Source organism: Strongylocentrotus purpuratus, unplaced genomic scaffold, assembly GCF_000002235.5.
Source record: "Strongylocentrotus purpuratus isolate Spur 01 unplaced genomic scaffold, Spur_5.0 spur5_scaffold_12, whole genome shotgun sequence".
Lineage (NCBI taxonomy): Eukaryota > Metazoa > Echinodermata > Echinoidea > Camarodonta > Strongylocentrotidae > Strongylocentrotus > Strongylocentrotus purpuratus.
In genome coordinates, this window is record NW_022145597.1 from 25252152 (window position 1) to 25324240 (window position 72089).

Consider the following 72089-nt stretch of genomic DNA (forward strand, 5'->3'; position numbering starts at 1 on the left):
ACAGGGTCAACAGAAGAGCAGTATTAATACTGATGTGGCTACCCTAGATATAAATAAAACCCAATTATCGTTATTATAGTTTCCACTTTTGCCCGAAAACAATTTGTGCACATTAGCTCCTCCCTGGGGAGCATTCCAAGGCAATCACATGCATGTAATTCATTTACTAAAGATATCGCACGAGTATACGAAGAATGTTTGTGAACAGGGGTGGCGATCCCAGGGGAAGGGGAGTGGGGGACACGTCCCCACTGAAAGAGTGCAAACAAAATGTTTAACAAATACTGACTAAAGGCTGCAACACACTTCTAGGCTCTGGAGGGCCCAAGAATGCAGCGTTTAGACTAATACAAATGCAAATACCTTTTTGCTAGGTCGCTACGCTCCCTCGCATAATATCCTTAAATAAATTTACAAGTAAATATCGCATTTCGTCCCCCCCCCCCCGCGGCCATGTAAAGAAATCGCCGCCCCCGATTGTTAATATGTGTCAATAGCACTTACGGGTTTTGGGGAGAGACATATACGTCCTCTCCATTCCCCCCCCCCCCCCCCATCCATCGTGCACACTTCACGTACACACACACACACGCACGCACACACACACACACGCACAAAATGTGCCCCAATTTTTCATATCACCGGACTTAAAATGCACATTCAAGAGTTTTGTGTGTTCCTTCCTCCCCCCCCCCCCCCCTTATTTTTTAACAAAATTCTGGATCCACCACTGCATATGGGGTTACACGGATAATTTTCCCAATAATGTTCATTACGAAATGAGAAGAGAGATCGGAAATCCCCGTGCCACGTTATTAAAGGTCAATAAACTACAAATTAGATATTTGTGGTGCGTCCTCAACATTTTGATCGAATTTCAAAATTCGACAGTTGAATAAATGATGTTGTGTTTTGGATGTTCAATGGTAAAGGGGTCAATGATAAGCTTTCTTATTCTTCTGATTTATTTATTTATTTATTTATTTCTGATCTTTTGACAGGGTAGCCCATTCACCAGCAAGTAGTGGTCTTCCATGGGGCCCTGAATGAACATATTTACATAGTTTATAACATTTATACAGAACAGTTCAAAAAATAATACTCGTTTGCAAAATAAACATATATCATAAACCTAGTAAACAGTAATGTCAATAGGAAAATATTAATTAAGTCGCAATTATGTGAATAAGTCATGTAAATATTACAGAACATGCACGTAGTGTATATACGGCTGAGCCATTCACAAATTACAACTTTGTTTAAACAATCTCTTAAATGAATTGACAGAGGAAGCCGTTCTCAATGAATTATCTAGCTTATTCCATTCAAATATGGAAGAAACAATTGGGCTACACTTATAACAATCAGTGTGAAATATAGGCACACGTAAACATCCACTGTCTATTTGCCTTGTATGATGCTCATGTACATCATTAGGATTGATTAAGCCTACCTGAAGGTAAGAAGGTGCTAAGTTATGAACGCATTTATATATCATCATAACACGACTTAACTCAAACCGCTTGTCTAGTGTCATCCATCTAAGACTTGTGAACAAATCAGCCGACGGTGTGTCATATGTCTTGTTCAATATTATTCTTGCGGCCCTCTTTTGAATTTTTTGCAGCTTAGTTGTATGAGAATGAAATCGGTTCGACCATACAACAGAGCAGTAATCTAATCGTGGCAACACTAGACTGTTATAAAGTAACTTTAAGGATTTTTGAGGCAAAAAACTCTTTGCTCTCTTTATCATGCTAATGTTTTTCTGGGTAAGTTTACTTACGTTTTCGATTTGTTTAGACCATTTCAATTCTTCATCTATCAAAAGTCCTAAGCATTTGGTGAATTGAACTCTTTTGATCAAATTGCCGTTTAATGAAATGGTGAAAGATTCAATTTTCTTGAGATTAGCAGGAGAGCCTATTAACATGACACAAGTTTTTTCAGTGTTAAGAACAAGACGATTTTCCTTAATCCATGCCATGACTCTGTTTAACGCAACAGTTAATTTTTCTTCCACAACAGTTGCATCATTTGCACTGACGGTAAGTGTCGTATCGTCAGCATACATATCTATGATACCTTCAGGAGTACATTCAGGTAGACTATTAACATATATTGAAAATAAAAGGGGACCAAGAATTGAACCTTGTGGCACACCTAATTTGATGGTTGATGGATGCGACTTGGCTCCTTTGAATTGGGTCACTTGTTGTCGATCCCCTAAATATGATTTGAACCAATAAATAGTCCTATTACTACACCCTATACAAGCTAGTTTATGTAGAAGTAGCTCATGGTCAACAGTATCAAAAGCCTTACGAAGATCTATGAAGGCAACTCCAGAAATCTCTTTGTTATCAATATTCAACGATTCAATGATTATGTGTGTGGGGGATATCTTGAAGGAATGTGGAATGTTATCTCCAAATATGACACGATCCGAAAGACTTTCAAGAAATCAACTTAATGGTAATTCCAAAGCCATGTATGTAACAACGAAGTCTTTATAGGACAACCGAGTTTTCAAATGCCAAGGTATATATAGCTATTTGCTATATTTTTACTGAAAATGGCAACGTCACAGGTCAATAATAGTTCGCCGAATCTAACGAACTCTAAGAGCTCCAACTTATCTGTATCCTCGCTTTTTTCAAGAGTATCGACCCTCAATTGTAAAGAAACGATTATCATGTAACTGTCAGAAACGTCACCCGGTGCTGATATTATGATATACGAGCGCAATTATCATTATTGGGAGTAATTTATCTTATTCGTTACATTGTAGCATTATGTCGGCTAAATTCAAACAACAGCACCGTGTAAACTAATGGAAAAGGTATTGTTACAACCGATGCACGATTAAGCCTATGCAGAGGGGCTGCCATGGTAACCATGTGTCTGTGTGGCGCTCAAACACGCTCCACGTTGTTATTGTTATCTCCTTGGTTTCCTGCTGACATGAATTACTAAAAACATGAGATAAAAGAGAGAATATAGGTTGTTCACAGATCAACAGAAGATGGCGTAAACCACAGAATCAGGCAGGGCGAAACAATTGTGAAGATATATATATATATATATATAGATAGGGGGGCTATTGTCGTTATCACCGTCATCATCATGCTAATGTATGCTGTTATCATTTTCACTTTGTATCGTCTATTGTATCAATCACTGGCGTACTGGTGGGGGGGGGGGCTTGGGGGCGCCAGCCCCCCCCCCCCCCCAAATAAAATTGAACCATGACTTATTTTCAATTCCGTGTTTAAATGTTCGTGATATCACATTATTTTCAACAAAATGAGCGTTTCTCCATTTCTGTTGCAAACTGACACATTCCCAAATAGCCAGGAAGAGCATATGTTTTTTTATAGTCACTAGGGGGCCGTGGCCACTAACAGTAACACTAGTAAAAAAAACTTTCCAGAAGCAACTGTGACAAGCACTGCCGGAAGTTCCATACTTATATCATGTAACACTGCGCATGTACCGTTTAGGGGCCCAGTGGGGAAATTGAATTCAGACAAGATTAAGAGTAGAGAACGGTAGAACGAATCGTCTTCTTTCTCTTATAATTTAATGAAACGGCAAAGCTTCCGTGCTTCGGGAGAGGAGGGGGGCAACTAAAGTGAGGCTAGGATTAAGAGTCGAGAACGGTACAATGAATCGTCTTCTTTCTCTAAGAATTTAATAAAACGTGAAAGCTTCCGCGCTTTGGGCGTGATGGGCGAAAATGAATTTAGACACGGATTAAGAGTAATAATTAATTGAAACGTGAAAGCTTCCGCGCTTCGCGCGAGATGGGCGAAAAAGAATCCAGACAAGGATTAAGAGTAATAATTTAATGAATCGTCAAAGCTTCCGCGCTTCGCGCGGAATGGGCGAAAATGAATTCAGACAAGGATTAAGAGTAATAATTTATTGAAACGTCAAATCTTCCGCGCTTCCAGACGAGGATCAAGAGTCAGGACCGATACAACTGATCTTCTTCTTTCTCTAATAATTTAATAAAACGTCAAAGCTTCCGCGCTTCGCGCGAGATGGGCGAAAAAGAATCCAGACAAGGATTAAGAGTAATAATTTAATGAATCGTCAAAGCTTTCGTGCTTCGCGCGGAATGGGCGAAAATGGATATAGACAAGGATTAAGAGTAATAATGTATTGAAACGTCGAATCTTCCGCGATTAAGAGTCGGGACCGGTACAATGAATCGTCTTCTTTCTCTAATAATTAAATGAAACGTCATAGCTTCCGCGGGAGGGGCGAAACAAGAATTAAGAGTCGAGAACGGTACAACGTATCGTCTTCTTTCTCTAATAATTTAATGAAGTGTCAAAGTTTTCGCGATTCGCGCTGGAAGGGGGGAACTGAAAAATAACTTAGTTCCTGGCCCCAGGTTTATAGGGTTAAATTTGTAGACATTTGGACATTCAATTGGCATTAATATATTTGTCGGCAATTGGCTGCTCGTTTTGTCGGTAATCGGTGGCCTCTACACCCTCCCCACTCCCCCACTGAAAAAGATCTAGCGATGCCCTTGTTAACGACACAGTTTATACTCTCGAGATAATTTTTGCAAGTACTACTGATGAAGTACCGGACCACCGTCTTTATGCATTGTACGTCTCACGACTTGGCAGATCACTTTTCTCTAACTTCTAACCAATCAGAAGGCCTCGTTTTTTCCAGGAAGTGCCGGTGGACATTAATGCGCAAAATGTGGTTCTCAAATTGCAAAAGATCCCTACTCTTGGAAGGGGTAGGGGAAAGTAATTTTACGTCATATTACTCCAGGAAGTGCCTGAAATGCGTCTAATTTGGTTCTAAAATTGCAAATGCTTCTTACTCTAGGAGGGGGCCAGAACCCACCCCGCTTGGTCGCTCCGCTCCCTCGCCGCTAAAGCCTCGTTCTGTCACTTCATCGTTTTACATATATTTGACCCCGTGCCATTTTGTGCCCCCCCCCCCCCCCCCGGTAAGAAATTCCTGGATCCGCTACCGATGCCCATACCCCTTGAGCTTCGGGGGCTCCGCCCCTAGACCCCACTTTGCGAAACGTTCAACGGGGCCTGCATGTTAGAGTGGAGTGATGCAGATTTTTTTTTGTCAGCCCCCCCCCCCCCCCAAACGTTTTTGCTCATTACGCCACTGGTATCAATCCATTTTTGCCACTCTCCGTCCAGGTGTTATGGGTACTTGGCCATCGCTTGTCGGGTAATAATAAATACAGGGCCAACAGAAGAGCAGTATTAATACTGATGTGGCTACCCTGGATATAAATAAAACCCAATTATCGTTATTATAGTTTCCACTTTTGCCCTATATAAAACAATTTGTGCAAATTCGCTCCTAACCCGGGAGCATTTCAATGCATGTCATTCATTTACTAAAAATATCGCACATGCATATGAAGAATGTATTGTGAGTATGTGTCAATGGCGGGAGAGACACATACGACCGGTGCCCCCCCCCCCCCCCCCTGGTTCTCCACCTCCTCTTGCACACTTTAAATACACACACGCAAATAGGTACGCGCAAAATGTGCCCTTCCTTCATATCACAGACTCAAAATGCACATTCTTCTTCTTCTTCTTCTTCTTCTTCTTCTTCTTCTTCTGATCAAGAGTTTTGTGTGCCCCTTCCCCCCCCCCCCCCCTTATTTTATAACAAAATCTTGGATCCACCACTGCATATAGGGATCACAGATAATGTTTCCAATAAATTTTATTTTTAAATGAGAAGAGAGATCGGAAATCCCCGTGCCACGTTATTAAAAAGTCAATAAACGATAAATGAGATATTTGTGGTGCGCCCTCAACACTTGATCGAATTTCAGAATTCAACAGTTGAACAAATAAATGAAATGTTGTGTTATGGATGTTCATTTTGCATGTTTAATTTAGTAATTTATTTCATTAAAATATATTTAATCAGGATAACAAGAATCAGATATACATTGTAGATACAAAATATATTTTACGTCCTGGTCCTGAACAGAATAAAAGTGTAATACACGGCAACACAAGCAAAGGTAAAAACAGTATAAAACTAATAAATCAGAATAATACGCATTAGAAGTAGGCTTGGTAAAAGAGTAATAAACAAACGACGATGCAATAATTCAAATTAACAGCAGAAAAAACATCAAATCAATTATAAAGCATTAAAATGTTACATACAAGATAAGAAGAGGATAAAAGATATAAGAAAATTGGTAGAAAGTAGAGAAGGAACGAAAGAAAGAGGGAGAGGGGGAGAGGGGGTGGAGAGAGAGAGAGAGAGATAACGTTTAACGTTTACTGAAAGTGTATTCCGCACTGGCAATGAAAGAAAGTACATTTAATCTAATATAGTGTCTCATACAGTTAAATAATAACTATTTAGCCTATTGGTGGGGCATAACAATCGATGTATTCATACAATTCATATGCAACAGACTAGATAAATTAGATGAGACAAATTCAACGGGCTACCGGATCTTTGTCACTTGTTTGCGCTTATTATAAAGGTATGGTATTATTTTTGGTTGCTAATGTAACTTTTAAAAAGGTGTTCACTACTTTGCTGACATTTGTCCTCCATACACTTTTAAAACGTTTGGATGCTCCTCCCACCTCCCCCCCCCCCCACACTTTTTCCTGTCTCTCTCTCTCTCTCTCTCTCTCTCTCTCTCTCTTTCTCTCTCTCTCTATCTATCTCTCTCAATCTCTCGATCTCTCTCTCTATCTATCTATCTATGACACGACTCCTGGTTAAAGGTAATACAAAGTTTTGGGAAATTTTGAAAATTGGGTGGATAGTGAATCTTTGCAATTTTATATATTTGGATGCCCCTGTGGATGTATTATAATCACTAAAAAATTAGCCCCTGAATCATTTCTGTTTTCGAGAAAAATTGAATATAAAAATTTACCGGTGCTCCCGGTAAATTCTGATAAATTTCAAATAGCGCCTATGGCCGTACAATGGTAGCTGCGACCATGAAAATCTCAGAATATGTAGTTGGGATATATAATTTCCAAACGGGAATAGCTAATCGGTCGATTTTAGTCAAGAAACATTGTTTCATAGCTGAATTAATATCTTGACCTTGAGAGGGAGCTATACAACATAAAGAGTTTATTATTTATAATTTCATAACTTTAGACTCGATTTCAACCGCGACAACGATCAATGTATATTGTAGGAATGCATATGCTTCCAATATGTTAATTTGAACCAAATTCATGACCCCATACCAAAACTTTGTAATACCTTGTATGGCCTTACTACAAGAGAGAAACCTTTCTCGAATACTGACCAAAATATCACGTACACACTGCAAACAAGTGAAATTTGCAAATTAGAGCATATTGTTATCGAGTTCAGTGCTCGGGCCCCGCTAGCTTGTCATCGCTTCACTAACTCGATTCCGCGCGTGTGGGACTATCATGGGTTGCAGACGACAAGGATCGCTTCGTCATTCTCTTCACACAATAGTTCGTGGACTAGTTCGCTACAGAAATGTACACTTGCATTCTACGCTGCTCAGGGCAACGAACAAAGCTTGGTGCTGACAGTCGATGTGTTCATTCAATGGACTAACCACTTTTCCATTTTCTTCGTATTACATGCAAGTCGCATACAGAGAAGGGTGGTTTTAGTCAATACTATGAATAGGATCGATGTGTACACAGCCTGTTGAAAACACTGAGAAATACGCGGAGGATTGTACATTGTGGACAAAATGTGTATAATTATTGCCTTGTTGCTCCAGATAGAACGCAGCATAATTATGACGAGTATTCTACAGGTGTCTGTACCTGTTGGCTCCAGAAGCAGAATTGTGGTACATTGCTGTTAAGTTGTACCATAATAATACAGTTATATCGGATCATCATTACACGTTGTAAGGGGTAAGTTACTATAAATGAAGTTTTTAAAATATTGTCAAGCTGTTTATTTACATGGGGAATTTACTACATGCATCTTTTTCAGCTATGAAAATGATACCTATCCATGCCATCTCTATTAATAGTTTATATGTATTTGCATGCTATTTAATGTGGGTATGTATAATATCATCCTGAAGTCGGCCATTGGATGTATGTTAGCGCATGTTTGGTCAAAAATATATTTCTTAAGATTATAAATAATAATTGGGTCTTTTGTACCAAGGGTAAGCCACATCAATATTAATATATATATTCTCTCTGCGAATCCTGCAGGCCCTGCAATTATTGTTGCCACAGTATTGCTAGGTACCCATATATACACTTGGGTAGAGATGGGTAAATGTGGGCAAAACACCTTGCCCAAGGATGGCATAGCGAGCGAAGATTGAACCCATAACCTCTCCTGTATGACTGTGTCACGATCCTTCACCAATATACCACTCTATCTCTCATAGCTCTCATTGTTGCTCATAATCCCATTAGCTTAGGATAGATTATATCTTGTACCTTAATTGTAATCGTACTAGGTGTGTATATAGTGTTCAGATTCATTTATCCTTGTATCGTACACCTATACGTTACATAGCCTATGTTACACGATTTATTTAAAGATAAAATGAACATAGTTGTTCACGAATCATCATCATCGTCGTCATCATCATCAACAACAACATCATCGTCTTCATCATCATTCTAAATATCACAATTAAACTTGACAGTGAAAGCCGGATAAAAGCCGGATAAAAGGAGACTTCTATTGAGTGTGTATGCCTGTAGGCAACATTTTCCAAACGTACAATATTAATCACTTTCTTCTGTATCTCTCCTCTCATGAAAAAGGAAGGACCCAATTTGCTGAACTTCAGCATGGAAGAACAACTGTTCTCTGTCATTACGTAATATTTGAAACTGAAAATTCAATGATGTACATCTGTCATGTCTTATTTGATTACGGAAATAAACAAGGACTTGTCACAATACTCGTTGACGGACTCGTCAACACACTCCTTAACAATAGGTTATTTTCGTAATGTAACCAAATTTAATGCACATACGTCTTAGTGAAGTGCTTCGATACACACTATTTCATTCACCTGATAAGAATAATAGTATTTCAATAGACAGAATCCGAACTGCATACATTAGTTGTTGCAAGGTTGGACAAACATGACGGCTTGCCCTACCTAGCAACACTTAATATATGCAGTTTGCATTCTGACTCTTGAAATACTTTTATTCTTATCAGGTGAATAAAATAATTTGTATTGGGGCACTTCACAAAGACTTATGTATTACATTTGGTTACATTACGAAAAATGGCCCATGTTATGGGGATGGGGACCTCAGCGTTACGTTTTATTCATTATGTTCAGCGTTCCAGTCACATAACGTGTCATTTAGAAGGTAAACGGTACTGAAGGCCGTGTAATAGTATTATGTTCTATATTCATTCATATCCCCATTAATTTAATATGTTAAATGCATAGAGGTTATGTCAGTTTAAAGTGATCAAACAAATATTGTGATGGGTAATTCATTCAACAAGCAGTGGTCCTTCCAAATGTATCTTTATCCATGTGTCAGAACAAGCAAAAATCAAACACAAAGATACTATATTGAGTATAGGGGGCCGGGGATGGATGTCATTTTTTATCTTCTTTCCACGAATTGAGTGCCTTTGTCTGGAGAAGTGACAATTGCAGATTTGCAGGTGATGAACGTGGCAAAGTCACCTCTACACGTGTGCCCTCGAAGAAGCTTTTTTGTCCTCGCACAATCACCTGGCTAGGGTACTAGACTTCCTGGAAACCCTCGTGCACGGTGTAGAGGTAAACCCTGGGTTAATGATCGAATAAATTGTCAACAGGAAAGAGTAGATTTGACTCCCCATATCATCACCCCTTCCCCAGGCCCTGATCCCCTGCTTTGTTTCTTTCTTCGTCCTGTGATTGCGATTGGGATTGGACAGATGTGTATTAATCAGAGCTTAGGGACTTTTAGATTTGCACGAAGACAATGTGGATTGCTACGGTCGACGTCCTTTTAATGCACTGCCTTGAATGGACGTCACACGTATCAGTCCACGCAAATCTAAAAGTCCCTATTGTTTACGTCTGCGGGCCAGACCATATTACGTCATCATCCGAAGGGTGCAATTAAAAAGTGAACCCCGAGTTGGTTTGATGGTACGGTTGGATGTTATTTTTTATCCGGCTGCACATGTATGCTTGTAAGTAAGCAACAAAGGAACCGACGGCTCCAAGTGCTTTCCGAGGGACTCGGTGATGAGGATAATTAATGCCTTATCAAAGAGCACTAGCTCATCCACTTGGTTTCGAACCCGGGACCTGCCGAGGTCACTGCTCTTTCACAGAGCCATCGCACCCCTTTGTTTTTTGGCAGAGTAGAGTAGACCACTAATCCACCTCACATCCGGCTTTCTCAATTATTATATTGTTTCACTACATCTCCGAGTCTGGATAACCCAACCCCCTCCCTAAGATTTCAACAATGTTTGGATCTGGTTGCAGAAGGTTAAAGTGCCCATTTTCATTTATTTCCACTTTCAAGCAGTCTGGCACGATTTGATGTAGGCAGGAGCTTGTGAATTTATTCATATCCCTGGGCAGTGTTTCACGAAAGCGTCGGAAGCACAAGTTCGCCGACAATCCATCAAAACTCGTATATTAAATTCAATGGGATGATGCTGAACTTGTACTTATGACGGGTTCGTGAAACGACGCCCTGATTCAAGACTTCAATCCATGTTACTATCGCAAAAAGGCACACTGTATCCAAAAAACGTTATCTATCGACTAAAAATCATATTGTCACAATCATTTCATGTAAAGAGGTAAGTCGAATAAGTATACCTTTACGGACATTAGTGTAATTATGATACGAGGTTGGAAAGGTCATTTTAAGATGCTAATCCGGGGGTTTTGTTCTTATTTTCCAAGACCTAAAATTCATTCAATGTTGTTTTGTAGATTTACGGGAAACATGTCAACATCTTGAGGACGTCATTCATCGCCTTGTGATGAGGTTATACGATTGGATAGCCGCTCGTAAATCACGTTTGTTCGCACCTATACTGGCAATCAAGAACTTCCTCTCGTAATGTTACGAGTAGCTGTCAAAATCTGTTCTTGAAACCATGACCTTCTCTCAGGGTTCTCTCATGTCCACTTTAGACTGTGGCTCATTTTCGAACCACTTTATAGGAGTACGTGCACAGCAGCATCTCCAATAAAAAATATCATTTTCATGATGAAAATTCTTGGACATGCACAGCAAACCTAAATGACCCTCAACATGAATTAATTTCGATCTCTTTCTTTTATATCATGGTTCAAGTTGATGGATAAACGTTCTTTTATCTCGGAAATTATGTACATGATCTATATTATGCGAATTGCAAACATTCCTTCTTGTTATGTTGGACAAGCATTAATGTTTGTCCTACCTAGCAACAATGAACATATGCAATTCACATTCTGACGATTGAAATACGTTTATTTGTATCAGGTGAATGAAATAATTTGAACATGGCACTTAACAAACATTTATGCATTAAGTTTGATTTACATTACGAAAATGGTCTATTGTTACGTTTGCTTGGTGCTAGAATGGTTTCTTGTTATAGCGCTCATCTTGATTGTACGGTGTTTCAGGCGCTCCTGCTGGGCTTCATTTTTTCAGTGGTCACAGCATTCAAGGAAGTCCACCCTACTACACCTGTGTGGAGAGCGGCAAATGTCTTGCCAGAGGACATATTAAATCTCATGACGGGGCTCAGAACCCAGGGCTTTCGCATCTTTTTGTACCCATATTCCTTTTGTTTATTACTATCGAAGAATGACTCGTAAAGTGCGCATCCCTATATCAAGTTTTCCAACCACTCGACTTCGACAAATCTACGAACTCTGGGTGGAGAGAGGCAAATGTTGATCAGTGCCTTGCCAAAGGATATCAGCGCTTTGTGATGCTAAAAAACAACGCCCTTTAAATCCCTACTGAACTCCTTCCATGTCTTATTACTTCAAGGAAATAATTACTAACTCTTTCGGAGGGCGCAGCCTTCCTTGTCCTTCTATATCTGCATTATGTCACAGAATGTCACGTGACGTTATGATCTCGTTCTACTGTACATGGTAGGGACTTTTAGATTTGCACGTCGACATAGTGGACTGCTACGTGACGTCCTTATAAGGCACTGGTAGTGACTTAAAAGGATGTCATAGTTCCTTAAAAGGACGTCACATGTAGCAGTCCACTAATTCGACGTGGACATCTAAAAGTCCCGATTATGTTACTTTGCAGGCCAGTGTTTCACTTTTTAACAGTGACAGCACTATGGAACTACAATAGGCTCTGTACTTTAGCCATTGACACAGTCAGACACTGACAAATCTAGGCTCTGCTCAAGGCTTTAAGAATAGTGATATATTGTTAAATTAGACTGCAGACATTGGCCCGAATTCACAAAGGAGGTTTGTCGACACCCTATGTACAAACCTTGGTTTGAAACGCGTCGAAACGCGTCATATGACGCACATAAACCTAGGTTTGTCGACAAACCTCCTTTGTGAGTTCGGGCCTGAGTGTTTGTTGTCTTCATAGACCGGTTTACTAACATATCTAAATGTTGGATGTTTCGTTCAGTGGGACCTAGTTAAAATTTATTCCATTAACCTGTTATAAAGTATAAACTAGAATACTTGGAATCCAGAATGCAATCATTACTTGTTGGTATGTCGGTAAAACCTCGAGCAAGCTTGGGAGTTGTCAAGAACAACCTTTGTTTCTAAAGTATGCATAAAATATGAATATGCTATTAAACCGGTCTATAAACTATAAAGGCACGTGCACATATATGTGGGAGTGTCTTGCGTAAGAAACACAATAAGAAAGTATCGTTCCACACTCATTAGTCTGCTAATTTTCCATTAAATTAGTTTTTATTGCGAAAGGCTTATATCCATCTAGCAGCAAAGAACCACTCCACCTGGAAATGTTTTGAGTTTAGTCAAGGGAGATCAAGTAAGAACATCAACATTTATTCATACTATCATGGCAAAAGTATGTCTATAAATCCCTTTGTTCATTATCCCAGATAATATGAGAGCTTCTTTTTTTTTATGACGAGTTTTATCAAATTAGGTCCCCTTATTCATTTCTCTGTGTTATGTAATTTTTTTATTTTTTTTTATTCAAACATTGCAATGTTGATTCAGGCACAATAGAACATTTTTCATGTTCAATTAAAATTGCTTCGTCCTTTTCAAAACGTGTGCAAGTAGGTCACCTTGACACAGGACTTGGACAACAGGAATTGTGTCGTAATAAAAAGGAAATTATTTGATTAAGGTAACTTTGTCCTCAGGAGATGCGTCTTAATTAATTGCTGTCTTAACCTCGGGAAGGTTCGGGAAAGATCGGTAATTGTTTGGCAATGATTCCCAATCATCACCTCGAACTTTTCATATCTATATCAGCTGTAGTCTACCTGCACAGGCTCTAATTTGACACTTTATGTAGCTATGTCAGTCTCTGACTGTGTCAAGTACAGTGCACTGAGGCAATAATTAAGTGAAATAATTACTTCTCATAACTTTTCTTCTTCTTTTTTTTTTGGGGGGGGGGGGACCGAGTTAAACCGTTATTGCCCTCTAAAAGAGGGGGTAAATCTCTTTTAATGAATGCGGTCTGTGATTGATATTGTGGAATGCGTTATTTCAATAAACTTGGAAATCTGTGGGCTTACCATAATTTTTTTTTAAATCGAAAAAGATGGGCGGTGTATGATAAATATCAGAACAACATTATGTTTTTAAAAGGCGAAATTTTATGAATCATTTTCATTATTCTGTCTTTAAATTCCTGGCAGGTGCCTATTTAACTAACCAGGGTAGAAAGTGGCAAATGTAACTAAATGTCTTGTAAAGGACGTTATTGATATAAAAAGGTTTTGAACACCAAACCTTATGATCCGTTGTCCTGTAACTTATCGACTATAAACCACAATATCTCTACCTATCGATAAAGTAAATTCGTAGGCTTACAATTATTGATGAATGTATTAATCATCTTTCGTTTTACTTTCTAACACATGATCTCTAGCGCCCACACTTTCTTTTAACACACAAACTCACCCACACCCCCCCCTCTCTCTCTCTCTCTCTCTCTCTCTCTCTCTCTCAATATTTCTCCCTCGTTCTCTTTCTCCTTTTCTCTTTCTTTCTTTATCTATCCCCCCCCCTCTCTCTCTCTCTCTCTCTCTCTTCTCTTTTAGTTTCCTTCCCCATCACTAAATATTGCCCCGAAGTGTGTTGTATCATATCTGACAATGTTATTGACTAACGAATTGACCTCTTTTCACGTCCTGTTGTCTTCTTCAAGAACCTCCGTATGCGCTTGATAAGAATCTTGAAAATCAAGTACAACGAAATAGCTCGGAAGCCCTTCAGCCATTCTCAAGTCTACAAGACAAGACAAAACTTCTTTGTTTCTTTTTAAAGAATAATGATAATTAAATAACTTATGATGGCCTTGCTCTCTAACCATCGACTTATTCAAGTAGATTAAAGTGCTACAGTTTTCTAACAGTACTTACTATTTTAAGTTTCGCAAAAGTTAAAAAAAATCCACGACATCAAACCAATCTCGGCGATCAAACCGAATCAGTTGCATTGGTTACAATGAACCGATGAGTGTTAGAATGAAGGTATGCTAAATCAAACAATACTAATGTATTGTCATTTGCATTATTATTGTGATAACTGATATTGCTTCCAAAATGTATTATGCTAGATCCATTTCATTTTTGTGATACAACTAGATCCTTTTTAATGTTGACACATTCTACATTGCTTTCGCTGGTTATTCGAAAAAGTAACTCATTGAAAAATTCCCCACGACCTTAGAATTCAATGATACAAATTGGAAATGGTAACGTTAGAAATAATATTTAAAAAAAAACAAGAACAAAGAACAATGTTTACGCAAAGAACAATCGTCGATCCCGGACCCACAAAACTCATCTCCCCACCCCCCCCCCCCCCCCTCTCCCCCACCCGGCTCGGACCTGCAATTTGAGGACATTGTAAAGCAATGAAAGACCATAATATGTCTTGCCAATAGAGCTCAATTCAATTGTGAATGTTGAGAACGTTAATCTGATATTTTCATCGTTATCGGGAGGGGTGTCTTTCTTTGCTCTCCTTTGTTTTTCCTTAGATATGTTTTGTCGTAACAACTTCCGAGGTGAATAGCGTGATCGTGGGGCATGCTCACCGAGAGCGGCGCCCAATGTATTTTCTGGGGGGCAAGGGTTACATGTGCTGGCAGCCCAAAAGGAAGCCTCTGAAGCGCCATCCTCTTCAAAATGTATGCCGAAGAAAAATAACAAGGGTCTCAAAATTCTCTAATGTTGGGGGCTCGGCTCCTGCTGCCACCCCCCCCCCCCCCCCCCCCTTTACGCCGCCCCCTATGCACACGTGCACGGAAAACATCGTCAGTCAAGAATGTACGATACGTGGCATGGTTATAAACAATAGGGGCTCCCCCTTTTTGATGTCTCATGACTTGTTGAACCTCTCGCCGGATGCCCGCCGTCTCGCTGAGACAAGACGCTACCCCCGCAACTCCTTCTTACATTTTGTTGTTTCTATATTCCTACACGCTTTATGTCAGGTGATTCAGTGTTGATATCACGTGACGTGTGCAGATGTTTGGTCACGTGAGAAGCGAGTTCCCGCTGAGGAGGAGATTCGTTGAATCTATCGGATATGAGCATGCGTCAACACAAGAAACTATCCAGGTTGTGACTTGTGAGACCTGGGAACTTTATCTAAAAGCTTGAACAAGTCACTGGATGAAAGAATTCTTCTATACTTTTTTTAATGAACTGCATGATGCTGTTTCTGCCCATTTTTTTTTTATCAAAGTGACGTAATCGCGAAATTATTTGTTGCATGCCAAAGTGTTATACAAAGTATGATTAAAGTTTCAAGCAGCACCTTTATAAAATCATATTGATCATCAATATGAATTGTAGATTGCCGTAGTTAGTATAACTCTAAAATCATACAAACTTAACAGGAGGGTAGAGATATTCTGAGGTCACGGTCCATTACAATCCAGATTCTTGTTGACCGATCTTCCACGCTTCTTTTCTAATCAGTTCATAAGAACCTTCTAAAGCTAATCAAGGAATTCTGGAAACGGTAACAATCAGGATATTTAATATTTACGATGGTGGGAATTGCAAACACGATCACTAAACGCAGCCAGTGTTTTGTAACTCTGAAATGATTATTAATAATCAGATAATTAGTCCCTTGATCTATCTCAATTGCTTTCATTATCTAAGTATCTATTTCCCTTTCAATAACCTTAGGTTTTATCCCCCAAGTCATCCGCCCCACTTATGTGCAACCGATTGTTGATACCTTCAGCATCATGCTAATTATTTTAAATTAAAACAAGACTTGGTATTTATTGTGACAAAACGGAACATAGTGGGTGGGGTTCTCTGATAAGACATGTATTTTATTCTAAACGAATTAAGATCCCAAAGGGGAGACAAGAAGTGTGCAGATTGAACTATAGCTTGCTTCAGTACTGCTATATTCCAGATGTACTTGTGAAACGTCCGACATCTGCTTCCAGATTCCACTAATTTGAAGATTCGCCCATGTCCTGATGAGAGTTTAAACTGAAAGGAAGATAAGATAATGAGGTTAATTCGAATGATGATAGAAATTGAATCATCGTGTTTTAGATGTGAGAATGCGCGCAATGCTTCAAGTAACATATGCAGTTTTGATTGGCGTGACTGGCGTTGCGGTGAAATTTGACAATTACTATTGTAAATGGTGGTGGCTTCAATTAATGCAAGTGTTCATGATTTGTGTTGCAGTGAAATTATTAAACGAAGAATCGTCTAAGGTGATGATGTCATTATCATGCAATCTATAAATCTCATTTTGCAGGTATTTGGAACATTTGTATTCGATTTGACTTTTATGCTATGCATTAACATCAATTTCTATGTATTAAAGGAAAACTTATACAGATGCTGATTATTTTAATAACTCACATTCATTGTGTATGACTAACACTAATACCAGTGACTGACCTCAAATTGTGGACCCTTCAAGTAAATTGCTAATCCGAACGCGATGTTTAACTTAATCACCTTTTATACTCAATGAATCGTTTTTCCTTTTCATCAGGAAAAAAGTCACAAAACTGTTACATGAACCATTGTACAATTTATGTTTGACTATACGTACCCAGTATTTATTAAAAAATGATCAACATAAAGATAACCCGAAGTCACCTTCAATTTACGAGGTGCTACAGGCTTTATATGATTGAAGAAGTTGATGCTATGCGTCATTAGCTCATATCAAAGGATTGAGTTACTTCGAATGCGATTATCTAAATGGATTATCAGGTCTAGTGCAGATGATATGTCAACCATTTTGATTGAAAGTAGGTTAGTTTGTTGAAGTATGATTAACAAAACGATTAGGATACAACTACCGCTTCGGAAAGTAAAATGGGAACGCCGAAATACAGCCCGACGTCTGCAAGATGAAAAATAGATTGATTTTGATCAAGGGTATAGTTACAGAGACAAAGCAGAGATGAAAAGTGGAAATTGATGAAGACTCATACAGAGATCTGACATGTGTGACGCAAGAGAATCGATATGATGACAGCAATTAAGAGTAAAGCAAGGGAAAGAGAGAGGGTTAGAGACGGGAAGATAGAGGGAGCGGAGAGAGAGGAAGGAAGGAGAAAGAGGGGATATAAAGAGTGGTAGAGATAGGGCAAGTTTATTTTATAAACTGTAGGGAAGGCAGCTCCAGGATATTCTTTTCAGCCGACCTTCTTGCCCGTTCGCCATGTAATGTGTATTATGATCCGTATGCTCGACGATATTTGCATTAGATATATAATTTCAATAATGTAATTGCATTTCTCCACTTTCTTCATTACTATGAGGGCTTTTTTATCATTCATACGTCCGGGTATCTATTATTTGAATGCATTTAATATGATGACGTCTTCTGGTCGTGATATAGGAAAAAGGTTTTATAAAACAAGATGCTTTGATCGGAATAGCTCCATGCTTTAAATCGCTACTTTGCAGTCTGATATGGGAGAGATACGATTCACAGAAATCACATTAAGCGTGGTCATTTGGTTGAATCAAATTGGCAACCATCAGTCCTTCCTTGACGGCTCAAAGCAGAACATATCGATGATCCTCGGCCACCTGCCTCGTGCCGAAAGATACCAGATCCGGATGAAAATATCATTATCGTTTGCGGTTCGGCGATCTTCGGCTCGTGTCGATGTAAATTCGAAGGGATGAAAAACCGTTTCCGGGGGCGCTTATATGGTTAAGGAGAGATAAGTGGTGGCTGTCAAACCGAATTGTGGAATGACGGTATTTGATCTGTTCCATATTGACAGGGATACCAAGTTCTAATTTTTTGTAAAGAAATATCATGATCGTTTGCTGTTCGGCGTTGTTCGGCTGGTGTCGGCATTAAGTTCGAGGGGGTGACGAAGCGTTTCCGGGGCGCTTATGGCTACGGGGAGATAAATGGTGGCTGTCAAGGTGAATTGTGGAATGATGATATTCAACTTGTCGAATGATTGTTCGTGATGGCACACTCATTCGTAATCCCAGGGAGAGTCCTCCCACTGCTGAGTCATCTGGGATACCCCAACCCTTCACCAAGCCCCCGAAAGAAAACTTTCATGTTTTTCATTAATTTGGTGACCTCCTGGAGTAAAAAGCATATTAAATAGCCCATTGAATGTAAATATCTTTTTAAGAATGTCCATCTGGCTATCATAAAAGCACGCTTAATCTCACCGTATCAAAACAATTATTAATATGGAAAGCAATCCTATGGAAGATTGAAAGCATAAAGTTTCGTAAATTGATTTCGTCACGTAGCCTCGCCCCTTGAAGTAGCCTCCTTTATTTAACATTGACAGTGCCTCGGAGCATTTAAATCCAATTCTCTTTTAACATGGATTGATTTTTCAGGTTTCAATCACTGCTTTGCTCGCTTTTGTCTATGACATTCCGTTTTAAAGCAGCACAGTACAACAACGTGTACAAAAACATAGGATTTAGTTTAATGGTATGAGTTATCGCGCTATTCCTTCCAATTATTTTTTTTGAATGTGTAGAATATGTAGAAAAAGAGAAAGACATTCTTAATGATTGTGTCTCTCTCTCTTCTCCTTCTTCTTCTTCTTTCTTCTTCTTCTTCTCCTTCTTTCATCTTCTTATTTTCTTCTTCTTCTTTTCCTTCGTTCTTATCTTCATTTTCTTCTTTTTCTCCTTTCCTTCTTCTTCTTCTTCTTCTTTTTTCTTCATCTTCTTCTTTTTCTTCTTCTTCATCTTCTTCGATATGACACAGCAATGAGCTTGAAACTTATCCCATACACTTCATGTCAGCAGTTGAGAGAGTTTAAATACTTGTACCGGTAATCAAATTAGAATTCTCCCATAATAATAGAGATACAGCACCGCCCTGTTGACATGGCAACACAAATAACCATATTGATTGGGCGGGAAGTGTGCGGTCTCCCCGCGGTATTCACCATGTCGTTGGCTACACAATGGACATAATTGGACCTCTGGATTATCTGACCGGCGGGAAGTGCGCGGTTTCCTCGCGGTTTCCTCGCGACATGCAGCAGGTTATTCCAGAGGATCAGGTATTTAACGTTGCGTCAACCTTACCCTGAAAAGATGACAATGGATAGGAACTTGGCTTTTATTGGATAATGAAAGAGGACATGTGAACTTTCAGCCTTCACAAAGAATGAATTGGTAAATCATGAGCCAGAAAATATTAAAATCATACCTTTAAAGGTACTATGTCCCATTTGCAGGCCAAAAAAATGAAAAAGATAAATTCCAACTGCATTTGAAAGATAATACTTATTTAGAACTTCCCTAAAAAAGGTGGGGCTTGAAAATGTCTTCAAGTGGGAAAATAATGACTATTAGTTGTCATATCGACTTTAGGGCTATATAGCCCAAAAGTAATAGTCTTGATTTTCAGACAATTGTATCGAATGGTCATACGTTTTATGCTGCGCAAAGATTCAATCAGTTTAATCTTGGCCATCATAAGGAGTGGGTTATTGATGTAGACAAATGCTCATGTACCCTTTACAACTCTTTTCATGTATGTTATTACCAAAGAAGAAAAAAAGCCAATCAGTCACTCAATAGTGTCTGACAGTGAAGTCTAGCAAGTAAACGGGTTTCCTTGCATAATTTGAATATGAGGACACTGCTAACGTTTAAATGTCACAGATAGGACATACATGACATATTCATAATTCCTGCAAAGTTCTACAGAATTTGAGGTTGGCTGCAAAAGGGACATAGTACCTTTAAAGGGTCCACTCAAGCATTTAGACTAAGAAATCTATAAGGAGTACATTTAAGTCCTAAGAGTGGCAGAGAGTACATGGAGACAATTGTTCGGAGTGTCTTTGAAATTACTCCTCTAGGTATGATTTCAAAATTATTGATAAAGCCGTACTTATTTAGAATCTATATGGACTTTTACTTTACTTATAAAGGTCATTCTCAAAAACAAACAAAATACGAAGGAACTCGTTCTCAACCTCTATCGAAAGAATCAACTCATGGGCAATTTTAATACCCTATTGTACGTCCCGTAGAAACCATGTTCAGATTACGTAAAACTGCTGTGTCATGTTCGCAAATTTTAGAAGGTGACGCGTAAGGCTATTGAAATTGTCTGAGGTAGATTTTTTCGAAGGTTCAGGAATGCTCATTCTTTAATACATTATTAGCAAACTTGATACAAAAATACTAGTACTTTAAAAAACATCTTGTAATGTTTAGATCGAGTTTCCTATTTATATAAGTAGGCATTTCCGTGTCAGCCTCTGTTCTTCCATGAAAATGCACCCCCAAATTATTCACGAACATTGTAAGCACGGATGCGTGTATTGAGGAAAGTCAAGGGAATTCCCAGTTTTTAAGAGTAAGTTGCGTTTCCTTGTCATTATGGGGTGTATAGATTTGGCTGAATAGTCACCTAAACTTTGCCAGACTACCCAAAACTTGCCAGAATTGTGACAAACGCCTGTCTGCAATCTCAGGCTGTATCATTCAGCACATCACACAAGGCATTGTATAGGTCTGGTCGGTGATTAAGGTACAGCCACGTGCAAAGAATGTTACACGCGGCAAAGCAACTTTTCCATCTAAACACGCGATTTTTGAAAGTCACCCCAAAGTCACCCCAGACTTTCGATGAATGTCTGCAATCTGGATATCCATCATTCAGCACGATACAGAAGGCCTGACAAGGCATGGTGAATGCTAGATGCAGACACGTGCATAGAATGTCACACTCGGCAAAGCATGTCCGCTTTCCATGGATTATCTTTTCCATCTGAACACCCGGTGCTTGATTCATGAGGTGCAGAAGTGCTCAATTAGGACTCACCAAGCCTGAATGATGAGCAACAATCCCTTGCCACTGGTTATAACATATTCTGCTGTCAGTCAAACTCTTGATGCGAAGTGGATCTTCGCCATTAGATGTCTTGCTTAATCCTTTACATGAGGAATATTACCTATCCGAATACTTGATGTGCTATTCTGCAAGTGCAGAGCTAGAGGTACTCAGTGAGGACAAAACAATCCTAACGGATCCACAACAAAATGATATCTTCCTGCCCGCAGGGTGATAGCTATGGTCTGCTGCAGATTAGACAGTTTGCTTTCAGCAGAATCTCTGCTAGTAATTACCGTTTTTGACCATTTACCTCGGGTGTTTTGCATCTATTCGAACAGTCGATGTTTCATTCATTGAGTGCAGATATACCTGTATAATTCAGTAAGAACACAAGAAGCTCGAAGAATTCACACCATGAAAATTTTTCTTGTTTTAAGTGTATGATTACCGCAGAAATGATCAATAAGGACTGATTAAGCTTACGCCTCATACACAAGCAACTGATCTTGCCATTCCCCTGGTAGTATTGAGGTTATTCTTCGGTAATATTTTTGTGTTTTAACTTTTAAGAGGTGAGTTTAGACAAGTATTCGGTTAGTGCATTCGTGTGTTTGTACTATATTGTGTTATTAATAATTATATACATGCAACGATCTGCGACGTTGGAAGTTTATTGAATTCGTCCGACCATCCTGGAAACTTGTGAAAAGTTATTCATGAAACAGCCATATTGGCTGCCAAGAAGGATAATTCGGCAACAAAATAGCCAAAAAGAAGGACGCACAACCAAATTATAAAGGCATCCCCTGACGAAATGTCAGTGTGTGTTTTGTGGCCTTCTGTCTTTAGTGGCAAGGGTTGAAAGTATCTAATGCAATTTTTAGCTATGATGTTCATGTATTAATCATATTGACCATGTTCACTGTGGAAATTGGTTGAGTTAATACCGTACATAATTTAGCTAAAGCCCCCGGGATCGACAGCCAGTGACATCGACAGCTCTTAAGACCAATAATGTCTCTCCCTGGTACATGTACTTCTGACAACTTTTTTGAAAGTTCATGAGACCGACAGCCCGCGAGACCTCAAACCCACTAAAGACTGGCAGCTTATCGAATTTTGTTCTGATGCCCACCCCACCCCACCTATATGAAAGTGTTCTTGTGTGACGACGACCCTGTAAGAGCCTAGATGCTTATCCTCTCTTACAAGATGAAGGGAGGGGGTAAGAATGGACCAGCTTCGCCAGGAATCATCGTCACCCCTCGTCCTCCAAATCACACCACTACTCAACAACTTGCTGGAGATGCAGATGAGATAAGCTCCCAAATATTACCGACATTAATGTTCGCATGACGGAGAGATCGAGTCACCCTATCAAACTGTGGTTTCTCTCGGAACTCTGCAGATCAATCCGCACATCTTAGCTGACTCACGGTAAACACCGTGACTCACTTTCACAGCGAAGTATTCAATGTGGGGAGACACTGAAAATATGGACCTACTCTAGAGTTGTTGCTGAGACAAAGAGACAGAGGATAGATAGAGGGAAATGACATGCATGCCTAGACAGAGAGCTAGTTTGCCAGTGAATTTAAATCCTGTCTGCACTTATACTTGAATCTACCTGCGCCCTCTAGCTAGCAAATAATGCCTAATCGGTGACCATTGGTCCCTAATGTTCCCCTTTTTTCTTATGTTAACTGAGAGCTGATTTGATAAGATAACCACCTGTTTGTGACCATGCAGGAGAGTCTAACCCCTCTTGGCCAAACTTGTGCAGATAGGCTTTAATTCTGCCCCATGCTTTGTTTTTTGGTGAAAAATGTAGAGTTAGGTTAACATGTGTTGTGGTCTAGTGGATAAGCCACTGGACTTTAGATCACTAGGTAGTAGGTACAGGGTTCAAACCTTAGCCCAACAATAACGTTCTTTGGCAAGACTTAAATCTACAGATGCCATACTCCACCCAGGTGTTAAATGGGTATTCGTCTTGATTTAGTGATATGTTGACAAACACTTTATGAGCCCTATGAAAGCATTACTCTTTGATACTTAGGAGCTTTATGTTGGGATTATATTGTAGGCCTGTACATGGTTTTAGGAGTACCTGTTCTTAGATCGTTATTCCCTCTAAGGCGACTCAAAACCTTCGGTCCTCTGGTTGCTTACTTACAAGCATAAGCTTTCCGGGCAGTCAGGTAAAACAATCATCAAACATCAAACGTCAGATCAGATCAATGAGAAATCGTTTCTTTTTTTAACAAAATTCTTTGTTCTAATGTTTTTTTAATGATAGTGCAAATGATATTTGTTTGATTTTACAACGAAATAAGAGTTTTTCCCACCCACCCAAGGTCACATGGCTAGATTTGTTAGCTAATCACACATTTGTTCCTCGAAGAATAGATAGATAAATAATCAATCATCTTCCTTTACTAATAAAAAGTACTTGATCGCTCATAATATATGTCACCTCCAAGCTATACTGAGCGAAAGTCCCCATAATAGCAGCTGGTATCTTTGTCATGATTGTAGACTGTAGAGAGTCCTATACTGGAGGAAGCCACACCCACAACATCTTTCCATATGTTAAATGTATAGGTCATGTTGTATGGAGTATGAATAGGCCCGAAGTATCAAATCCAAAGTTCAAGTATGACTAGATTTTTGATTGACAACTTGCCCTCTAGATGAAACAGGACTCTCTTCCTCTACATCAGATAAAAATAACCCCTGCATCCCAAATAGACTCTTATTTTTGGCAGGACGGAATTTGTAATTTAACTTGGCTATTGAACAGCCATATGTCCCCATTTTCTATCTAACTCAGTGAGGCCTTTTTTCTTTTTACTTTGCCCCCAAAAGCTGCTCTCTTTGCCTTTGCATCGAGAAAGGGGCAACGTCATCCGTCTGTAAATAGGTTGGCGAAGTATTTTACCAATTACTCAGATTTGTAAGGAAATGTCTGTCTTTACTGTGAAACATTGACATATCTGTAACACGATCGCGAGGACGTAACATCGATAAATCAAATGAAGGGCAATCCCATGCTATACCATGTTGTATTTACCATATGAATTGTGTACGGATTTCATATTGTGTCATTAGGGACTTTTAGATTTGCGTGGACTGATACCTGCAACGTCCATTCAAGGCAGTGCTTTTTAAAAGGACGTCGATCGTAGCATAGACCTATTGTCTTCGTGTGAATCTAAAAGTCCCCATTGTAATGTTTTCAGATTTCAAAGGATGATGGACAAGACTGTTGAGATTGACTTAGGTTAATTTTACCAAAGTCTTTGCGAACGTGTTCTATGAAGGTTTACGTTCTTGTACGATGTATTGATCTCTTTCCTCCCTTTCTTTCTTTCTTTCCCTCTCTCTCTCTCTCTCTGCTCACGTCTTAATTTTTTTACCGCGCTCTCTCGCTCTATACATTTACTACAATGTGTCTGTTTCTCTGAATTAAGTTTCCTTAGTTCTATTCACTTATTGATGGTTTCTATTAAAGGAATATTGACTGGGAATCACTACATAAAAATCAGTGAAAATGCCACATACACGCACCCCCCCCCCCCCCCCACACACACACACACACGCACAGTGTTGATTCAAAGCCACTTTCTCCTTCGTTTTCTTTTAAACGAAAAAGGCACGAAATGACAGTTCTGCAACTGCACCTATTTATTTTCGAGATTGAGGAGCCGAGCAGAAATTCCTTTCAGGAAACACACTAATTAACACACAAACTCACGCTCAAACGCACATACAAGCGCGCACAGTGTTGATTCAAAGCACCTTTCCCCTTCAGTGAAGCCACTGAATGGCACTTTCGTACTTGAGGATGATACCCGCTAAACATGTCGAGATTGTGCCAAGCAGAAGCTCTATTCATCCAATGATTAACGTTTTTTTTTTGCATGATGCAAGTCAATTTATTATAATTATTTGTTGCCTGCCTAGTGAAAAGGTCAGTCACTATAGAAACGAGCGACGCGCAATTTCGATTCATCGTATACTATCTGTCCACGTCAATAGATCCGCACAAAATAGAGGATAACGAAAAGTAATTAGAGTGTAAAATACAGAATGAAAAAAACAAAAACTCATCTCTTATATATTATAATATCTTGCAAGTTTATATGTGATTAAAATGACCATGGAAACATATGAAAAGCCTTTTTTTTTTAGCAATAGCACGTATAGTGGATTTGATAATCCTTAGCCTTTAGGTTTTATTTTACTTGTACTTTATGTAGTTTGCAGTCTTTATAATGTGAGATGTCGATCCAATCTTGCATCGTAGGCCTATACAAGACATATACATTAAATAAAATATAGGCGGCTAATGACGATGACGATGTCTGTCTGTACATAAACATTGTATCAATTATGCTATATCCTCATTTAACAAGCTACGGTTTGTTGCATCCCCAGTGCCATGGATATTCATTTGAATATGTTTAGAAGATTATATTTCTTTCATTTTTTTCTATTTGTCTACAGAATCTTAATGAGTACAAGTTTAGATACGACTACCCACGCAGAAAGGAGCATTTGCAAAACTCAAGCAAAGGCCGTCCAAGTATATTTTTTTCCAAGAATGAACAGAGCCCAGAATGCAATGACTCTTAAATCAAGTGGAGCATACGAAAAGAGGTAATACAACTTTGAATAGCAAAGGACCTATCGGCGCATCTTGAGGGACAGTAGCTACCAACCTCAACATGGGTAGCGGAACGAGTAAGGCGGTTGCCACGACTACGAACTCTTCCCAGAAGGAAGAGGTCAAACCTATCCCCAAGAAGGATCCCAGTGACAGGAGAAAGGTGGAGACGACGGCCTGGAGCCTGACGGTTCCAGGGGTCGACGGTGCCGCCGTCACTGATACGGAAGAGGAACCCATGCACATCTATGACGCGGTCGACGGGGGTATCGGGAAGGAGGCAAAGGAGAAGGACGACGATGCCGGCAAAGACGATGGCGATAAAGACGACTCGCTTTCGGAGGGGTCCACTTCTGAATACCTCATGACAATGGTAATCATCAGCTATTCCTTCTAATAATAATAATAATAATCTGGATTTATATTACACTTAATTCAGAATACCGTCTCTAAGCGCTTTACAAATATCATTACCCCGGTCATCGGATTCTTCTAGTTGTAAAATTGGACACAAATAAATATGCTCCTTAATGGTATGAATTATATCTATTACGCTACGGATAGGCTATACCTAACTGTTTTCTTCTGTCTTTTCCTGTTTTCAGGGACAGCCAGCTAGCAGCCGATCAGCAGAGAGTGATGAGGATCGGAATAAAAAGTTGAACGTTCTTCATCAGACCGGTAGCTATCACGAGTCGGAGTTCACCGATTCCAAATTCAAGGTGTTCAACGATTACCTGGTGTGGGCTACCGAGACCGGGAGCAGAGGCGAACGGGTTGTCATGCCTGACGATAACATGAAGATACAGGTGGGTGAAAATGGTGAACATCATACAGTCAAACCTGTCTATAGCGACCGCCCAAGGGAAACTTAAAACGTGGTCTTCGTAGACGGATTCCTTTGGTACATGTTTCAATGAGAAACCATTTTCAAGGGGAACAAACAATGTGGTCTTTGTAGACAGGTGGTCTTTGGAGACAGGTGGTCTTTGGAGACAGGTGGTCACTAAAGCAGGTTTGACTGTACTTGTTATCCATTCATCACAGCAGTGTCGTGGTCTAGTGGATACGCCACCTGACTATAATAATAAAAATAATGATAATAATGTTACATTTATAAAGCACCTTATCATTAGATACAAAGCGCATAAACAATAAATACTTACAAACGAAGAAAGAGGACATTATCATATGAAGCTAACAGTAACATTAAGATTGGTTAAGAGATGCATTTTCTTTTTTTCTTCTCTATCGCAGCAAAAACAAACGATACGGGATACAATGGCCAAACTGCAGGAGGCCGAATCGTACACGGGTAATGAGGAACTCCACTGTCTTCTCGTCCTCTGTAAGATGAGTGACGTCAGGCAGGAGGACTACGTCGAGCTCGTCACTGAGCTCGGCTACACAAAGCTCTTCATGAAGATCTGGGATTCATTACACAAGGTTAACGTCAATGATCAGGTAGGTTTTATCGTAAGTCTATGTTTTGTTTATATGCCTGATATTTGATTTAACCGTAACGGTAAACTAACCCAACCTAGTTGCAAAGTTAACACAATACCTTTGACGAAAAGAATCCCAGAGTCTATGTCAGAACAACTTTTTCATTGAAAATATCCAATAGATCACAACTCTCGAGTTTAATTAGCTAGTGAAGTATTTGGTTAACCTATTCTTGGAAATAAAATGATATTCATATTCATTATATCATATTTATTGTGTTTCCCTCAACCTTTTATAACCTATTCATCTATTCCTACATTCAGCTTGCCAATCCAGCGACCTACCTTGCCATCAACATGCTGCTGGATGCGACGTCGGGCTTCACAGAGATCGGAAGCAACCTATGCAGGGATATGGGCACCGAGTGCGTCGAGGCCTTGCTGCTCGTGCTCTACGACAAGTTCTACGAGGTCGATGAACTTAACATGGACAGCAAGAAGCTGAGGTGGATGTCGAGGAGGGAGTTTCTCAAGAGAGTCCTCACCGTCCTCTACCACTGTATCAGGTGAGAATATAACCCTTCTTCATCTAGGATCACTACAGAGCAGTACAGGACCTATGATCTAGCCTTGAGGTTAAACCCTTCCAGAAGATAAATCTTCTCCTAGAACCACTAGGACGGCGTCCGTCCCGTACAGGGCCTACGATGTAGCCTTGATGTTAAACCTTCCAGATCTTCTAAGGCAGTGTTCTGTTAACGGCTTTCTGTTTCTTGAAGTTAAAAATGAATGTTCATTTTTAATTTGTGTCCCTGGAAATGGAATAAAATAAAGGTCAAAATAAAATATTAATTTGAAATCTCTTTTTAAGTCGTAAACTGAGCCATGTAAATCTCCTAACTTTGTCATCACTTTTAAAATTAGATTTTAAAATCAGATTGAGTCTTTTAATAAATGATATCATAAATATCTCTTCATTCAGACATTACATGGATAACAAGGAAATATTTCGTGAGCACCACGCTTCTCTGCTTCTCAAACCCTACCTGAAATGCCGCTTCCTCATCCTGCGTGTCAAGGTAAGCCAATTCACCGAGGTTGGCCCGACATTCTCGATTCAATAGTCAGAGTTCATTTTGCAATACGTTCGTTGCCATTATCGCCTGATAATTTTAACTTATTACAACTGGTATCTCCTACTCACTATTTTGTATTAGAATTCATTGGATATGCGTTCCTGAATCATCTCAAGTTACCTTAGAATTAATGAAGGTATGAAAAACATATTTTAAATTGATAAAAGCGCATAACATCCAGAGAGACCCCAAAAATAAATTATGATACTCATTTCAAGAGTGTACTTTGGCGGATCCAGGATTTTTAGCTTGGGGATAGGGAGGACCCTTACTCTGAAAGACTTAAAGAATGGGCTATACATTTTTTGAGGTGCATTTAGCCGTCGACATTTGTTGACGGTGGCACAATCAGGTATCCATTAAGTTTAGATTTTTAACCTTACATTAATTCCATTATTTATTTATCTTTCCTCTCATGGGGGTCTAACAAACCTAACAGTAAAAGCCAAATTTTCAGCTGACATCAAATTACTCCCTTTTTACAGAAGCCACCAGCAGGATCAAATTAATGGAATAATTATTGATGCATCATCCAAACAGTTCCCCTAGGAAACACTGAATGTTCTTTAGATGTACATAAACATTCTATCAATGTTTGGAATAAAGACGTTTTTGTGAATGTCTTGAGAACGTTTTGGATTTGCTAGGTCTGATTTGGTTCTAAAACCTAATCCCGATTTCTGCTTCATTCTAGGCAATATTCACCCTAGCTTTTATCGTAACGGAGGACGAGAACGCTCATCTGAATACGACCAACACAAACATCGACTTTATCATCAAGATCTTGAGCAAAGCTCTGAGTGAACCCAACCATTATTCGGCACACTACAACTTCTCCGCCAGTCAGGTGGCCGATGCCATGAAATATCTCGCCGCTTATGACGACAACAAGGTACAATAGCATTTACTTTTTCCTTTTCAGCTAATTGATTTGATTTGATTGATTTATTCTCCGAATTCCCAATAAAAACATGATATATATACAGAACATTTACTACATGATATAAGTAAACATTTAAACGAACATAATATACAATGTAAAACAATAAAAGAAGAATACAACAATGAAGTCGGAAGGACACTAATTCAGTCAAGCCATAGAGACAAGACTATTCTGCCATGCATGGGGTACAAGTAATTAGAAGCGTTTATCAGGTATAATCATTAGTTTGGAAAGTCCATTGCCATTTTTGTGAAAAGCTTGGTTGATCATATGAATCCCATCGACGCGGTGGTTGGGGAAGAACTGTCGAGAAACCAAAACTAACACACTGTATTCATTTTTAAAAGTCATAACATTTAGTTGAGACAAGGAATATTAACTGGGAAATGTGCTCTAGGATCATACAAATTGGCAACATTTTGAAAGGTTCAAAATGTCTGTCGTTCGATATAAACCAGCAATTTTGAAATCTTCGACATTAACCATTATCCACGTACAATTTGTGTAGATACGATACACGACCTTTTATTTGAAGAGTAAAGTAAAAGAGATAATACATACCAGTGAGTTGCCAACTTAATGAAGTAAAAATGTAATTCTTAAATCATTCCTGCCACGACTGAAGGGGTAACTTGTATTAGTGGACATCATTTTTGTTCATCAATATTGAGACATGTGCAACTGATGTAACAATGTTTGTTTTATACCGATATGTCACAACATGTACTGTTTTCAAATATATTGTTTTGTTTTGCTCAAGAATGATTGAATAAAAAATCATCTTTGTTCCTCTACAGGTGAAATTTGTCGCATCCGGAGCTCTTTCTCGCATCGTCTCCATGCTGCAGAATGATAACCCCATGGAGGAACAGAAGAGTGCCATGGATGCCCTCTGGACCCTGTCATTTCACCCCACAAATAAGAAGGCTATCCAGGAGGAAAAGGGATGCTTAGAAAGTAAGTACAGGGCCCCATTTCACAAAACTTGTCATCAGTGACAAAGGACAGATTTTGTTATAAGCTACTGAAATCCTTGCTTCTGATTGGTCATCAGCAGATTTGTCACTGATTTTTTTTCCTTTGTCATTGAAAAGAGGCTTTGTGAAACGGGCCCCAGTTGTTAATATTGAAGTTGATGTTAGCAGACTGCTGCGGAAGGAGGTACAAAATGGGTACAAAGGGAACCTACGGCTGTATGTCCTATCCTTGAGCTTTGATAGTTGAGCTTTTAATTAATTCCTTGTCTTCCTCCAAGTTTCAATATCTCTTATTTATCCACTGAGTTAGCATGTTTCCGAGTATAAGCAAATCCCATAGGGCGAGAGGTCTCCTGCCATTAAAGCGTAAACTGGAAATCAACAACTTTGTTTATCTTTTACATTACAAAACCTGGGGAAATGTGCATAAACTGAGATTAGATGTGAATAGCGATGCGACAGGTGTTTCGGCGACAATTGATCCGGGATTTTATTTTGTCAACGATGTAGAGTGAGGGTCAGGATTGCAATTTGGTTTTAAGTTAGGTTTCAGGTTGGGGTTAGGTATATTATTTGATCCGTGGTTAAAGTTATGAATTTGATAACTGTAGGATGTTGACCGCGGAGCAATTGTTCCTGGAGCATATTATGTTGCGTGAATGGCGTATACATTCCAAGATCTGTGCTTCGAATCCCGAGGCACTCGGACAAAAGAAAACTAATAATCCTGAAATCATCTAACTGACAAATGCTTCTACCTTGTAGTTCGTTTTCAGATATAGGAATTATGATAGCACTGTTTCAGTTCCTTACGATTTTCCCTGTTGTTCCTCTCTTTTTATTTAGTTGTCCGTCAATGTAAGATGACAGAACAACTATCCCGATCTTCTACTGCTGTCCTGTGGAATGTAGGCGAGGAGACACACGCTACACTCACAAAGAAGGTAGGACCTTTAAAGCCCGTCTGTACTAGTTTGACCATGGGGGTTTAGACCTCCCTGCAAGGTCACTGACAGGTGGTTATCTCATCAAATCAGCTCTCAATTAACATAAGAAAAAGGGGATCATGGGGGACCGACAGGCACCGACTAGGCATTGTTTGCTATATAGAGGGCGCAAGTAGCTATATGTAGTACAGTGGGGCTTAAAAGTAATCGATCTTGCAACAATAAACGGGGTTCTTGCTTTGGCGAAAATTGTTGACTCTCTGCACAGTCGAGTAAAGATTAAATTTAGCTACATAATGATACGACCTTTTCATATTAATTTGAGTCAAACCTGATAAATGTGCATTAACGATATGTTAAATTCAAACTCATATCAAGAAACAGCCACATTATGATACGAAAGTAATTACTTCAACTAGTTTGCAATTACACTATTCCCGATGGACGTGCAATATGTTTTTTTACTCAACAGTTGTTTTTTTTCATTTCTGCATGACTTACATCTGAAGGAATAAGTTTTAATTTTAGTGCCATCAGAATCGAAAATAAAATGATGAGTATTTTTTTCCATCGGTAATTGATGAATTACAAATCAATAAAGTTATTTCACTCGTACATGTTTGTCATATTTTCAGTATTACAATCGCATAATTGTATCGAAATAATATCGTTTTGTTTGTTTTTTTCTTTTATCATCAGTCGAAGGACTCATCCCGCAAACCCAAGCTCGACGACCGCGAAGCATCGCCGTCAAAATCCCGCGGAGAGAAGGATGACAACATTGCCCGCTATGCCGTTGAAACCATCGATGATAGCATGTACGTAGGGAATGATGATGATAATGACGAGGAGGAAGAAATCAGTACTAATCACGTGATGCTCAGCTACCAATGGGATGTCCAGAAACAAATCCTGAAGGTCAAGGAACTTTTACAAGCTGACGGATACAAGGTCTGGATGGATGTCGACCAAATGGGTAAATTAGTACAGAATTAAACTTTAATACTTTTGCAATATGACGTAAGTCTTCTATAATTATTATGCTTTTAATTAAAATAATTAAATGCTTTTAATAGATGCCAAAAAACAAGAGAAACGGAGCAAATCTAATTTGAGTAGAATCGGACAACTAAAAGGAAGTTGTTAATTTTTTTTTAAGTATAAAATACTAATGAACTCTCTTATTAGTTATCCGATTTTGCTCAAAGTTTTTTAGATTGTTTTTTCTGCTTCTATTGAAAGTAAATTATTTTTAGAGTGGACTTGCCCTTTAAAGATAATATCGATTTTGTGAACAGACGATGAATAATTTGTGAGCTTTCTTTTCTATTTATATGTAAAACACTATTTGTAGTATCGATGCCAAGTGGAAAAGACTGTTCTTGAAATCAGCCTCATACTCCAAAATATCATTTACGATATTTGTGTGCAGTGTATTTTACCTTATTTGATTTAAGCTAGATCGAATAATTCACTTCTCTTTCTGATAATTCCAAAACTCAAAAGGCACCATCTCTCTCATTTCTTATGAATTTCTGGATCTGGTTTTCCCAATAAGCTTTATCCCTCTATACAAGTACATGAGTTTATTTCCTGTAAATCAGACGATAAATTGCATGGAAAAATCGCAAAAAGTGACGCAGCAAACAGTGGAACTTGTGCATCTACTTTTGCTGCATAATGTTTTATGTTTTGCTCGTGTTTTTCTACTATCCCCATGCTCACTTATCCTAAGACTTACGAAAAAGTATATTTTATTCGTTTCTAGGTGGGTCCACCCTAGAGGCTATGGCGTCGGCTGTGGAGAATGCAATGGTCGTACTTATCTGCTTCTCGGAGAAATATAAGAACAGCCCTGCATGTAGAACAGGTAGGCCTACTGAAAAGATACTAGATAGAGTAAACAACTGAATTGTTCATACCCTTACTAAGTTTTGTAATTTTTTTGAGTATGCGAAAAATTGATTAGTCCTGATTGACGTTTCTTGAGAGTGTGACATGTTAAAGCGTACATCTAAAAGGCCCTAATTCAACCAGTATCATTCTTGAGTTTCAAGGAACACACAAACATCAAATTAACAAGGGGTATGAATAATTCATGTGTTAATTGTATATAATGAGAAGGTCCAAATCAAATTGACTATACTATAGGCATATATCTGAACAAGATTCTCCTGTATTCGGAACGAAAATCTGAAAGTATATTTGACTGTCCTATGACAGCTCAGCACTTTGTAAGATATAAACTGAGAAGAAAATGAGTAATCGTCCTTGTTTTCACGAAGTGACGGTAGTGAGGAAAATCGTAACGCAAAGTCAATGCAATTTTTTTTACTACCGTCACTTCGTGAAAACAGCGACGGTTTATGTTTTCGTTTTAGCTTTACTATTGTTTCACGGAAGAGGTTTACGGTACACCATGTGTAAAGTCCTCGAGGGACTGAGGAAAGTGGGTAGAAAATAGAAGTGAGATGGAAAGGCGAGAAAGTGGAGGTTGGAAGGAAGAGTATCTTTCGGAAGTGAGTCTAGTCCTGAAAAGGACTGTAAACCAGAAAGTTGTAGGAGGGATGAGAGGTTTGAGTAGAAGACTGGATTGAGTTGGAGAGTTGAGTAGACGAGTAGAGTTGCAGAGCAGGAGCAGGAGAGTAGACTCGACGTTTCGGACAGGTTGACTGTCCGTCTTCAGGAGTGAGTGTTCGCTAGGCGTGCGGCGGTTCTTATGGCGTGAATGCGGACTTGGGGGAAAGCACTGGGCCGGCGGGCTCGGCAGGTTGGCAGGCAGCTGTCGGTGGTGGCGCGCGGTTGTGTGAATTGGCGGGAAACGAGTGGGCGGCGGCTATGCGGACGTCGTGTGGTAGGTGTCGGCGGGGTAGCGGGGGGGGGGGGTTGTGTCAGTCGTTGAGTGGGTGTATCGATCGGCGGTGAGGATGGCTATTAGTGGTGTCGGTCTGTGTGTGTTGGTCGGCGGTTTCGGCGTTGGCGTAGGTTGTAGCGAGGTGTGGGCGTGGGCGGTGCTTGTGTGGGTGAAGTGGCTAGTTGAGAACGTGTAGTGCTTGATTGAGTGGGTGTGGTTGGGTGGTTGCAGGTGGTGTCCGGGCTAACGGATGGATGGATTGGTGAAGTGTTGGTGATTGGCGTGTTGGTTGTGGAGTTGGTTGAAGATTGGTCGGAAGTAGGATGGTGAGGGAGGATTGGGTGCCAGATACTGTTGATGTGAAGGCCTGGGTCTTGGGGTACGGTGTTGTGTTGGTGGATCTCGATGGCTTCTCGGACTCTTCGGGTGTGCCAATGTCGGATGGGAGTGATGAGGTGACTTTTATCCCAGTGAATGTGGTGGAGCTCTTGTTGTGCGTGCTTGACGATGGCTGACTTGTCCCAGTCGCTGCGTCGGTGGTGGGTCTTGTGTTCTTTTAGTCGGGTGTCGAAATCGCGGCCGGTTTCTCCAATGTAGACTTTGCCGCAATCGCAGGGAATCTTGTAGACGCCTGGTTGTTTGTTGGATGGGTGCTTGTCCTTGTGAGAGTGAAGAGTGGAGTAAAGCTTGTGGTTGGATTGGTGTCTGACGAGGATGTTGGCTGAGCGGAGGATGCGTTGTAGTCGGTGTGATGTCTTGCCGATGTAGGGAAGTACGATGGTGGCGGTGGGCTTAGTATCAGGTTGGGTTCCGGTGGTGCTGGTCTTGTGGTAGGGAGTTCGGGTGTTGATTTTCCTTCTTGGGTATTGGTTGATGGAAGTAAGTGCGTGTGTGATGTGCTTGAGTTCTTGCTGGAGATGTGCTTTATCACTAAGTTGGTGGGCTCGTCTGATGAGTGAGTTGGAGACTGATTGGTGGACTGATGGGTGGTGGTGAGATCGGAAGTTGAGGTAGCGGTCTGTGTGGGTTGGTTTCCGGTATACTTGGTGCGAGGGGAATCCTGATGGTGTCTTAGTGATGAGTACGTCTAGGAAAGGGATTGAGTTGTCGTGTTCGGTCTCCATGGTGAACTTAATGCTGGGGTGTTGGTTGTTGATGTGGTCGAGGAAATGGTGGAGGTCTGGTGTGCTGTGTGGCCAGATGACGAAAGTGTCGTCGACGTAGCGTAGCCAGAGTGAAGGAGACTTGTCGGCGGACTTGAGTGCTTGGTGCTCGAGGTGTTCCATGAAGATGTTGGCGATGATTGGTGAGAGTGGAGATCCCATGGCTGCTCCTTGAAGTTGTTTATAGAAGTTGCTGCGCCACTTGAAAGAGTTGGAGTGGAGGCAGGTGAGAAGGAGGTCGTGGATCTGGTCAGGTGTGAGTTTAGTCCTAGATTCGAGGTCTGGGTCTGAGATGAGGCGTTGTTTGATGATGTCGCATGCTTGGTCTACAGGAACGTTGGTAAATAGAGAGGTGACATCGAAGCTGACGAGTGTGTCGGATGGCTGGATCTTGGTTTTGGAGAGGATGTCGATGAAGTGCTTAGAGTTCGTGACGTGGTGCTGGGATTGGCCTACGAGTGGTTGTAGAATATTGGCGAGATGACGTGCAGTGTTGTAGCAGGATGATCCTCGGGTAGAGATGATAGGGCGGAGAGGGATAAGCGGCTTATGAATCTTGGGCTGTCCGAAGAGGATGGGTGACTTAGCTGACGAGGATCTGAGTTGAAAGTAGAGTGCCTTGGGTAGTATGTCGGATCTGTGTAGGGTTAAAAGTTGTTGGTTGATCTTCCTTTCGTTGGCCGGGGTTGGGTCCCTCTTGAGTTTGGAGTAGGTTTCCTTATCTTTGAGTAGGTCGCAGATCTTATCTTCGTATGTATCTTGGTCCATGACGACGGTGGCGTTTCCCTTGTCTGCTTGTAGGATGTGGATGGATTGGTTCTTGCGGAGGTCTTGAATAGCGGATCGTTCTTCTTTAGATAGGTTGGGTTTGGGTGGCTTAGCTTCGGCGAGAGCGTTGGTAATTTTGAGTCGGATGTCGTTAGCAGCAGCTTTGGATAGGAAACGGAGCTTGGGTTCTACTTGTTGCACGATGTTGGAGAATGGTATCTTCTTGGGGGCTACGGCGAAGTTGAGTCCTAGGGATAGAACCTTGTGTTCGGCTTGGGAGAGTCTGTGTTGACTGAGGTTGACTACTGTGTCCTTTATGGGTTGGGTCGTTGGAGGGTCGTTGGTGCAGATGCGCTTGCGTGAACGTAATTGGTCGAACTTCCTAATTTGCTTGAGTTTGGTGGTCTGAAAGGCGAGTTGGGCGGTGTGGTCGTTGAAGGACTGTACTTTGCTGAGGTCATCAGGATTGAGTTGTTGGTTGATCTTGGACTGAGATGCAGAGGTAGCGGTGTTGAGATCGTGGAGTTGGTGGCGTGTGTGTACGATGCGTTCTCGGGTAAGGTCAATACCGGCTTGGTGTAGTATGCGCTGGGCTTTGGGGGTGTCAACGGCGGATTTGAGTTGAAGGCCTAGAGGGATGGTGTCGGAGTCGCGGCAGCGTTTGAGGAAGGTTAGGTGGTTGGTGAGCTTGGCTGTCTTAACTAGGTCGCGCTGGAGTTGTCTGACGCTGAGTTGAGTAGGCTCCCCGTAGAGCTGAATCAGATGATGTTTGAAGGTTTGCATGATGGTATGAATAATCACGGAAGAGGTTTACGGTACACCATGTGTAAAGTCCTCGAGGGACTGAGGAAAGTGGGTAGAAAATAGAAGTGAGATGGAAAGGCGAGAAAGTGGAGGTTGGAAGGAAGAGTATCTTTCGGAAGTGAGTCTAGTCCTGAAAAGGACTGTAAACCAGAAAGTTGTAGGAGGGATGAGAGGTTTGAGTAGAAGACTGGATTGAGTTGGAGAGTTGAGTAGACGAGTAGAGTTGCAGAGCAGGAGCAGGAGAGTAGACTCGACGTTTCGGACAGGTTGACTGTCCGTCTTCAGGAGTGAGTGTTCGCTAGGCGTGCGGCGGTTCTTATGGCGTGAATGCGGACTTGGGGGAAAGCACTGGGCCGGCGGGCTCGGCAGGTTGGCAGGCAGCTGTCGGTGGTGGCGCGCGGTTGTGTGAATTGGCGGGAAACGAGTGGGCGGCGGCTATGCGGACGTCGTGTGGTAGGTGTCGGCGGGGTAGCGGGGGGGGGGGGGTTGTGTCAGTCGTTGAGTGGGTGTATCGATCGGCGGTGAGGATGGCTATTAGTGGTGTCGGTCTGTGTGTGTTGGTCGGCGGTTTCGGCGTTGGCGTAGGTTGTAGCGAGGTGTGGGCGTGGGCGGTGCTTGTGTGGGTGAAGTGGCTAGTTGAGAACGTGTAGTGCTTGATTGAGTGGGTGTGGTTGGGTGGTTGCAGGTGGTGTCCGGGCTAACGGATGGATGGATTGGTGAAGTGTTGGTGATTGGCGTGTTGGTTGTGGAGTTGGTTGAAGATTGGTCGGAAGTAGGATGGTGAGGGAGGATTGGGTGCCAGATACTGTTGATGTGAAGGCCTGGGTCTTGGGGTACGGTGTTGTGTTGGTGGATCTCGATGGCTTCTCGGACTCTTCGGGTGTGCCAATGTCGGATGGGAGTGATGAGGTGACTTTTATCCCAGTGAATGTGGTGGAGCTCTTGTTGTGCGTGCTTGACGATGGCTGACTTGTCCCAGTCGCTGCGTCGGTGGTGGGTCTTGTGTTCTTTTAGTCGGGTGTCGAAATCGCGGCCGGTTTCTCCAATGTAGACTTTGCCGCAATCGCAGGGAATCTTGTAGACGCCTGGTTGTTTGTTGGATGGGTGCTTGTCCTTGTGAGAGTGAAGAGTGGAGTAAAGCTTGTGGTTGGATTGGTGTCTGACGAGGATGTTGGCTGAGCGGAGGATGCGTTCCGAAAGATACTCTTCCTTCCAACCTCCACTTTCTCGCCTTTCCATCTCACTTCTATTTTCTACCCACTTTCCTCAGTCCCTCGAGGACTTTACACATGGTGTACCGTAAACCTCTTCCGTGATTATTCATACCATCATGCAAACCTTCAAACATCATCTTACTATTGTTTGTTGTTTAATTTTGCTACAAGATGAAGAATAAAAAGAAGAAGAAGAAGAAGAAGGAAGAGGAGGACGGGATAAGGAGAAAGAAGAGACAGAAGAAGGAGACGAAAATATCAATGTTGTGCTGATGATCATGATATTAATTTCCATCCCTTGAGATATTGACATTATGCGATGATGATGATGGTGATGATGATGATGGTAATGGCAAAGTATGCCTTCAAAACTTCACAATACACAATTATGCTACGCAAAATCGACCATTCCCAGTAACTGCGAGATAGCATCTAACGTAAACCAATCTCTTGAAACCATGACACAACATCATCTCTTCAATACTTGAACTTTTTGTTTCATTATTATTATCATCTCGCCCTACAGAGGCTGAGTACACTTTCAAGCTCAACAAGGCCATCGTCCCCCTCCAGATGCAGCAGAACTACAAACCCGACGGCTGGCTCGGGATCATGATCGGAACGAAGTTTTACATACAGATGTCGACCATGGACGAGGTCATCAGCAACGTCGACAGGCTAAAGAGGGAGTTGGCCGGCCGTGGTCGTCTGCCGACGATGTCATTGTCGACAAGACTGCCGTCCATTTCTTCCAGTAAGTTCAGCATAGTTGATCGCTGTTACAATCCCCTAGAGGAAATTAACTGAGTATTATCTGTCATATTTTGGGATAAATGACAGGGATGGGCAGAGGAGGAGTCAGGGGCTTGCGGAGAAAGAGAGAGAGAGAGATAGGGAGATTGTGATGTGAATAAAGGTATAGACAGATGAACAGAGAAAAGCCAGACTGACAGAGACGGTGTGTGCACTCGTCACTGTGTGTGCTTGTGCCAGAAACCAAGGGAGAAAAGGAAGGCAAAGTCTATACAGTGCTGGTATAAAGATAAAACAATGTTACGATGAGTATATCGTCAGGTAGACGTAGGAGAGATAATTGTAAGAAAGAATCGGAGAGTGGAAACACATTTCTGAGAGCAAACGAGTTGAAGAGAGATGATAAATCTGTAAAGACAGGCAGAAGAGAGGCAGAGAGAGTGGTTTTGTTATTAAAGACAGGTGGAACTGTATGTATTTAACAGTTTCATAGCCAATACGACGTAAAATGATCATAATAGAAACATCATTTCTTTGCCCATTAAATATGCATTCCTGTATCTTTCACAGGTGATGGCGCCGTGGTAGCGCAAAGCAAATTCAAACGTAACGACTCGAAGCGGCAGTCACGACGGGAAGCTGCCAAGAACGTCGCAAGCTGGACGAACGACGAAGTGAACTCGTGGTTGACGCGGAACGGTCTCCCGGAGCTCAAGAATCGTTTCCAGGGCTACGATGGCGAGGGTATCATGGGCCTGAAGACGATCGCCAACGACGCGCCCGAGTTCTTCTACAAGGAGGTCAAGACCGAGTTGGGTCTCAAGTCCCTGAGGGAGATCATCCGCTTCAAGCAGGCTTTGGATGATATCTTGTGAAGGAAACCCGAGTCGAGAGCCATTGCACCGATATCTTTACTGCTATTGCGTGTGTGGTACGGGTTAAGCTTCGTGATGCATTTTGAAGCCTTGTGGTACCTGTTGAAGCTTCGTGGTACCTGTTGAAGCCTTGTGGTACCCGTTGATGCCTTGTGGTACCCGTTGACGCCTTGTGGTACCTCATGAAGCCCTGAGGTGCCTGATGAAGTCCTGTGGTACATGTTGAAGCTTTGTGGTACGTGTTGGAGCGTTGTGGTGCTATAGATGCTGATCATTTTTTTAGACCACGCGTCTCACACAATGTCTGGCAAAGCCAAGGAAGGTATACAACGTTAGTGAGACAACCATGTCCTACAATCCTGAAAAACAGACCGAATTTGTGTCTCTTCTTTCGAACTTTCTTGTAAAGGAAGATTAAGCGGTAGGCTGTCTCCATGTTTTGTACTTCGGTCCAAGGTAAACAACAACTGATTGAAGTAAACAATAAACTGTCGAACAGGTGTTGGAACTGTTGTAAAGAAAAGGACCATGATCGCTGCCGCTGTTTTTCACCGAGAAGGTTGCAAACTTGGACACACATTAGTGCTAAACACGAATCTTTGTATGTACTCAGTGCAATCGCGGTAGTTGAATGTAGGTTTTAAAATGAGAAGTCGCCGACATGGCTTAATTTAGAAGTTGCATGACGATAAGCTACTCGCTATTGAATCTGAGATTTCGAAGTAGGTCCATGGTCTGAGGGGTTTCGAAATGTAGATGATATTGGTTGTCAGACGTTACGAATTTTCAAGACAAAAGGTGAAACTGTTTACGTGTTACAATCCTTTCCTAGATTTTCACCTTGAGTTTGTCTACGAGTGTCATGTTGTAGGTTGACGTTATGTAGTCTGGAAGGTATAATTGGGCCACTGCCAATTTTAGATCGCCTTGTTGCCCATTCTTTGAAACTAAATCGTAAAGTCTGTGGTTTTGCCAGGGACTAGACTGGTTTGTTCGGATGAGGGGGAGGGGGAAACCTCAATATTGAATGATATGAGAGAGATTGACACAAGTTCTTACCTAGTAAGTGGTAAGTCTAGAATGTTGCAACTGTGATCACAGATTAGAAGCCTTACTAAAGATTTGTAGCGTCTTAGGGTCCACTAAAATTTTAGCTGAAGCGACTAGCATGTAGGTGAGTGACATCTAAAGACTAGGAAACTATAAGAACTTTAAGTCAGGATGGAATCGCATAATGAGCAGACACGGTGTGCTATATGAATGTTAATGTATATAGCTATATCTGGATGTTTTGCACGGAGACTATTGTTAATGTTTAGCTTACGATTCTAACAAGTGCCTTCATCATGAAATATTTTAAGGGAAAGGTATTGTTAATGTAGCCTCACAGTAAAATTGATGATAAGCAGCATACATTTATGGTGTACCAATGTATTGTTTACAGGCATATCTGCATTTTGGCACCATGCTATTGTAAAAAAAAAAATTAAATAGGCCTACACGATTCCAGCACAGTCTTCCTCAAAAAAACATTCAGGGAGAATATAACATTGCATTCGTGAAGGTCCGATTTCGGTGAAATTTATGGCATTGTCAACCTACAATCAAACAGTAGCTTGGTTTTGTCCTGGGGGAGGGAAATTAAAGTCTGGGTATTTTACCGACATCTCTACCACCGCTGTAAAGTATTTTTTTCAATTGCGCCATCTTTCGGTGAAGGAGTACGTGGAGTGATTTCCATTCGAGTTCTGGGGAGAGATGAAAAATAATTTGTGAGCGTTATCGTTGTTAATTAAGCAAGTGTGGAAGAACATCAGAGAAAACATGTTCCCTAAAAGCAGGCACGTAGCCAAGGTGGGGGGGGGGGCACGTGCCCCCCCCCCAAAAAAAAAAAAATAATTCCAAGATCGGTTGAACTTTTTTAGACCCCTTTTTTTTACCTCGATCGATTACGTGTATGTGCCCCCCCCCCCCCCCTAACATCAAACTCTGGCTACGTGCCTGCCTAAAAGGTATGGCTCTTCAAATGCCTTCATATTCTAAATATGACAACTAACAGCTTAAAAATGAGGCCCGATTTTTACGCTACATGTTTGTCATATACATTTTTCTGTGTACAGTGCTTGTTACTTTACCAAGACTGGACCAAATGTCTTATCATTAATTTTGTATGACTCCAGAACCTTGCAGTAGGCCTACACAGCAATACTGTTATGCTACATGATCCTGTTTTTCTAATGGATTCCACATCGTTTCTTTCACAATGCAATTGGATAACCAGAACTCAACTTTATCTTTAAGCATCATCATAGTCTGCGAGGACGGATCCTGCATTTGCACTTTATCACACCACTTTATTACAACAACTCTTGTGTATTGAGTGAAGACAGGCCAAGTTCCTGCTGGTTGTTTCCTTGTCCCGAGCAGCATAAGTTCAGAGCATAATTATTCAGTATGCTGTCAGCCTTGTCTGAAAGTACAGACACTTTTGTCTACTATGCAAAATGGAGGGAACTGGTTTATGCCTGCACACTAGCATCACGACGCACGCGTCATGCCGTTGGTGGTGCATTGTGGGACATGGCTATCGACGCATTGGGGCGTTGCGAGTAGCAGATGGCAGTATACATAACTATCAAGTAGTGTCAGTAGAATACCCTGTCTTTAAGTCGCAAGCACAAATTTTAACTTTCCTTTTATTTATTTTTTTCTTTTGGGAGTGAGCGAAAATTCCAGTTATTGTAGTAAAATTCGCTTTCGCTATACAATGTATCCTTTCCTAGATTTTAGGTGAAATCTGGATAATGATATATCCAGTACATTTGATAATAAAATTACAAAGAGCCCACCCCACTTCCCAAATATCAAATAACGGTTGTTCGATACTGGTAGTTTCCAAATTAGTAGAGGGTGAAGCCACCCCCCCCCCCCCTCCCCATTCCTTACGCCTATTTAAAATAATACAATACCAAATTCAAGTGAAATATTTATTTTTTTATTTAACATTTAAAAATTGAACCTTCTTCTATGATATGTTTATAAAGGCATGTAACTTATTTGTATATATTTGTCTATTCGTTGCTTCAAAACCAACTCAACAATAAATTAGTGCAATAGCAACACTTTCCAACAGATGTTTCAAAGCAGTGTTAAGCAGTGTCAAAGCCTTGTAAAATGTTCTTGTTCATGGCTGATTGTCAACGAAACGGAGTTAAGTCTTTTGTCAATTCTGCTTTTTTGCTACGACAGGCAGCCAGTGAAAACTAATTTGTTTGCTAAAATTATGAAAATGTAAGGGCTACTTTAAACAAACAGATCTTTGTCATTCCGTTCTCATTTTTCCTGATTGAGGTGTCATATGAAAGGGCAGAAACTCAACTTTCTAGACATATGATTTTCTCTTTGAAATTCAGATACCGCCCGCCAAACGACTTTTCGATTTCCTCTCTTCAAATTGATTTTAATCACTCATGCGTGACATAATTATGCATCATAATGAGTTGCATCAAATGAAAGAGGAGGATCTAAGCTTTCCAAATATGTGTCATTAATCAATTATAATTGTGATTAAGTTATGATAAACATCGATAATTCTCGGTTTCGTTTTATCTGGGACGCACTGTTTATATAGAGGAAAGAGTAAAAGGCCTTTCACTAATATCTTGTATTATAATCTGTACTTTTTTCAATATCTATGAATAATGTGATTCATTTCCGTGTTCATATTGAACATTGTCTTTCAGTCATTAAAAGTCTTTCAGTCGAACAGTGAATGTACAGATATTCTATTTTTCTGTTGGTGACAGATATACAACTATTTGTTTGTAATGCTCATAAACGTTGGCATTCAAAACACTTTTGAATTGTAATGCTGTTTTGAAAGAAGTTCTGTTTCTTCAGTTCTGTTTTTACATCTTATTTTATCGTTCATATCGTGGTCAACATTTTGTATTCGAATCATCTGCATATGTTTACATTATTGTACTATATGTTATTGATATACAAAATTCTGCAAAAAGATGTATTCATTTTGTCCTCTATTGTTACGATTTGATTATGATTCTGTATTAGATATTTCACACTCCTCACGATCGCGATATTAATAGTGTTTATATGAAATTGACATCATGATTTTATATAAAAATAAATGTAATTGATATACAAATTTTTGCGAAAAGTTGTTTTCATTTGTCCTCTATTGTGATGGTTTGTTTACGATTCTGTATGATAAATTTGTATCAGTATTATGTTTGAACTTCGTTTTTCACTGGCTAAGTCGGGCTATAAAGCTGATGACATGTTACGGATAATGTTGGCTATTATTATTAAAAACGAAATATTTGTACATCTAACTGTGTTAAGGACTAATTGTTCTTAATTTCTGAAATTTGATATTTTCATTTTCTATTTGTTCATGATGTGGAATTGCTTTTCGAAGGATGTGGCAAAAGTTGGGAAAGTTGAAATTCAACACGCCTTTTCTTGCTTTCGATAATATTATGTGTATCCTGAAATGCGAGATAATGAAAGTAAAATAAAGGTTTTGGAAATGTCATTGTATATTTAATCATATCATTTTACTTAGAAATAATGTGATGTGAAAAAACAGAATACGTTTAGTTCCAGAAGTTGGCACATTTCCGATGGGAAAATTCCCAAGTAATTCCATGTAATGGGAATGCAAAATGTCCAATCCTAAACGCTGATTATTTGACCTAAACTTGATGTGTGAACGTTTTGGTTGATTATTCGCGTTGGTTTCCTAATGGTTGGTTGGTTGGTTGGTTGGTTGGTTGGTTGGTTGGTTGGTTGGTTAGTTGGTTGGTTAGTCGGTTGGTTGGTTGAAATAGATTTCAGTTGATTTTTCGAAAATCTTTTTCGATCGTGTTTCAGAAGCAGAAATCTATGAATAGGCTTCCATAACTGCGATTGTAGATCAAGTACGGCTCGAGTTATCTTGGTTATTTTGCAATAGGTTTCCTCTTACAGGGATTGGACACCGGAAACACTGCTGATATTTCGAGATTTCCATTTGAACATTTGGCGTCAATCTACAGAAGCCTCTCTGAGCAACTTCCCATTGCCGGGAAATCCACTGTTTAAACTCTGAAGAAGAAAAAATACCCAATTTTAATAATTGTTGGATAAAATTTCAACCAGCAAACGTTTGATATAGATTTGTTATATCTTATCCAACAAACGTTTCATGAGAATATAAAAATGTCCCCAAATACTTTCTCTATACAGATGCATATCGCACTTGAATAGAAATGTTGCGTAATAGGCTAGTGTAAAGGAAACGTAAACGAAAATAAGTTGTCGAAACTTTTGTAAAGGGCCGTTGATTTAAAAAAAAAAAAGTTTTAAAAAGATAGTGCAACCCATTCTCTGGCGACAGTTGCTCTGCGGTCAATAATTTACACTAATCGAATTCCTTACGTCAACCCTGCCCTTAATCCTAATGCTAACCTTAAACCTAACCTGATAACCAATGACAACTCTAACACCAATTCATTGACTAAACGAAGACTGCAGAAATTGTAGGCGGAGCAATGTTGGATGAGCGATTTTCGCAGCATCAGTTAAAGTCGCTCCATTTATATATAGTTGGTGCATAACCTTGGGTATTCCCAGTAATACGTCCACATAAGAAGAAGGAGTAGAAGAAGAAGAAGGAGGAGGTAAAGAAGAAGAAGAGTGGGGAGAATAAGAAGAAGAAGAAGAAGAAGAAAAAGGAGAAGAAGAAAAAGAAGAAGAAGCATAAGAAGAAGAAGGTGATGATGAATAAGGAGAAGGAGGAGAAGAAGAAGAAGAAGGAGGAGAAGAAAGAGAAGAAGAAGAAGAAGATGATGATGAATAAAGAGAAGAAGAAGAATTATAGAGGAAGGAGGAGCGGAAGAAGATGGAATAGAAGAGGAAGAAGGAGAAGAAGGAGGAGGGAATGAAGAAGAAGAATAGGAAGGAGGAGTAGAAAGAGAAGAGGAAGAAGAAAAAGGAAAAAGTGGTGGTGATGATGATGACGATGGTGATGAACAAGAAAAAAGTGAGGAAGAAGAAGAAGGTTAACATAGGTATGTATGCTTAGTCTCTCTCCATCACGACCGTATAGTAGCTTCAGAAGAAGATTGTGATGATGACAACAACAAAAAAGAGGAAGAAGGAGGAGAAGGAGAACGTAGGTGGGTTTTCCCCAGGAATAGAGGGTGAGGCATTTCACTCTCCATCATCAGCATAGCTTCGCAAGGAGCTGGGTTTTTCCACGGTGAACAGTTCATTTGTTGAAAGGTTAAGTGATAAGCCTTCCTTCACAGATCTATATTTAAACTCGCCCCTCATGTCCCCTCCTCTTCCATCACCTGCCACCCCTTCACGACCTGATAGTTTTGATAACATACGAGTAAAGTAAACTACGACTGATTATGTGAAAGAGCATTATGTCATTAATGTCAAATCGTTTGGAGCCCTTGTTAAAAACAGACGAATAAACATATAGGCCTATACTCTTGAAAAAAAAGACATTTTGAGAGTGAAGCTGAAAGTTGAAATAATAACTTTTGAAATGACCGCAATGTCAATAAGATATAACTGTTTTGTTTATGCATCACTTTTTCTATTTTTTGTCAGAGGAAATGCTTTCCCAAATAGACCAGTTCACGGTTAGAACATGTCCCAAATGACCCAGAATATCCAAAGATCTGTAAAACATGAAGAGGTCCCACTTTGTACATTTGAATAATGACTCCTACAGCGGTGGAGGTGCTACATAAATAGCCTTTGTTTCCCCCTTTTCAAAGAATACTTCCACCTGTGTATCATGGAGTGCACTGCTTATGCATGAATGGATAATGATTACATAACTTTCATGAGCACGTATCCAGTATTGTGTCTCCGTGTATTTCACAATTTGGTCTACAATTACCTGTATCTGCTCATGCTCAGACTGCAACTATAACATGGCTCGTACCTTCGTTCATGGTACGTTACATGATTTTTCTTTTCATTTTTTCTTCTATTAAATGTGCTTCGTATCTCAGGAAAGGGTGCTTCACAAATGAACGTGATTATCTGTATTTTTAAAAAAAAACATACATTCTATGCAGAGAATCTTTTTGAGCAATCGACAAGGCATGTGTTACGTTCATCTAATACATTATGCATACATAAATTAAAAAGAAACATTTCCATATAGAGGTACTGTTGATTCAGTACCTGCCCTGACATTTCAGATGTGTAATAGTATAGCACGAGAAAGTGGTCTGCATTTCAGGGGGAATCCCCGGGATCAAAATACGTCATCAGAAAGGTCACAGACGTTAGTGCGTTACGCCGACGCTGGGGCTTCCCCGCTTCCCGCGGTGAAAGTGATGAAACTACAGCTCAGCAAAAAAGAGAAAGTGGACACTTTTCACGATTAAGATTAGTTACAGCCAGCCTTACTTTATTCGACATTATATTCTTTTGAAATGTGTAAAATTTGCAATGGTTTGTTTGTTATATATTTATACAAATGCAAAAGAAAAAGAAAATCAAACAGAAATAAATAAATCAAATCAAATCAAATCATATTAATTCTCTTTGAGATGATATGCAACTGGATTCGTACCTCTTATGCATGAATGCATGAGCATAGCCATTTAACAATAAATGATTCTCTGAAAGAAAATTGCAAAAATGGGGCATCTTGCAATTCAAATGTTGATGATCATTGCCATAGAGACAAATTAAAACAATGGGAAGAAAAAAACAATTACGAGAATAACGCAAGAAGAGGCATCATTACCTTATTTGTCAAAACCATGCAGTCCCCGAGACTACAGTTGACATCCAGAGCCCAATCCTCCTCATTGTTTCTCATTTTGTGTTTTCATGTTTGAAAACATATCATATCATTAAACTCACTGGATTCATTAAAAAAAAACACTGCAATTCCTTTTCCTCACATTTTCCCCTCATTTCTCATTTCAACGTTATAATGTTATTGTCCAGTTAATGTGCTCATTATAACTTATGTATGTTTATATGTTTTGTAAATATGTTTTTTATTATGTTAATACAGGTCCCCTTGGTCGAGCAGTTTTTTATAACTAAAAGGGCTACCCTGTCAAAATAAAACGACAAATAAATAAATATATAGATCGATGAAATACAGTGCACACTGCACATGTTCATAAAAATTTGAATGACTACTTGCTCTATTTTTGCCATTTTCTTAATCAGACCTTCTAACAGATAAATGAAAGTACCCATCCAAGAGTGAAAGTTAATAACTTCATCTTAATTGATGATGGTAGAGTATTGTTTTTCCTTTAATGATATGAAGGTTTTATAATGATTGCTTTTTATGATTTTCTTTAACAATAAAGGGTGTCCATGTTCTGTTTGTTGAGTTTATATACGGCAGATAATCTTTCCTCTCACTCCTTTCTATGTGGCGTTACTGCGGGGGAACGGAGAAGATACCACCCCCCCCCCCCCTCCATCGATGGCGGTAAAAAGAGTAAGGAAGGGAATGGAAAGGAAAGAAGTACAAAGACAATGAAAGTAAAGAAATGGAAATGAAAGAAAAAAGGAAAGGAAAAAGCAATGAAATAAAAGCAATAAATGGAAAGGAAAGGAAAGAAGTAAAACGGGTCAGGAAATAAAAGAAAAAGACGAGATAGGAAAGAGAGAGAGGGGGGTAGAGGTTAAATGATTCGGAAAAGAAGATACCAAGACCCCTTCCTTAACCCTTCCCTAATCACAAGCCTCGTTGACTTGCATTCTATCAAAAAATATACCCCCCCCCCCCCCCCACACGATGCCGGTGCCCCTTAATGTCTGGACAAACGCTACGCCTCCGATTGGCGTGTTTATCAATTCGCAATTACCCATTTTTGTATTAATAGCTACAGTTGTTTCATATACTCGAGTTACTTGATTGATATAGATTTAATAACAAGGCGGCATGACAATATGGGGGGTTGTCTGTTTGAGTGCTTGCTTGTGCTGGTGGGTGTGTAGGTGTGTGTTTCTTTGTGTTTCATCCTTACTCTCTCTCTCTCTCTCTCTCTCTCTCTCTCTCTCCCTCTCTCATTCTCTGTGGTTAAAACAACCAAGATAATCATAACACAGGGCAGTTACATAGCTATGGGGGGCTAGGGGGCTATACTCCTTCCTGTGGAATATGTCCAAACTAGAGGAGGGGGCGGGGGTAAGACACACGCTCATAAATTATTGAGCCTGAGAGACAGAGGAGCAGAGACGGGAGAAAGGAAAGGGGGAATGAAGAAAGACAGAACGTGTGACGAGGAGAATACCTCATTTCAGATGTTCCCCTAACCTCTTGTTCAACTTCCTCGTATAATCATCATCAATTATGAAAAACCTACACCCCCCCCCCCCACCTTAGTTTCCCAACCCGTAAGCAATATTTAACACTGTCTTGCGTTCGTTTAACACAATGATACTTTCGATGGTGATTGTATATCAATCTAACAGTATCTATATAAGGCAGGCCGCTTTATTACAATTTTACAAAAATGATGTAAAAATACTTGATAATGATTACAAAAATAAAGAGGTAGTATCTTGACGATTGCTCTACCGTCAGCAATGTCTTATATGTGACGTCATCTTTGTTTCATGACGATATTTATTCGTATAGGCCCTGGTTCAATCGATGGTTTTGGCGCAGTGATATGCCAGGGTTTGCAAAATTAGCAAATATTGGGCGTGAGATAAATAACAGCCGGTGAGATTGCGAGTTTCATTCGCCATTTGCCGATGGACGTCAGCAAAGCTTGTGAAGTTGAAAAGGTGGGAGTAGTCTTTTATCACAGACAGTTTTTAATAATACTATAGCTGTGCATACATGTTAGATTTGTAGAAAAAATAAAGTAAAATTTTGCCAAGACACTAGCCTATAAAGCTGACTCTGTTTAACCAATGCAACGAGACATTTCAAAATTAATATGGGTCTTTTCGCATTCTTGCAATAAATTACTTGCACCCAAATCCACCATGTTATACATTTGCTTATAAGTTGTAGGGCCTATAGTTTTATCTTTGAGAAGAATTGGATGAAGACTTTATTTGAAGAAGAAAAATTGTTTAATCCTATTTCAACACTTTTTATTTTCAGCTATATTCTATTTTCAATCATCATTTTTCTAACAGCAAGTAAATTTGAGAAACTGTATTGTTATTTCAAATATTGACCAACAGCTACACTCTAAAAACTGAAATGTTAGATATCAATTTAAAAGGGCCGAGGAGTGACCACTCTTTCAAAATATCAGATTGTTTCTTTCAACCTGCTAGATTTAACCTTTATAGTGTTGGATCCAGCACGTTCAAAGTGTTAATCTACCATTTTGAAAGAGTGGTCACTCCTCGGCCCTTTTAAATGGTGATTTAACATTTCAGTTGTTAGAGTGTTATATAGACCGCACGTTGAAACAAGCTCTGGCAACACCTTGCCAACTATGAGAGGATAATTTTAAAAGGAGTCTGTATATTATAGACTAGCTGGTAAATCTTCACTTTCACTGATCGTCTGTCTGCACGTGCGCATTACGATCTCGGGGATTCCCCCCAAACAAAATTTGCAATTGACATCAGTTTCACCTCTCCCATTCGTCGATATTACACAAGTTCTCTTTCGACTCGAGGTCATATTTCTCCAGCAAGCGCTATAAAAAGGATACCACTCCTCAGCTCACATCATTTTCAGTCGTGACCGCCAGCTATCTGACACAAAAGTATTTTTGAAAGAGATATATTTGTCTACTGCTCCTTGATAATATATGAACATTTGTCTTTGATTTTCTTCACCATTTGCGCTAAAATCTAAATCAGTTATTTATCAGAGAGGAAGAAAGGGAGGGAAAGATCATACTTCTGAAATATTGCATCTATAAAGTCATCCTTGAGCGTCATCTAAGCTTTACTTCATTTTAACCGAACTTTCTTCTTGAGACCATGTCGATCACCATGTCGAATGATAAGCAGCTCCTCCATCCCGACGTCCATTGCCACGTCGACGTCAGCGAAAACCATAAACCAATGAAGATGAGCGACGTCCAACGCCTGGCGATGCTGAGATCGAAAGCGAAAAGCGAGTCGGGGAACTTCAGCTGCGTTGACTTCTTCAAGACTCTGCTCTTCATCGCCACCGTCTGCACCTTCGCCTTCGTGTTCTACCGGTAAGAAGTTTCTCTTTGGAATAGCATTGTCACTTAAAATTAAAAATTGTTAGTAGTGTCTGTGCCGTGAACTAAATAAAATCGTTCCTGACAATGAAGACACCAATAATAGCTGATTACAATCTATTATTATTATTAATTTGCTGAAATTCCAATTTCCTTGTTTTTTTAAGTGCCTTTGAAATGCATTATGAAAAATGTTATTGATGTTACCATCAACATGATCAATTGCGAGAGGATGAAATCAGTGAGTGGATGTATTTCCTTTTCGTTGGACTGTGATTTGTTGCTTTATTTAGTTTTGTTTGCTCGTTTGTTGGTGGTTATAGTTGCTATCTCTTATCGTTGTCCCCTGATGTTAAACTCTCGGTCTACCTTCACTTTCGCTGTAACTCAGAGAGGAAACGTAATATATTGCATTATGATCAGACCTAAAAAAAAAAAAAAAAAACAACTAAGTTGTTTAACCAGTTAAAGATACGCTTCAGTTCTGGTATTGATAGAAAACATATTCTCACAGGATACAACAGCAACTACACTAAATGTTCAAGACTACAAGTAAATAACCTGTGTTAAACGATTTTGGTAGTAAATGCATAGGGGCTTAGTAATAGGCATAGAAAGATAAGGAAATAAAGGTAAGTAGGCCCGACACCATGTGCTTAACACAGGTATATGTGCCAATGAGAGTTGTGGTTTTTATTGAAGATGTTTTCCAGCTAGCTTTTGTGAGGTTGATATTATTTTACTTGGTTAAACAATCAATCTACTTAAGGATATACGATCCAGAATGAAATTACAGTCACATGTTCATGTTCCAAAACTTCAAACAATAATTATTATCAGTTTCATTAGGTAATTCATAACCAGTGGAGTAGATACAGGCGGTCTGGGGGCATACCCCCCCCCCCTTTAAACGAAAAAGACAAAATAAACTTAACAAAATGAGATAGAAAGGGAGGGGCACAAATGGAAAATGGAAGGAAAAAAGGAAGATAAAGGGTCCCTTTCCACATCCTCCCAATAACCAATGCCCTACACATTTCTCTTAAAAATAATTGTGCGTGGAATAAGACTGCCCCGGCCCCGTAATGCCGATTACCCTCAACTGCTCGACCCCACGCTACGCCTCTGATCATATCCATTTATCCTCATTAGTGAGGGCGTTAGTTTAAGTGCGTTGGATAAATATGGTAATTAATTTCAATCTTGCAAGTCATTAATAAATATTTAATTAGCATAGATCGGTTTTGATACGATTATAAACCCCGAGCTCTCATGGTTCTAGATTACTTGGAGGGGGGGGGGGCTTCAAATCAATTATAATCAAGAAAAGATGGGAAGGCTTAAATAAATTGGGGGCGTGAGCCCATAACCCCCCCCCCCCCCCCCCCCCCTCCCCTACATAATAATAGACCCGTTCCTGGCTCTGACGTGCATTTCGCTATTCATTTCCTGCTGTAATAATCGAAAGCGATAGTACTTTAAAAAGAAGGAAGTAACAATCGTGACAAATAAATATATTTAATTCAAATACATCATTCTACCAATACATTTAATATGATTAATGGTTTGATTGTTCTGTTGCAAGATTTTTATTCTCTGATTTTCTTTTGACGACGAATCCGAATCTAATGGGAATGCTTATATTATGTTACATTATTATATTATATTTCAAAGTATCAAAAGGTTCTTAAAGAGTTTTCTATTTTCTTCAATCATAGCTACGTAATAACTTATATACAAAATGAAAACATTTGCTCTTCAATGTATGAATTAAATTACAAATTGTTTCAATATCTAATCTGGACATTTTGTGACCGCACTTTCCTCTTTGATTTCATAGTAATTAAAATTTTTCCCTTTTTGGGGTTTTTATGTGATTTATTTCCGGTATTTCGAGAGTGGGTGTTTTGACTGACTACTCAGGAAATTGTTTGTATTATCATTTTCATTTTTACCACTTTTATTCTATTAAAACTTTCAAATACAAGGTAATGATTCAGATTCTAATCTTACCGCAGTACGCATAACATTCCTGATATATAAAATTGTAAAAAAAAATAGATTTTCCTTCATCACGTTTTTCTTTAATATTTCGAGGTTGTTTTTCTCACAATCTTAGCCGCATTGGTGAACAATGTCAGATGTACGACCATGTGAAGATGTGAAATCGTATAGTCATCAAGATGTTGTTGTTATTGTTCGGTTTGTTTTGCTTTCACAACGTTGTTTAAAATAATCTCATATGGCTTCACTTTACTCTATTCTCATTATTCAGAATCGCAGTGCTGAAACAAGAAGTAGACTCTCTAGCCAGGCGTTTCGATGTGTTGCGGGATGATGGTATGTATTTCTTGACAGGTTGATCAAGCAGTCGAATCATTTATCGATTTATAGATAAATATATTAATTATATCAAACGCGTGAACGAGTGTCTGTCTGCTTGACTGACGGAAAGAGTGAGTGGGAAAGTTAAAGACCAGTTCACGGTTAGCACATGTCTCAAATGACCCCCGAATATCCACAGATCTTCAAAACATGAAGAGGTCCCACTTTGTACATTTTGAAACAATCACTCCTACAGCGATGGAGGTGCTACATAATTTATATAGCCTTTGTTTCCCCCTTTTAAAAGAATATTTCCACCTGTGTACCATGGAGTGCACTGAGTGTGCATAAATGAATAATGATTACATAACTTTCATGACCACGCATCCAGTATTTTTGTCTCCGTGTATTTCACATTTCGAACTGGCTTAATTGGTGAATGATCTGGATGTACATGTATGTGTAAAACTTAAATGTTTCATGACATTTTTATTGATAGTCTTCTTTATCTAATAGTTAGTACTTTGCATATGATTGTTTTAAAGTTAATTCAATAATAGGTAGACAACATTCATTGATTAATTGATTGGTAACTTAATGATTGATGATTAAATGGTGAATCGTCTGATTCAATAATTGATTAAGATGTTTTCTTTATCTTTCCATTGTTGTTTCTTTGTTGTTGTTTCTTCTTAATTGTTATTGTTTTGTTTGCTCAATGTTCTCAAATGTTCTCAAAGTCATTAAACAATCTTTGTCTATTTTCAAGTAGTAATCTTTGTAAATCTTCATCAAATTGTGTTTGTATTCATACAGCTTACCGTCGAACTAACAGACCATGCAACTGTACTGTTCTACCTTACTTCAACCACAACAGGAGGCTTCGAAGATCCGCTAGCGGGACACAGCAGGGTAGTGGTAAGCTAAAAAAATTCCCTTCGAATCTCAGACAGGGGCGTAGCGTTGGCAAAATGTGTTCTTCTCTCTCAGAGAATTTTTGATAGAGTCTGGGAATCTTCGAAACCTAAAATAATCATCCGAATGCACCACCAAACCAACTCCAAAATCGACAAATTTGTTTCCGTTCTCGGTAAAACAAAATCTCAAAGACTTTCAAGAGATCAAACTTTAGGGCATTTACAATATGTTATTGTAAAGCCTCAGAAAGAAGTCTTAAAGGTAAAGACCAGTTATGGTCATGCGATTGCATTGTGAAAGAAACGTTGTGGAATCGATCAGAAAAGGTTGCTCATCTAGCATCTAGCATCTGCAAGGTTCTGGAATCATCAAAATGATAAGAAATTTGGCCAAATCTTCGTAAAGTTACAAGCACTATACACAGAAAGATGTATATGGGACTACCCTATATCTCTCACAGACCATGAGAGTTTCCCGGCAAATTTTTTATCATCATGTATTAGTCAAAACATATTCTTTCACATGATTGGTAATGAGAGCTTCCACTTCATTTTTTAAAATTGGAGCGTTTCCAATACTGGTCTTTACCTTTAAGCGGACTATGCAATACAAAATATATGTCATTCCGCTGTTCGTATATTTTAAAAGGTGACACGCAGATCTTTTGGAATTACTTAAGGTTGATTTTCCTCAAGAGTCTTTACGATTGTCGGTCTGCTGTCGATGTGATTTGGGAATTTCATGAGAATCTATTACAAAACAACACATTTTTACCAGTCATTCGACGATTACTCCATTTTTTTAAAGAAAAATAAACTTTGTAGCAGCCTAAAAATTGTATATTTATCAACAAGGAAGTGAGGCAACACTGCTTACAGGGGTCTTTCCCAAACCGTTCGAATGAAATCAGAGATTGTTCAGGAAATCCAAACTTCACGGTCGTGATGGCATTTCCGCGTCCAAGGATGTATAATTAGAAATCACTTTTATATAACTGATAGAAGACCATAAACTCTTCTAAAAAATCCCATATATTTGTTTAGGTTTATATTGTCTTCATATTGTGAAGACGAATATATTGTAATTGATACACCCATTCCACGTTAAAGATCAACTTTATTTCTGGTTAGGCGATTATTGTGAAATCGCTTTTGTATAAACTATTCTAAAAAAAAAACTTACATTAATTTTGTTTATGTATAGAGTTTCTTCCTCTTGTTAATACGAATATATTGTATTTGATACACCCATTCTACGTTAAAGATCAATTTTATTTCTGGTTATGCGATTAATTAAAGATCAATTTTATTTATAATTTTTTTTTAAATTATTATTATTATTTACAGAAGATGCTTCTGGTGCTGCTGCTTCCGCCAATGCAATAGATCCTCAGGTAAGAATATTATAATTGTAAAAACAAAACGGAAGACTAGACTATTTTGGCAAAGAAAATTGCAAGATCGGAGCCATATTTTTAAAGGTCTCTATAATAAACAGTAGATGTCTGCTCGTGAAAATTGCATATCTTTATTTTATATTTATTTATGCACGGCGCATTCAATGATAAAAAGTTGTTGTGTATTTAATTTTGTTTAAATGCTCAAATTGGACATCTTTGGAGTCAAACCGGAGTTGTTTACTAATTGCATACATACTTCTTGAACAAAAGTTTCTATTGGCAACTCAAAAGCTTTCCAGATTCTTATCCGACACAACAAGAACTATAACTGTAAACTAGAGTTTACAACGTGGATTCCATCCATAAATACGTTATGATTAATAGCAGCTGAATGAAACAGCTGGTAACCCGGAGATAGAGATGGAACTGCATAAATTTGAAAACATTAATAAACATGTATATTGTGTAAAGATGTAAAGAAAAAAAGAAATGGGGATATGGCCTGTGGTTTATGTAGTGGATGAACTAATGTGAGGAGTATATTCGATTATTCGTAGAGAAACGGGGCTGAAGGTGTTAAAAGTATAATTAAAATTTGTTTTAATAATTATTTTAAATCAATTATTTTGTCTTATCACCAGATTCACAGCGACAGCGATCGTTTCTCCGCTCATCTCCGCCCTGCGGAAGGCAACACAACTCTCCGCGAAGGTAATTTTCTTTTTATATATTTCTTTCCCTGCATCTTTAACTTCTCTCGCCTTTTTGTGAATTGACACTATTTTTAAAAGCGATACTTGACTGATGAACTTTCTGCCCCAGCGTACTGTTTATTGCATAGCGTCATCTCGTGGTCAATTTGCCATCAGTGTGAAACCCAAACCCTGAACTGAAACTACGTATTTTCAGTTCGGTGGAAGCACAGAACTCTAAAATACGTATTTTAGAGTTCTTTGGGTGGAAGCAGCGAATTTAGGGACTATACTGCTACAGCTGACCTGAGATGGCGCTATCATATAGAGGGGATTTTGTGGTAGTGCATCTAGTACAGTATGGCTTTAATTTGTCACCACTACATTTCACGCAGCCATTATCACCACTAAGTTAATCCATCAGAGGTCTTCTCAAATCCATGAATGCGTTATCTTTAAAGGTAAAGACCAGTTTTAGAAACGCCCCCCTCTCAAAATATGAAATGGCAGCTCTTATTACCAATCATGTGAAAGAATATGTTTTGACTAATACGTGATCATACAAATTTTGCCGAGAAACCACCTACTAATTAATATATTTGGTACATTATTATATCTATTTGGACCTGATAGATATAACGCACGTGTCGCGTAGTCCCATATACATCTTTATGTGTACAGTGCTTGTAACTTTACAAAGACTGGGCTAAATTTCTTATCATTTTGATGATTCCAGAACCTTGCAGTACACACCAATACTTATATGCTAGATGATCAACCTTTTCTAATCGATTCCACAACGTTTCTTTCACAATGCAATCACATGACTATAACTGGTCTTTATCTTTAAGAGTTGTAGGCCTACTTTTGTTGTGCTTTCATCCTCTGCCATAATCATGTCATAATAATCGTATTCATATTGTTCATATTTATAATTCTAAGTATCTTACCAATACACATGGACACGATTTACGTCACTCAACTAGAATATAAAACTCTTATCACGTACTTATAAACTGAGTTTTTATGTCCATGCTCTTACATAGTTACAAGAGTGTCTTTTTTTTTTAATATTCCGTTATAGTTGTTACATGACGTTAAAAATGGTCTAGTTATACCAAAACGATTTTACGTCTATTGAATGAAAATTATTTTAAAAAAGTTGAAACAAACACCCCTTGTAAACCATTTTTGTTTTAAGGTGTTTTTTTTTGTTGTTCCATTGTTTTCATTATCTTTTTGTCCGTTTTGTTTGTTCATCTTTTTATTATGCCTAGGAAATGGTACAGCAGGTAAGGGCATCTCAAATATTAATTTTGCCCTTCTTTCCAAAAAGAAAAATGGTTGAAGCATTAGGTGGAGATTGTGGTGGTGGTGGTTTCTTCTTAATCTTAGAAAATTAATAAATAAAAGTTCGTTTAGACCCTCAGCAACCCCCCCCCCCCCCTCTTTGGTGATGGTATAATGGAGATATGAATATGAATATATCCCCCCCCCCCCCTCGCCGACCCACACAGCGACTTCCCTTCGATAATGCTAGAGATAGCCTATAGGTTTATTTGTTCTGCCCCCATCGCTCCCCCCCCCCCCTCTCTCTCTCTCTCTCTCTCTCTCCCTTTCTTTCTTCCTTTTTCCTCTTCCCCATTTCCAATCTCTTTCTCTCTCCTTCTCTATATCCTTCCTTTTGATCTTTCTTACTGCATGATTGCTCGATCCGCTCACTATAAAAATATAGAAATTACAGTTAATTGTGGAACAAGAAAAGTTAGCATCTGTGGAATACGCTTACGATAAAAATCAAGCAATAATTTACATCTTGATTTTGCAAAATTTACCTTATTTAATCCTAAGGATCATCTTTCATTCTTCATGTTCCGCCTTCCCTTCGTTTTGAATCCGAGATCAGCTTTTCATCTTCAGAACAAGTTTCATTCTCTTGCGCATCCTCTTCTTCTTAATGTCGATCCCCGGTCAGCTTTCTACCTTTAAAGCAGGACTGTACTACTTGTATCTACTTGCGCCCTCTATATTGCCAACAATTCCTAAGCGGTACCCGTTGTTCCACCATGATCCCCTTTTTCTTATGTTAATTGAGAGCTGATTTCATGAAATAACCCGACTTGCCAGTGACCATGCAGGGAGGTTTAATCCCTCCTGGCCAAACGTGCAGATGGGCTTTAATAGAGAATCATCTTTCATTCTCTTCATCTTTAACCTGTCCTTCGCTTTGAAACCCAGATCAGCTTTTAACCTTTAAGATCATCTTTCAGTCTCTCCTTCAAGTTCTTCTTCTTCTCCTTTAACACCCCCAGGTCAGCTGTTCAAGTGGTCCGCCCACAAAAATCATTCGTTCGTCGAACCGGCCGGATTCGAGCTCGTCCAAGACCAGTTTCTCTTTGTGCAGGTCGCCGGCTACTACTTCATCTACAGCCAGATCACCTTCAATGATAGCTTGACCAGGACCATTGGTCATCAGATGGTATCCTGGGGATGTCGGTCAACCCAAGGGGCAACCATCCTCATGGGCACTTCCCTTACCCAGCAAACGTAAGCATTCCTCTTTTTACATTGAGGGGGGGGGGGGCGGTGTGCGGCCCGTCAAAATGTTCAAGTAAAGATGGAACAACTAAATATATTGTATAATTAAAACGATAGAAAAGACTTTCAAAATATCAAACGAACGCTATTCAAAAGACATCGTCTTTCACTATCACCTTTTTTAATTGTGTGTACATTACCATGACGTAACACGTAATCCGAATCTTGGTTCTATGGGATATACAAAATGGCATTGAAACGGCCCGTTGGTTGTCTTTTCGAAAGTCGTTGCTATCGTGTAAGTAAAGTTTTGATTTTTAGGGGAAGGGGGAAATCCTAAACAACTTTGGCGTTTAGAAACATAATGTAATGCGCGTTCAAAAATGCACCTCATTATTATCATAATACCGACTATTAGTATAAACAAAGTGCTTGCTCGATTCACTCCCTCGCAACTAAAAAGTTCATCAGGTTTATCTGTTGCTATAATTATGCTACCACATCATTTATCATTTATGAAATTCCATCAGGATCAGGTAGGAGGAAATGGTATTTTTGAAAATGTTCCACCGCCCCTAGTTAGGCCTTTTGTATGTGTGTAAGGCTTGACGGTCGGCATCACACTTCTAGAAACATTTCTGATTCGCCTGACAAGATCATGACGATCCCCTATTGAAGGAGCAGCATAATAGCGATTACGGGTATTTTACCAATTCAATATTCATCTTATAATAAAAATCCCATGTTGTAGAACCACCAGCATTTCTTGTCCCAGGCCTACTATAAAGGTATATTCGTTGACTGTCATTAATATATTGAAATATTTTTCATATCTCCTTATCATTATACAGCCGACCGGAAACGGACCTCAGCCACACCAAGAAAGATTCGAGTTACACCGGAGGGGTCGTATATCTCGCGGCCGGAGACTACCTGGCAGTTCGGCCCGACCTCGGCCAGACGAGTAAAATCGAGTATGCCCGATTGGCAGAGAATACCTTCTTCGGCGCCTTCATGATAAAGAAAGATGCTAGAGGCAAATCTTTGAAGGAAAATTGTTTCATCTAGAAGAAACTTAAACATACAAGTGTTTTATTTTTCTATTTACTTTCGGTTTTGGCTTATTTATATTTATTGTCCGTCTTATACACTCGACAGAGCACTTTATACACATTGTTTTAATCATCATGAATGCATGCAGTTATAATACATGTAAAGACTATTCACCTCACTATATAGAAATGTGTAATAGCATTAACATGTAATGTGAAGGGGAGGCCTATTATGGACAAATATTGAGAGTGTATCAAACACCCCCGGTGTGTAAAGTCAATTTTGTGTATGTACGAGCCGGACTTTGGTGCGTGAAAAGTACCTCTTTACCGGACATTTTGGTAACACGCATGCGGTCATTCCGACCCCGGAGTGGGGGGGGGGGGGGGCGGGGGCCCGCCAAATTCAAGGGGAACGGGCTTGAGTTTTGAAAAAATGAATACACCAATAAATAAAGTTAAATGTCGCCATCTATTGGCAAACTATGATACATGCATAAGGTAACTCTATGTTCCTTCTATTCTAATAATACTTTTTTTTTTTAAGGATTGATGAAGTCAAGTAGACACATTAATTTGAACTTAAGAAATAAAATGTATTAAGAAACATTACAAGTGATTAAATAAAACATAAACATAACAACACTTTTAAATCAGTATTGGGGGAAGTTTTGACCCTCTCCCTCTCTAATGAGTGGACAATGACGTTTTCGACCAGTATAATATATTTTGCATATTATTCCGAGAGGATCAAGATATTATGGTATGTTTTTGAGTGATATTTATTTACAAAATGGGGTGCGAATTAATATCAGTAGCCTCGTTACCGGAAGGACCCAGGTTCGAAACCAAATCAATGCGCTAACGCTTTTGGGTAACTTAATGCATTAATTTGGTTGCTTACTGGTCTGTACACGCTTTTTTAGGAGTCGGGTAAAACAACCCAACTAAATCTGTATATACATTTGTAGGGCTACGTTTATAAACGATATGTGGCACCTTTTTTCTCATTTCATAGGGAAATTCTATAAGACCCATCTTGTAACATAAACTTTACATAATTTGCACAGTTAAGGGGAAGGTAATGATTACATTTTGTCTCTGTTGATCGTTATGTTACTTTTGATACAGAATCATTTCAATTTAATACAGTTGTTGTATTCAAATGCAGTTTCATTTATTTATTTATGTTATTTTGCATCCATTTGAAGAAAAATAGAAGTACATAACCGTCTTGTCTATTACATGACAGAAACTTAATATTAATTTTACTGTTGTAAACAACAGGGTAAATTATTACCATCAGGAATATATTTAACAGCATTTTATGGTGTGCTCGATCTTACAGCATTAGATATAATATTATGTGTGCTAATATATAGTCTTACAGTATTGTAGATTAAAGTTATCATTATAATCACTTTAATCTTAAATGCTTAATTCGAAGTATTTTCACGGTAAAATGCATATAATCATTTGTTAGTATAAGTTAACATCTACGGAAATTTACTGGCAGCTGGTTTCCAAGTACATTCATTGCATCACTTTATGAAGCTATTTTCATTTTCATATTTCATATTGACAAAAACAAAAATTAGTTGAAACAAGGATAATGAATAATACTGTAAATATTACGAGGATTTAAATAATAGATATTGTATTTTGTATTTTTTGATACTCATTTTTTGTTTGTATTGTTTATTTAGGATTGAATGATTCAATGTTCTGTTTGATATTTTGTGACTTTATTTATACTACTTTGCTTCAAAATAGGTGTATGTAGCCTATGTGTATGTATATACATTTGAAGACATATATTTCAAATTATCTTGTAAACAAATATATAATTCTAAATAGTCCACACACATAGTTAAAATGTTTCGGAATTTATTAACAATGTTCTTAATATTAACGATACTGTAACACGATATGTAAAAACACTCTTGTTTATATTGTTAGAAAAATCTTTGAAATTAATGTTACATTCATTTTTGTATGAAGCTTGATTGAAATAAAATATAAAATTAAAAGTTCATAGTGGAGACAAAGGTTGTTTGGTTCTTCCTTTTTGTTTGAATATTGTTATATCTGATGTTATTTTTTTTTTTTCGGTATTTAAAAAAAAATGTTTATGTAGTAGTTGTAGTATTAATGTAGTAGAATAGTTTATTAAAGCAACTGCAAAGTGGTAGCCCGAGAGCTGAATTACATTTCAAGTTTTACAAGCTCAGATTAAAAAAACATTTCAACAAAACTTAGAAACAGACAAGTACAAATAATACACATTAAAATAGATTACAACGTATTACATATTTCATACCAGGTCCTGCAAGAGATTGCAGTTACAAATAGTATAAATTCGTCATTATTATATTATTTTATGATTATTGTTAAGTGAGAAATATTCATATTTCAAATAGAAAATGAGGATGATTAATTGAGTTTATGGCAAGTAAATACTGAAGATTTGTGCGATGGAACCTGTTTACACCTTTGAGAAGAATAGTTCTTCTTACTACGATATTACGACTTGGGGAAAAAAAACATTAAAGCATCCATGTTTGATTTCAAACTATAATATACTGTGAAGTATATGCCTTTTCATAATGCTGCTCGATAATGTAATTCAACACAGTCAAAAACAATATATGAGGATTTATCGTAGAAACATATTTAAGAAATATTGACAGAAAGAGCAAGTGTCATGGATAGAACAGTCTAAAGAGTGAGAGAGAAAGAGCGACAGGGAGAGGGAGAGGGAGAGAGTGAGATTATAAGGGAAAAGAGATATTGAAAGAGAGAGAGAGAGAGTGAGAGAGAGGGGGTGAAATTAGAGAAAAAAGAAGAAGGAAGAAATGCAGAAGAGGGGGAGAGAGAGAGAAAGAGAGAGAGAGGGGGGGGGGGGGTAATGAGAAGAATGGAACAGATGGAACTGGGAAGACATGGAGAAGAAGAATCAGATGAAGGTAAGACGATGAAGGAAAAGCAATTAGATGTGTAGTAACAAAGGAAGTTATTTATTTATAGAAAATATCAGAGTAAATTTCAAAGTTTCCTATACAGAAAAAAAAACATTGGAATTTCTCAAATATACATGACTAAGATCATAACAGAATGTACGCGCAAAAACTTAAAATCTGTAGGGAAATAAGACATGGGAACGTGCGTAACTAAGAGAGAATGCACCAGTTAGCCAATTAAAACACAGACTTTTCTATATTGATTCATAAAAATGGGGATTACTTGAACTTATATTTATATATTGACATTAGTGCAGTACCACTAGAGCAAGAGCAGGCATATAATTTGAATAAGTGTTATGAAATCAGGCAGGAACCAAAGGAAGTTATGGCTTGTTATGCATTGTTCAGTTGCCTGGTGAAATACGGGGTTGGGCTTTTTCTGTAATGTTCTGTTTTTTACTTTGTTTCTATACAAATACTTGGCCGTGTGTTTTTCCGTTGCAAACGTGCAGTTCGTACCAGTTTGATCCGTCAAATTTGAGTGCTTTCTTTGTAAACTTGAGACAGATATCTCGGCGAGCATGGAGAGTTTGAAGCTTGGTCATTGATAGGGCATTTGGATACTAGGATGTTCAATATCTTCCTAGGATAATTATCTCTTTAAAAAATATTTGTATTGGGGGGGGGGGGGGGGGGGGGGTAGTGAGCACATTTTTTTGTTTTTTGATCCTCAAAAAAAAAATTCAATTTGCACCCCCCCCCCCCCCTTGAGCGCCAGGGGGGGGGGGGGGGCCCAAAAAGGTAAAAATCACGTGATTTTACATGATTTTTTTCTCAAGGGGGGGGGGGGAGGGCCCGGGCCCCCCGCCCCCCCCCCCCCCCCCCCCCTGGATCCGCCACGGCATTGGCATTGCATCGACGCTTATGGTGGTTGATTGGTAGTGGTGTCTGAAGAGGAGGAAAAGGAGAAGAAGGAAATGAAGGAAAAGGAGGAGGAGAACTGTCGGTGATGGTGATGATACCACAAGGATAGGATGGGCCGGGCTATTAATGCTGATGGGGTGTTGGTGGTGGTAGTGGTAGTGATAGTGGTAGTAGGGGTGCATGCCGGGTGGTGGTGGTGGTAGTAGTAGTGGCATCAGTGGAGGAGGAGGGGAGGATGCAGAGGAGGTGGTGACGGTTGGGCCGGGGGGGCACTGGCTCAGTCTAAAGCTGAATGGGCCACTTTATAAGGCAATTGTCAAAACAAAAACAAAAGACAAAATTATTCTTATGTTGTAGATAGCATGTAGGAGTATAGCGCCATCTCTTCTCGCTTTTAGGGGCCCCCATTCATAAATGTTATCTTCGCTTCGTTGGACACGTAATATAAGAAATTGTGTATACGTACGTAGCTAGCTAGCTAGTACCTGTACAATGTACACACACGAATTTCGATCGCATCGTAAACACGTTAACGGAATGTAGTGAAATCTGGATGTGGATTGTATAGCGATCTGGTTGATTTTGCGTGTTTATCATTCTGAATCCCAAGTTATTGCTTTCTAGTTGGGACCTGGAAATACAAAGGCTAAGTTTAGGTAAGTGACTCGTATTTTTCTTGTGACAATGTCAAGAAAGCAAGGTGAAAGTAACGATAACACAGCGGGTAGCTGACGCAGATTATGGTCCTGTCGCACGCCTGACCTGCCCCGTACGTTGCTGTTGTGCTGTTGATACCTTGTGCCAAGTGTGTTGGCCGTCGTTGGCAATGCAATGTGGAGGTTTGAACGGACACGCATGAGTAATTTTTACCGTCCTTCGACCTATGTATTTAATGTTACCAAATTTACCAATTTCTTTAGTCAGCTTATGCAAGTTTTGGTGTTTTTTTTTTGCCTTGGAATGGATCTTGTCTCACCAGATCTGTATTGACAAATCATTGAAAATGTTTAGTGATCACATTTGGAAGAAAAAAAAGGGGGGGGGGGGCTGAGCTGACTCCTTTTGTTTTCTTTTGCAGAATTTATTGATTTTCATAAAGTTTTTGCAGTTAAATAAAGGTATTGATCATTGTGTTACAGTTAGTGGGGTATGATTATAAGTTTACATTGACTTGTAGATATATTTGTAAAGTTTTATTGTACTTGGATCTAGACCCTGAAATTGAAATTGTTTTTGACAATGTTTGAGTCGTTGCCCTTGTTGGGAATTTAATTTTTTTTTTATGACTGTAAACTCTACTTTCGTTCATATGCATTATTCATTTTGTTGAAGAATATACATATTAAACATTCATGTAGTAAAGAGCTTCTTAAATTTGATCAAACATCTATCGGTATTCGGTAGGGCAAAACTGCAAGGAAATCAATATTTCATACATTTGAAAGAAATCTGATGGAAAACTCATCAGTTGTAGCCCTAAAAAGCACCCATACCCCTGTGTGAAACTGAAGAGTGGTGTAATCAAAACCTTAGTTATTTATTGATAATCACCCATTCCTGCACCCAACAAACTTTGCAAATTACCTTTCAGAGTTTGCTAGTACACGTAGACTCTTCTTTTTTACTCATACAAAGTTCTGGGAAATCTGTCAAGAATTTAACCCCCAAAAGGTGAAATTTTGATACTGGAGTGGAGTGACTAATTGCAATTTGCTTAACCTTCCACTGTTCCACATGTTCCTGATGATGATGAGCTGACATGCAATTTACATTACAAAATTGCTGACCTCTCATGAGAGTTTACAATGTTGGTTGTGTCGGAAATGAAAATACATGTACATGTAGGTGTTTTCACTATGCCAATTTAATACTCACCGTACGATAATTGCGATAAGTTAAGTGTACCAAGGCACATTGGAAATTCAAGATTACTATTACCGGTATTAATAATTTGGTATGTACACATACATGTAAGTATCAAATGGTGAAAACGCAAATTTATTCAAATGTACATGTAGTTGATCTACCAAATGAATTTGAAAGAAAATAGAAGGAAAGAAAAAATTAGGAAATCTAGAGAGTTCAGAGTTGTTCTAAACTTCTAACCAGCAGAACAGGGAGGCTACATGCACACTGAGTCCCATCTGTATAATTTTGCCCCTCAAGTTTCCTGCAGACATCATGGATACGTTTTCGGAGTCTGTTTTCTTTTTATTCAGTGCACATGAAACAATTTACCCAATAGGGGTGATACCGCCCGCATCCCTTTCGCCCCTGCCTCCTTTAGTATGCTGTTTGATGTACAAACATGTTGTTTAAAATTGCTCTTTAGATTTTAATTTTCTTTTTATGGGAATTACAAAGACTGCAATGGTTCAGAAATAGTTGCCATTTTTTTAGTGTCAAACAAACATGTTGAATTCTCTATGAAAATTTGTCTTGTAAAAGTTGTAAGTGACCCTATAGTGGTGTACATGTACATGTATATAATTTTCATAAGTTGCAGGCATCTTTAATAGAAAAACATCAAATATTTTATATTAAATAACATGGAAGGTCCTTCCGCTCATGATCTTAAAAAGCCGAGACAGGAATCAATCTTACTTTGCCCAAGCCCTGACTCCTGCAGAGCTCATTCCCTACATTGGGGGACTGTTATTAGGATTCTTGAGTTCCTTTAAGATTCAAGAGTCAAAATGTATTACACATTCAGGTTTTGGAAGAGAGAAAACTGGGCTTAAAAGAGCGGAGTTTGCCGGGAGGGACTAACAGGCAAACTTGACTTTCACATGTACCCTATGCAGGGTCGAGCGACCCCGACTGACCCCTTGCTTTTGTTGGTATTGTTTGGGTCCCAGCGCAGCCAGCCAGCCACTGTGCCTATCTGTGCTCTGCAGGTTTTCTCTCTTTCTTTATGTCTTTCTTGTCTCCCCTCCCCCTTTTTCCTTTCTCTCTCTCTCTCTCTCTCTCTCTCTCTCTCTCTTTTTCCCTCTCCCTCTAATTCATAGGCTCTCCTGAATACTGTACATGTAAAGTACATGCATGGATATCCACTCTCCTCTCCCCCCTCCCCATAGACCTACAATGTATTTTTAGTCAGTACTTTTAGTCATTCCTATGTATGTGGACTACAGGTTCTCAGATTTGTTTGCTAGGAATTAAATTTACATGTATGTATGCAGCAAACAACAACAATAACACCAAAAACAAAAAAGAGCATTATAATAGCCATACAGTGTACATGTACATGTAGTAACTTAATAAGTACATATGATACATACAGGGGTGTACTTAAAAACAAGAAGTATTTTTCTGTAACATCACTAAAAGCTTACAAGTGCAAAACAAGCTAAAGAAAAGTGGTTGAAAAGTATTTATTAAGCACATTTTCTATTGAAACTTGGAATAATAATTGACAGCAAGTATGTAAATACATGTAAGCCGTACATACAGTGTACAGATGTGTACAGTACTAACAATTAACATACTCAGAATGTTTGTATCTAGAATAACAGTACATGTACCATAGACCATAATTTATGAATGTACTATTAAAGCTTGAGTTCCATGTGCCAATATTCTCAACCAAAGAGAAACTACAGCAGGTTTGCTAACATTTCTTCATAATCTTTCAAATAATGTGAAACGGTGCAGATGGTTTACTCAGTCTTTATCATCTTGTGAGGTCCTCCATTGAGTGGACAAAATACAAAAACATATCACCCCCAGAAAATATTTTGCAGCCATAATAGGCCTCTTGGGGGGAAAGTTGCCATATGAGCCATCTAATGGGAAAACCTGACTATCTATTTCTTCATGCTTTGCTCCAAAATATATGGTGTGCTGAGAGTGATAAGGGGTGTCATTATTTCTTTTCAAATTTCAGGATTTATTAAAAGTTTGTAACTTTTTATCTTTGTAGCCAGATGGCTGAATTATGACAGTTGTTTACGGATAATTGAAAATAAACTAGATTTGCAATATACAAAAGTAGAATTACAATGAGATTGAGAATGTGTGTATTAAAAAGATCAAGAAATTGAAATTTTAGCAACTTTTAAATTGTACATGTACTGTAAACACAGACTTCACATCTTCTGTATCTCAATAGATGATACTGTACTTACTGTACAGGTGTATGTCACAGGCATAATCCACACAGGAAGAACATTTATGGAAAATATATAAGAAGAACATTTATGATGTATTCAAATTTCAAAACGGGTCTACACACAAGACATTGTAAGAATATGCAATTAAATACAAAAGTCACTAGTATTCATTTCATTTTGGGGGAGGGGGATCAGCTTATTCCATACATGTACATGTACATGTACAGGTGTATGTTTAATATCGGCTTTACACAGGCTTTGGTCAAGCACAAAAAGTATAGTTGAGCAGTTATCTCAGCAAGTGCACACTCATATTACATGTACTGAAAAGTGCTGTCCAGTTGAGCAGCGTTCACTCGATACAATATTTCTAGCACCAGTAAATCCTGGTTCTTTCAACGGAATGGGGGCTCCACTGTTTCTACATAGCTAGTGCTATTCTCCCGACATCCCCTTCATCAATCAGATGGCGTAGCCCCAGGGCATGCGCCAAGTTCACATGGATGATAGATGGACAAGCGACGACTAGCCAGCCTGTAGGGGGACAATCATGCAGACGGGTGCCCAGGTCACGGGTGCGGTGGAATGGAATACCATGAATGGATGAATCTGAATTAATAAATCAGATTTTTAGGCGTAAATTGCAGGATTGGAATGATACATGTACTCTGGGGATTCTGTGTGTTTCACTGCAATTCGGTGTACACTTTACATGTAGGTTTGTGTTGGTTTAGAAGTAGATTTATCACATTGTGGCCTGTACATGTACTTGAAATACATGTGCAGTGAACATATTAAACATCTGCTCATGATAATATTCGAGGTGAGGCAAGATGGCTCAGTGGTAGTCGAAAGAAGTAGTCTCATAACTGGGAGGACCAGGGTTCAAAATCAAGTGGATTCGCTAATTCACTTTGGTGAGGCATTTATTTATCACCAAGTCCCTTAGAGCGGATTTAAAGACGTACTGTAAAGTCCTCTGGTTGCTAACTTGCAAGCACACACACATGTATGCTTTCTTAGCAGTCAGGTAAAATAAACCATCAAACTATCAATCCAAAACGCTGTTTTTCACCCAAATTTAAAATGACCTACATTGTACATGTAGATGACTGTAAAAGCCCAAATGCCAACATTTTCTCATAGGAGAGGAAAGGGGAGACATGCACAGACCAGAAGTACATGTACATGTACACTGTACAGTGTACATGTATTTTTTTATTTTTTATTTATTAAAACATATATATACAGGATAAAACCAAACGATAGAGGCAAAGCTGTACATTTACATGTAGGCAATTCAAGTGTACATAATGTATATGAACTACAAGTAAGAACCTACATTATACATTTTACTTGTAGGCTATACTCATGCCAAAATGAACAGACAAAACCCTTTAAGGATTTGGGGGAGACTGAGAATGCACAGGGAAAAAGGTTGAATAAGAATTTTAATGCCTCCTGCAATAACTACACGTGTAAAGCGTCCCAATTCCCTTTCATTCCACCAACCTCATTTAGCCTTACGAAAACAGACATTTCAGCAAACATGAAATCGGTAGGGTCGGAAGAAGCAGTGTGTTGTACGACATGGCTCATGCCCCTATTCACTCGTCCCCCATGGGTCAACGGTATTACCCCATGAGTTCTTTTCAAACTCCCACCCTCCCTTCTGTGACCCGGTTTGCTGGGCGCTGGCTGTCTTGCATTATAAACTCGGGAACGGGATTTACTGCGATCCAATTTAGTTTTGTCCCCGGGCATCATGCAAGTTCATAATAACACCAGGGCTATAACCAGATTTCATTTCCCACATTTTAATGATGGAACTTTCTTTCTCTTTTATCACCTTCTACATACATGTACATGTATATCACCTCATTTCTCTCTCTCTCTCTCTCTCTCTCTCCCTATCTTGACTTTCCTTGTTTACATCAATCAATTTTTCTTTCCCAGGTGCCTATCTGTTTCTTTATACCATTTTCCCATGTGTCAAGGTTGTGGTTTTGGGGTAGGAATTATGTGTTTAACATTTAGCTTTGTGTTTGGAATAGTCTGTTCGTCTGTCAAGAAATAAGTGCCTTCGTTATATTGATTTGTTTACTTAATACACAATGTAGCTCAAAGCCTACATATGGACATGTACAGCCAAACCTGTCTATAGAGGCTACCCAAGGGGAACGGAGAAAATGGCCACTGTAGACAGGTGGCCTTTAAAGAGAGGTGGCCACTGAGCCAAGTTTGACTGAACATATACATGTACAATTGTACATGAAGGCAGTGAAAAAATACACGGGGGCTCCGGGTGAAATAGCCCCCGAAATGCCCAAAAGAGCCCCCGAAATCAGAAAAGAGCCCCCCAAAATTTGCATAGAATTCAATGCAAAACAAATTTTAGAATGTTATTTTCATGCAGGCAAGGTTGAAAAGTAGCCCCCGAAAAATAAATATAATTTTTTTCCCTGCATGAAGGCCTTTACATACTGGACATGTGCATGTACATTGTAAGTACTTCAAAGTATTTTCCCTCTCACATTACCCATGCCATGGCTCAATCAATGCACCATTTCTGAAGATTCCCAAACTTTTTAGTGCATCCATGCATGCTATAAAGTTAGAACATCTTCACATCTCTTTCATAAAGATTCCTGCACAAAAGATAGTGGCCCGAATTCACAAAGCAAGGTTTGAGCTCAGACCAAGGTTTGAGCTCAAACCTCCTTTTGTTCCGCCAAACCTCCTTTTGTTATTTACAAACCTGGTTTGAGCTCAAACCTTGCTTTGGGAATTCGGGCCAATGGGTGGAACTGGTATATACATGTATTAAAGAAGATGATTCTGAACTATAGACCTGAATGACTGATACTAGATATATGTAGATGAAATTATTTAATATTCCTGCACTAAATAGTATGGGTGGGGCTATTGGATGAATGAGGATTCAAAAAGATTCCTGCGCAAGACATTATGGGTGGGACAGATAACAGGATGATGTTGAGACAAAAATTGCCCCATTTCTAGTTTATACAAGTACTTTTCCAAATGTTTTTATGGTTTAATAGGGTGATGACATTATGTTGTGACACCCTACTTTCAACACAGAGTCTGTTAGAAAAGAAAACAAGTTTTCAAGAAAAAATGGTGTCATGGTAACAACATATTATTCAGAAATAAAATACATGTACATGTACAGTACATAAAAATTTGATGATACTGCAGAATATTTGATACTGTTGCAATTAAGAAGTACTGGTAGTGCAATGTTATTACTTCACCTCACTGTTCAACTTCAATAAATTCTGATGTAAACATTTTTTTAGGGGAATAGTGTAATCCTGTTAAAATTATGCCCTGAAAGAATTATTCATCATTACATGTAGAAACATGAACTTACAATGTCAAATTGATACTATTGTGTCTACTACTCAGTGAATTTACCTATCGACATGTAAACTTACAAATAGCCTACCGGTATACCAGATACGACTAGTCCAACCAGAATTTGGGCTCGATCTATACTGTAGGACTTACACCCCTACATGTACCTCCCCCCATCCCCCCCCCCCCCCCCCCCAATTCACATACACAAACACATCCAAATTATGTATTTTTTAGAGAAAAAAACTCTTTTGAAGCCAATTCAGTGAAATACAAATTATGTTAACTATAGCCTCGGCTACAAACACACTGCACTGCTCTGCTGGCCATTTTTCCAAGGGATAATTTATCCACGCTGAACCGATTTTGAAGTCATCTATCATTTATAGCAAGGAATTTGTTTTATTTTCATAAATCATTCCCTCCAGGGATTGATTTATTAATCCTCAAATCCTTCTCGGACTCACACCACTCTGCCTTCTCTCTCTCTCTCTCTCTCTCTCTCTCTCTCTCTCTCTCTCTCTTCTCTCTCCCTTTCTCTCTGTTTCTCTCTCTCTCTCTCTC

The 72089-nt window shown here is 39.1% G+C and overlaps 2 protein-coding genes and 1 long non-coding RNA gene across 4 annotated transcripts in view; all 3 read left to right on the forward strand.

Moving 5' to 3' along the window:
• The first annotated feature begins 7484 nt into the window (after window positions 1-7484).
• Window positions 7485-41853, forward strand: LOC100888378. 2 transcript variants are annotated; one of them, XM_003725505.3, is made up of 13 exons: window positions 7485-7901; window positions 25997-26529; window positions 26762-26965; window positions 27414-27620; window positions 27926-28167; window positions 28584-28680; window positions 29432-29629; window positions 30478-30637; window positions 31504-31601; window positions 32304-32580; window positions 33373-33474; window positions 38934-39161; window positions 39731-41853. In XM_003725505.3, the coding sequence occupies exons 2-13, from the start codon at window positions 26218-26220 to the stop codon at window positions 40033-40035; spliced, it is 2430 nt and encodes an 809-aa protein (XP_003725553.1). In that variant the 5' UTR covers window positions 7485-7901; window positions 25997-26217; the 3' UTR covers window positions 40036-41853. The 2 variants fall into 2 exon arrangements, with proteins under 2 accessions (XP_003725553.1, XP_030838079.1); XM_030982219.1 differs by lacking the exon at window positions 7485-7901 and adding an exon at window positions 21347-22059.
• An 8822-nt stretch (window positions 41854-50675) lies between these two features.
• On the forward strand, window positions 50676-60463 carry LOC100888307. Its single transcript, XM_003725504.3, has 7 exons — window positions 50676-51218; window positions 53500-53564; window positions 54366-54467; window positions 55814-55860; window positions 56508-56577; window positions 58871-59105; window positions 59948-60463. Exons 1-7 carry the CDS (start codon window positions 50995-50997, stop codon window positions 60162-60164), a joined length of 960 nt encoding a protein of 319 aa, XP_003725552.2. The 5' UTR covers window positions 50676-50994; the 3' UTR covers window positions 60165-60463.
• A 4040-nt stretch (window positions 60464-64503) lies between these two features.
• Window positions 64504-72089, forward strand: part of LOC115922724 — a 52721-nt gene continuing 45135 nt past the window's right edge. Inside the window, exon 1 of the long non-coding RNA XR_004063579.1 lies at window positions 64504-64691. This is a non-coding gene — a long non-coding RNA (uncharacterized LOC115922724). The remainder of the gene's footprint in view (window positions 64692-72089) is intronic.

Excerpts from the sequence above, each read along its gene's own strand:
- LOC100888378 (XM_003725505.3), top strand. The coding sequence starts at position 26,218 with ATGGGTAGCGGAACGAGTAAGGCGGTTGCCACGACTACGAACTCTTCC. Across the intron at positions 27,621-27,925 it reads AGGTTAACGTCAATGATCAG|CTTGCCAATCCAGCGACCTA; the intron begins GTAGGTTTTATC and ends TCCTACATTCAG. Across the intron at positions 28,168-28,583 it reads GTCCTCTACCACTGTATCAG|ACATTACATGGATAACAAGG; the intron begins GTGAGAATATAA and ends CTCTTCATTCAG.
- LOC100888307 (XM_003725504.3), top strand. The coding sequence starts at position 50,995 with ATGTCGATCACCATGTCGAATGATAAGCAGCTCCTCCATCCCGACGTC. Across the intron at positions 51,219-53,499 it reads TTCGCCTTCGTGTTCTACCG|AATCGCAGTGCTGAAACAAG; the intron begins GTAAGAAGTTTC and ends CTCATTATTCAG. Across the intron at positions 54,468-55,813 it reads CGGGACACAGCAGGGTAGTG|AAGATGCTTCTGGTGCTGCT; the intron begins GTAAGCTAAAAA and ends TATTATTTACAG.